General features: G+C 37.8%; 2 protein-coding genes across 4 annotated transcripts; one reads left to right on the forward strand and one right to left on the reverse strand.

The window, feature by feature from the left end:
- Positions 1-7,633: 7,633 nt before the first annotated feature.
- galc.L (galactosylceramidase L homeolog) lies at positions 7,634-31,127 on the reverse strand. Of its 3 annotated transcripts, none has more exons than XM_018230389.2 (17): positions 30,915-31,127; positions 28,086-28,154; positions 27,625-27,688; positions 24,501-24,614; positions 23,908-24,047; positions 23,274-23,312; positions 19,194-19,324; positions 15,008-15,163; positions 13,925-14,049; positions 13,045-13,172; positions 12,602-12,691; positions 12,127-12,216; positions 11,881-12,025; positions 11,106-11,286; positions 10,623-10,786; positions 9,657-9,733; positions 7,634-8,722 (listed from the first exon to the last, which is right to left on the reverse strand). In XM_018230389.2, the coding sequence occupies exons 1-17, from the start codon at positions 31,083-31,085 to the stop codon at positions 8,570-8,572; spliced, it is 2,037 nt and encodes a 678-aa protein (XP_018085878.1). In that variant the 5' UTR covers positions 31,086-31,127; the 3' UTR covers positions 7,634-8,569. The 3 variants fall into 3 exon arrangements, with proteins under 3 accessions (XP_018085878.1, XP_018085879.1, XP_041428940.1); XM_018230390.2 differs by lacking the exon at positions 19,194-19,324 and adding an exon at positions 21,979-22,106; XM_041573006.1 differs by having other exon boundaries at positions 31,043-31,106.
- A 12,831-nt stretch (positions 31,128-43,958) lies between these two features.
- On the forward strand, positions 43,959-54,584 carry gpr65.L (G protein-coupled receptor 65 L homeolog). The gene is made up of 2 exons (XM_018230391.2): positions 43,959-44,409; positions 53,268-54,584. Exon 2 carries the CDS (start codon positions 53,493-53,495, stop codon positions 54,468-54,470), a length of 978 nt encoding a protein of 325 aa, XP_018085880.1. The 5' UTR covers positions 43,959-44,409; positions 53,268-53,492; the 3' UTR covers positions 54,471-54,584.
- Positions 54,585-70,523: the final 15,939 nt, after the last annotated feature.

Here is a 70,523-nt window from a genome sequence, read left to right on the forward strand (position 1 = left end):
GCTTGAGTATGTCACCCAGGGGCCTTCAATGGAAAAGGGAAAGGTCAGGTTCCTATACTGGGTCCCTGATGAGCCTTACAAGGAAACTTGGCCCTCCAGAGTGTATCCCATAGGAGCCCCTGCAGAAGGTTGCCCGAGAGAGTGTAGGGGTTACTGGGTCCGTTGACAGAGTAGATTACCCGGAGGAGTCCAGTGCTAATGTGTCCCCAGGTTTGGAAGTGGATTCGACTATTACTTTATTAACGACGGAGTTGTGTGCATTGAATATGGGGAACTCTCCTGCCATAGAAGTGGCCTGTGTTAATATTATGCCCGAATGTGCCCCTGCTGAGAGTGATCCACCAGGAGGAGTTTACGAAGAAGTTGCTGCTGTGGAAATTTGTAATGCGCCACGTTCCCCGTCACTACCCTGCTCAGTAAGGGTAAAGTTGGGAAGCGCACGAAAGAGGCCAAGGAGGCGTGCCAGACCAAACAGAGAAGGTGCCTCCAGGGTCATGGCGAGGCGCCCCAGTGTAGAAGACAGTACTGCAGCCATTTTTTATCTTGCTTCAACCCTGCTGGAGTTAGCGGATGCAAAAAAGATAGCGGAGTCTGTTGCTGAACCAGAGGTTCGAGCGCCAGAAGAAAAGCCAGTGCCGTGCGCTCCTACTCTTGTGGAGCATGAGCGGCAGTATGTATATCAAGGGACTTTCTCACCCAGTGCCCGGGGAATGGTTCCAGTATGCGGCCTATGTGATCTGGAAGCACCCAAAGCCCTAGAGGATCCCAGTGGAGCCTGTTTGCAATGCGGCTCTCAATTATGGATGGGACCTTTTATTCGGGCAGACCAGCTTCCATTGGTGGGGACGACCAAGGATGAGGTGAGCGGCAACTCTATACTGATCTATGAAGAGATAGAGGAGGCCCCGGGGGTGTCAGCGGTTGCGGCTCCCGCACCGGAATCCCATGTACCTATTCCCCATAAGGAGGCCTGCTGTAACGAGGAATGTGCATTCCCCTCTGAAGTTGCTTCGATTGAAGGTGAGGCCCTAGTGACCGCGGATGCGGTTAGTGAGATGACCCCGTCCGGCTGGACAGTTGATGCGGGCGCTGCCCCTGTCCCAGAAGAGCCCGAGAGTGGGGGTGAAATTATGGCGTCGCCAACGCCCATGCCATCAGTGGCGACAGTGCCGATTGCACCAGGGGTAGACACAGATGGTGAAATTGTGTCAGAGCCTACTGCAGACTTCAGGCTTGAAGCTGTTGCTTTAGTTCCTGAGGTGGAAACCCTGCAGCCTGAAGTGCATGCTGCAGTTGACGTGGATAAAGTTCCAGAGGAGAAAAGCCCAGAGGATGATCGGGAAGATACCTCCGTGATAGGCCCCAAAGAGAGCCTCTCAGCCCGTGAGATGCGGTTGAGGAATTCGGGACCTTGGGTGGATGTAACCCTTACTACTTACACTGCTCTTAACACACCGTCCTGTGCTCCAGTCCTAACTCAAGCTATTGATTGGCGCAAATTCTCATTTGGGCAAATTGGGTCTGTGTTGCCAGTGACCCCAATGTTCAGAGATCCCCCACTGTCTGAGAGTCAAGTGGAGAAAGAGCTGACCTCCCTCCAAGATGAGGATGATGACTGGAAGTCAGTGTCAGAGAATGCTGCACAAATTCGGTGCAAGTGTCAAAGACCAGTGGTCAGTGAACCAGTACAGTCTTGCAACCCCAAAGTGATGGTGCATGTTACCCCTAGTGAGCCATGGGAAAGCACCCATGTATCTGAACTTTATCACCTAGAGTGGGGAAAAATATCTTTGGCCGGTGAAAAAGACTGGGTGGCGAATATTCCTAAACCCAAAGTGGATCCCACAATGGCGACTGCCCCAGGATGGGAGGAGTATGATGAGGAGAGCCAAGAGTTGAATGATCAACCTGCTCCCAAAGAGTTTATGTCTCGTAGCTTCACTGCACCTCCAAAGATAGGCCCAGAAGAAGAGAAGGATTTCTGGGTTCTGCCTGGGCGAGCAGATCCCAACATTTTTAGGTCTGTTTCCCGAGTGCAACGAGTGATAAACTTTCGAGTTTACCGAAAATGGGGCTATTTTATGCCCTATGCTCCTTTGTGGGTGTATGAGAGAGTGGCTGTTTCCTATGAGGATTGGCTCATCGACGAAATGCTGAGGAAAGAGAAAATGCACCACAGTTGTCTCACCAACCCAAATGAAAAAAAACAGTATGTCTAACTTGTGCTTTTCTTTTCAGAGAGTTATTGACCAAGGGTACCTGGACAGTACTCAAGAGTGGTTATATAATATGATGAATGCTATGGTGTTGCCACAATGATATGAAATGTGACACTAATAAAGGCACAGTTCAGTGACAGTCTGATGTTTTTCTATGCTGCTGTTCTCTTTCAGATATGCCATTGTACCTGGGTTACTCTGGAGAGTTACCCCGAAGAGGTTATAAGGTAATGGCTAAGTATCCCTTTTTGGTAAAGTGTTTGATATGAATGTACTAAGTCTTCAGTAGCGAGAAGACTTAGACCATTGTTCCATGATAGAGGTAGATTTCTTAAAATGGTTTCTAGCAAGATGTGCCTTAACTGCTTGTGTCCTATAAATGGTTTCTAGCAAGATATGCCTAAACTGCTTTCTTTTCAGGTTAACCATGGTTCCCTAGTACGAAGAGGCTACTGGAGGGGAAGTTAACCCTACAGTGAATATAATACATGTGTAATGTTGCAATGTATTTTGGTGCTTTGTTAGTTGAATATGTTCCTTGCCGGGACCTAAGGAATTCACCAGGGGGAGAATGTAGGGATGTGTAAAGTATCCACCCCTAAGGTTATTGTCAGGCAGTCCCTCCATGTTATGGACACCTAATTGGGTCCTAAAATACAGTTGGGAGGGGTACTGTTGACTTGTTATTTCTCACAGTGACCAGAAGATGGCACTGTGCTAGAGTATAAAAGGCTCTGAAGCCATACTTTCAGGGTCCATCCTGTGCTGGCTCTAGCCTGTGCAGGAGGCAGAGCTCGAGTGGAACCTAGACAGGTCAGGTCTAGTAAGAATAGGCTACTCACCCTTATAGATCTCTCCCTAAGGTTTTAAGGTCTCATCCGGAGCATATGTACTAGGAGTGAAGCCTATAGTAGAGTAAGGTGCACTCAATTTACTATAGCGCTACATATATATATATATATATATATATATATATATATATATGCTTTTGCTTACAATACGGATTAATTATATCTTAATTTGCATCATGTACAAGGTACTGTTTTATTATTACAGAGAAAAAGGAAATCGTTTTTAAAGATTTGGAGACGGCCTTTCTGTAATTCGGAACTTTCTGGATAACAGATCCCATACCTGTGTATTGTATATACTGTATATACAAGATGGTCTGGAAATGCCAGGAATAAAACCCCTTTGGGCATCAACATCTTCAAAAATATATTGCATACATTCTTGTGGGGCGGGTACACTTCTGGACACAATAGTCATGATCCCTGATTACTAAGAAACACCACCAGTACTCTTTGAAAAAAGATCCTCGAACATTAAACAAACAAAAACGGCACCTATGGTACCATCCACAGGCATCAATACAAAAAGGGACATGCTGTGTATATGATAAGCATTCTTTAGTATACACACTGCTACCTATATATAATGATACTCTAAAAGGTATATTTGGTACATATAACCACTTATTTTACCTTGTGAGTGCAATTCTGAGCTGTGTGCAGGTTATATTATAGATATTTTCCTGCACTCCAAGATCAGTGAAATATTAGTATTTATTCATTCTTGTGCGGGTCTTTTTTGGCCAGAAATACTATAGCAGCTGATAGAGGTTATTTAAAATATAGGTATGGGACCTGTTATCCAGAATTCTCAGGACCTGGGTTATTTCTGTAAATCTGATCTCCGTATCTTAGGTCTACTACAAAAAAATCATTTAAACATGAAATAAACCGAATAGGATTATTTTGCCTCCAATAAGGATTAATTATATCTTAGCTGGGATCATGTACAAGGTTCTGTTTTATTATTACAGAGACAAAGGCAAACTTTTTTCATTATTTGATTAAAATGTCTAGTTGAGATGGCCATTACGTAAATCTGAGCTTTCAGGCCTAGCCTGTACGGTATGTCCAAAGTAAAGACATTAAAAAAAATGTCATTGAAGCAGATAAGTACTCTATATTGCACCCCCAGGCAACAGCATAACATGATCAGCCTTAGAGTAAATGCAGAATTGAATTGCAGTGAGAAAACTTGGTAAAACGACAGTAATTTTCTAGAGATCAGAGAAAATGTAACGTTTCCTTCCCAACATTCCTAGTATATGATATATAAGGGCACACCCCTAATAAGGCACAGTTACATCTAGATACACCTTGGTGCTCCCCAAATCCTACTTGTTTTAAGGTAAGTCCCACCTTTCCAGTTCACAATTCAAGGTTGTCCAACCATAACAAGGAATTTCTGATCAACAAACACACTTCTTGATGTTCAGCATGGTCACAATTGTTCTATAAACACTGACACTCTCATTTCTATGCACAAACAGGACAACTGATTTTGCTTATATGAGGGGAGAAATAAAAAAACAATTGAGTTGTTCAATGATATGAGATGTCTTGGTCTTAGGGATTTCCATTGCAAAAATGTTATGTTGAAGGGTAAGGCAGAAACATACAAATAGAGCAGCTACGATAAAGTAACCACAGCATTTCTAGATCTGTAAAACAGTGAAAAGATGTTTAAATGTTTGAAAACTTTAGGCTTACACAAGAAGTGTATCGACTTTGGCTAATAATGCTCCGAGAGATGCTGCAGGCCATTTTTTCTGTGTATTGAACTTAAACTTTGGCGATAAAAGAGGATATTTCTGGAATTAAATATTTTCCTCACCATAAACAAACACAGCTAAAAGGGGGCACCATGTGCAGTCACTCGCCATTTATTGATCACTGAAATCCCTCCATTTTTCACATTGTTATAAGAGTTTTTGGCCTCACATGGCTTTCCATTTAGTTTGCTAGAAAATGTAACCTTGATACCAGCTTATAAAACAATTTGCAGGCAATTTCCAAGCTATGGATCGGTGTAATGCAAATCTATATTCCAACAAGCCCTCTTCGATCAGCTAACAGCCTCTGCCCACTTCAGACAGTTTCCCTTGTGCTCCTTTCAAATTACATTTCCTGCCCTACCACAGCTGCATTCTCAGGGAATCCAATCTAAACGTCTCTCAATTTTTAAATTCCAATTGCTGTTGAGCTCAGCAATTACTGCTGAATACTCTGCGTTCTCAGTATTCCTTTACAGATGGGGACGTACAGTACAAAAATGTGATGAACATTGCCAGTGTGCACTAAAGTGTTTATAATTCCTGTGCGGTTACAAAAGTTATGGACACACTACCCTATGGATGCATACCTTTTATAAGCACTTTCATCATCTGCCTAGTTTTTATTTCTCATAAAGGAATTAACAATGAAATTAAAATCCCAACAACCCCTTTAATACTTCAATTGCTATGCTGCATAAGGGCTTTTAAAAGGCAAACTGAATTAGTGGTGCTATTCTAATTTACTGCTGTAATGTCTCATGCACAGAGGAGAAAACCAGCTGCTGTTTGAATCTAGGACCGATTCTGTGAAAAACAATATAAATAACTGCAAGACGTAGGGGCAGATTTATCAAGGGTAGAATTGAAAATTCAAATTTTCCATTTTTTTATAGTCAAATCTGTCAAATTTGACTTGGGAGTTATTAAAATTTGATTTGAGGTTTTTTTAAAAATTCTAATTAGATTTACAAGATTTGTCATACTCTGGCCCTTAAGAACTCAAATTCAATTCGAGTTTTCGGGTAGATTTAATTCATCCGAGTTTAAAAAATTGGATTTTATTAATAAATTTTGATTAGTCGAATTTCGCATCTATGGGAGTTTAGGGAGTTTTTAAAAACTCACATGAATTCGAATAAATGTGCCTCCCCGTATTCACTAGTTCAGTTGAGAAACTCAAATGGTATAAAAGAAAGGAGATGCCTAGTCAGGGAATATAAATAACTATATTTAATATACAGCCATGAATAACCTGTGAAATATATAGAGAATAAAGTACCCCCTGTTATAAATTATAAGGAAATTATAAGTTACCAAGGAGTTTCATGACCATATAAAAACATCTTAAGTAACTAAAATTTGCCTGAAATTAAGAGTCATTGTTGCCCCAGTGTATACAGGTATGCCATCTGTATGACCCACTATCCAAAAAGCTCTGAATTATGGTATGGCAGTCTCCCATAAACTCAATTTAATCAAATAATTCCTATTTTAGAATTGATTTCCTTTTTATCTGTAATAAAGAAAAATAATGGTGTACTTGATCCAAGCTAAAATATAATGAATCCTTATTAGAGGCAAAACAACCCCATTGGGTATGAATTATTTCATGTTTATTTCAATCCGAAAATACTCCAGCTAAAACCTGGTCATGCAGGAGTCAGTGGCAAAGGTCCCTTGAATTATTTGAAGATGTTTTTTGCCTTCGTGATTTTCAGGTTTGTATGGAGGTTTTCGCTTGAAAACTCGATCAATTTGAGGTATTTTAGTTTTATTTCGCAGATAACTTGATCAGCTTGAGTATTCGAGTCCCCCCCCCCATTTGCATTCATTCAAGTTTATTACATTCAGTTTTTTTTCATAAATAAGCAAACATTTGAGTTGTGAATTTATTCTAGATAGAAAAAAACTAAAACCCTTGATAAATAATCCCCTGAATGAGATAACATTATGGTTACCCTAGTTGTTCTAGTACTTGCACATTTGCTATATGACTTCTGCTTCGTTACAGATGATTAGATCCAGCAAAACACGATTTCTGGTTGGGTTATCAACAAACTGTGACATAAAATTATCTTCTTATAATAAGTTGCTTCCACTAACAAAAATGGCAGTACTGTTGCTCAAGTCAATATCTGAGTAATTAAAATCCCCCATTATCAAGACTTGCCCCAAACTATCAGCTATTCCCTCTTCACTAACTCAATGGGGTCTACAAGCATACCTCTACAATTACTTTGCTAAATGCTTTCCAATCTGTGAAAAGGTCAACCATCATTTATTCCTTATATTAGGTCATACCCTTCTTCTTTTCCCTCTGAACCAAGGTATAACCCTCTATATTTACTGCCCAGTCATTTTACTCAGCAAATGTATCAGCAATGCCAATTACATCATATTCCTACTCCAGTACCAATACCTCCATACCTTACCATAATAAGTACAGTTTTTAAGGAAATGTGTACAGGAGTTCTTTATCTCATATAAGCACATCTATAAAATGCAGGCTAATGGCTTTTTTTTTACATCTAATGTGACTCAGTTGACTCAACTTGTGGTGTAGTTAAACTACCATTTCCAGCATCTTACACTGATGATATGAGGTTTGGTGGCTGGATGACCCTTTATAAAAAAAACTGCTGTTGTTAAGGACTGTAACATGATCATGCAGCATTTTAAGGCAATTGTACTTTAGTTACACATACCAAGTGTTTCTCTAGAAAAAAAAACTTAGAACAAAGTCAATAATATTAAACAAAGTGTTCCCAAGTATGGATTACATAAATGGTAAGGTCACTGCATTTATTAAATGATTATTTTTAAGATCGTAGGACTAGAATAAAATTATAGTCAATCAAATATGCAGAAAGAGCTTTATACTTTCTGTCTTCTCTAACAGGAAAAGAGAGATGCTGGAGTGACTATTCTGTGGACTGTGGCACTGGCCACCATTAAGTGGTATATTATTTACTGTAAAACAGATGCTTTAGTTAAACATACTACAGTAATGTCCAAGATACAATCTCATCCAACCTTCCTGGCACTAAGATAGCTCTGATATAAACAGTGTTGCCTGTCTGCTGTATCTTTGCCAAAAGCCCAAAATTACTCCCAAAGGGTAAGCATTCCAGAAAATCATTTTCTAATACTAGCAAATATGGGAGCTGTGAGTTTACACATTTAATTTGCAAAGATGTGTCTATACAAGAAACATACCTACAAAGATACAATGACTCGCTGCATTTACTGCAGGTAACAATGGTAATAATGTTTAGGCACTGAAAAACCCACATATAGTAAGTTATAAAAGCATGAACAATTTATTTACTTTTTTACTGACAAACCAGGCTGTCCTGTTTCAGTAAAGTAGGTGAAAACCTTTTTATCCTGTGCCAGTAGAAAAAAAAGCCCTTGAATCCAGATAAGAACTTAAAGCCATCGTTGTCCAGAAATTTTTGCAATTTCAACTATGAATTAATCTCCTAAGTACCCGTTTTTTATAGACAAAATAATTTACCTCCTTAAGGGGTTAAAATACATTGTTTAAATACCAATGAAAATAAGTGAAAGGGCTGTATCATTCAGTGCAAGCAGCATTTTTTTAGGAAATGCTTCTAAAATCTGGTGCGTTAGAAAAATATTTTTCTGCATATCCCCAGTTAACATTCATTGCTTGAATACGTTGTGTCAGTAGAGAGGACTTATAAGGCACTTGGTATGTGGCTCATTCAGGATCTTTGGCCTCAATCATAAAGTTATCAAACTGTGTAAATTCAAAGGAGCTTGTCCCAATGGCAGCCCAGCCATGCAAAGGTCCTCCAGTCACAACTTCTTTCCACAAGGGACTTCCATTTAGCAGTCCAGATGCATTAGTACCCTGCAAAATAGCACACCATAAAGTTACTCTGTAAAAAATATTTGGGCCCAACACTAAACTACTTAAGCTGTAAGGTTAAAGAACTGGGCAATAAATTGTTATGTTAAAGGAGAAGGAAAGCTACAGAGGCATTTTATTGCCAATAGATTAGCTGCAATAGTGCAAGCTAGAATGCTATATTTATTCTGTAGAATGTTTTACCATACCTGAGTAAAAAGCTCTAGAAACTCTCTGTTTGTTTAGGATAGGAGCTGCAGTATTAATGTGGTGTGACATCACTTCCTGCCTGAGTCTCTCCCTGCTCTGGGCTCAGATTACAGTAGAGAAGGGAGGAGGGGGGAAGAGGAGCAAACTGAGCATGCTCTTGCCCAGGGCAATGAGGTTTAAACTGAAAACAGGAAGTCTGATACAGAAGCCCATGAGGACACAATAGAAGGAAAGAAATGTGGTGTTTCTTTTGACAGAGGACTCAGAGCAGCATTACTTTGAGGGTTTACTGGTATATTTAGGTGGACCTTTCTGATAAGGCTTACTTAGTTTTAACCTTTCCTTCTCCTTTAAGTGCGGATCAGCATTTGCTTTCCAGGAGCCAACATTTATTCTTTATTTTTCTGTGATGCTAGGGTGGGGTGTGAAATTACTTTGGAGAATGAAAGATCCTACGACTTACTTCACTAATAATACTTTATTACTGTCAGGATTTTACTATACTTTTGTAAACATCAATACATTCACACTTTTCCCTCAATGTTGTTTTGTGTAATGATAATTGTGTCATATTTAGTGCAAATTTCTAACGGGGTGGAAAAAAAGGAAAATCTATGCAAAATACAGCAAAATTAAAAAACTGAATGTTATAGTCTAAATTCTATAGTTTAAATAACAGTTTATTTACTTCAGCAAATTCCATCCACCTTCTTTATCTCCTACTTACATCAACATGAAGGGTCAGTGTATGCCAGCTTCTAGCACGAACACCTGCCAGCCCCTTGCACAGAACTATTTCCCCAACTGTGAAAGAAACTTCATATTATTCATTTGAAATGAATATACCATATCCACCTGCTCATTACCTAAAAAGCCAATTAGTATACGCATCTAACAGTCAGCAGCAGCAGATTCTTAAACAGTTTTAACCAGGTGTATTTGGGTGCTTCAAAATTAGACGTATGGGGGGGAGATGGGCATGAAAGAATAATGCACAGAAATGTAACACTAGTATTTTTAACTACATTTCCAGTATGCAAGTATATAGCAGTATTGCAGTGATAGACCTGTAGGCACAGATGTTAGGCGTCTATACTATATTATACCACTGTGTACCTAAGGAAGGGTTTTGTTCCCTGTGAATAGTTGTATAGAAGCCTGTGAATAAATGTTGCTAACATTTTCAGAAAATCTTCACATCAGGCAAAGTATAAGCAATGAGTTTTAGGATTCTCTCTCTCTCTCTCTCTAATAACCCACTTTATTGCTTGATAAAGAAGCGGGAGCTTCAAAACATTGCACTTTTTACTTCCTTGATAAAAGTTTTTTCTTGACAAACAAGCAAATTGTCTGGACTTTTTGGTCTCTCTCTCTCTCTCTTGAACAAACAGTGGCTTGCTAAAGGGGACTCCGAGCACCTCAATATTAAATACAGTGGATGCTGCACACCACTTTTTTTTTTTTTTACACATTTAAGCGCGGATGGTAGGTACTGGTTCACTGGATCTTAAAGCTTACACAGGCAGACTGTGGAATTGCAGTGCTATCAAAATTGCTTCCAGAGCCCCACTTGCAGAAAACAGTGGCCGAGACTGGTCAAGTTGCCCAACCATATTGCTCTGCTTATAGCCAGCAAGTTGCTTGCCAACCAACAAAAGTATTAATCAGTATGAAGTATTTATCAAGTACTTACTTAAATCCCCAGTGACTTTATAGGTGCCATCGGCAAACACCCAGAAAAATATACCCTTTGCCCTGTCAGTTGGTGAGCCTCCCTGATCAACTCTAGCAGCAACAAACACCCCTCCAGTTTCCACAGTCTCAATGTAGATGTCACATGTCACTGTAATATTGGACCTGAAATCAAGAACTGTATTAGCTACAACAAAACGTTATGTTAAATGTCTTTCTTGTGCTACATGCACCCACTATAAAAATGTGAAAACTCAAGATTAGAGCAAGGGTAGCAGTGCTATATAAAACATGTAATACTATTGGGGAAAATAAAGTATGTTATCTCTGATTATCTCTTGAAGGTAGAGAGAGAGTATAACTGTAAAATATCTGTAAACCTCCCATTAATATATTACAAAAACAGCTCAGGATACAAACCTTATTAAATTAAATAAAAACAACTTTTAAGTTCAAAGTCTGCAGGGTGACAATTGTCACTCACCATTGGTAGTTACCAATCACACTAATGGCTTGGTTAGCATCTGATGCCCAAGTGATTGGGCGCTGAGTAAGAACTTGGCGAAAGGTGAAGACATGATCACCTGGGTCAGAGGTATTTGTGAAATATTCAAATACACCAGACTGGTCTGCAAAATAAGGGGCCTCTGAAAAAGGAGGGTTTCCTGTAAAAGATAAAGCAGAACCATTAAAATCCTAAAGCTAAAAAAAAAAAAAAAAGATATCCCATTAACTGTTCCACAGCCAATATTTGTTCAATATTGCCATGTGTGGATGACCAAAGTGGAGTAAATAGACAGCTTGGTACTTGTTTATAGTTAAAGCAAATCAGAAATGTATTCCATAAAAGTTAACATGGATGGCTATATGCTGCCCACAAAAAAAAAAATAAAAAAAAATACCTGGGGTAAACCAAACCTCATTGCAAAAATGGCCCAGAAGGGAAGTGCATGTTAGTGCTTTTAACCAATTTCAACACTACCACCTTTCCCTTCTGGGAGTTGGACTGTATCCCGTTACACATAAGGTAAGGTGTGACTGAAGCTGCCCATATACGCAAATGTATAGTACAGTTTCTGTATTTCCTTATTATTCACTACCTCAGGATTATGGTCATTTTCTTGCAGGTTTATTTTTTGTCTATTTTTGCAAAAATAAAATGTCCCTCAAGTTTACCATACATGCCATATTTGAAGCCATATAAATCCCGCAGCATTATAAATTCAATTTAAAGGGAAAGAAGAGTGCTGCTAACTTACTGACACTGAAGTCATCCTTGTATTTTAGAGGGAAAGGTTTGGATTTGGGTGGATCAGGGAATGAACCCTTCTGTCCAGTCAACAGGGTTGTTACTGTGTAAACTTCATTTACCCCCAGCTGCAGTGTGAAAGAACCATTTTGTACCTAAACAATGTAAAAAACAGATATATAATATGATGTTATCCCAGGGCACCTTTAACCATCCAATACAGAAATCACAATCTATAAAACTGAAAAAGGGTTACCTTTACTGGAGTCAGCTTTTTGAACGTGACAGGTTTGGTGTTGTTGATGTCCAGATTTGAATACCAAACCTGCAGTTCTTGCAGGTTTTGCTAACAAAAAAAAAAAAAATAAAGTTTTCATGTCTTGTTTACTCAGATTCAAAGTAACAACAATCAAGACCAGTAACACTTTGCTACATAATTTACCAAAAGCAGTGATTATATTTAAAGTACCACAGCCTCCAAAGAACTACATTCTCAGAGGACAAAAAAGAAAACCACAGTTCAACGTTTGATGCCAACTTTCCAGAATTCAAATTTGTTTCTTTATGGACAAACATCACAGCTATCTTAAAAGTGTTTTTTCTTTGTCTGGAGCACTGATAACCTGTATTTGTTATTACCAACAGCATGCTGCAATCCAGATAATGCCCAATCAATTTCATTTTATCATCTGTTGATGTATCAAGCTATGCGCCAAACAATCAATACTCACAAAGGAGCCTTGAAGGTAGAACGTAGCATTCTGAGCTGAAACATTATACTCTGGCAGTGGAGGACGGATGCAGATAGAGTTGTTATGTGACTGTAAAGACAAGTAACATTCAGGATTATTCAAGGTTAAGAACCAAACTATCCAAACATACCAAGTTGACATACAATTTAGAACATTCATGCTCTCTTTGATAACCTATCTTTTATGATATTATCATACTAATAATGCATTAACACATTACTTGAAGATCTTCACTGTTAGCTAGATATAAAAAAAAAGAGAAATGCATACCTGTAAAAAAAAAAAAAAATTCTAATGTGCGTTATTTTACTCCAGTCTTAAACTAAGCACATTTTTTTAAAAATCAGATCGGTTGTTATGGGGGGAAAATTATGTCTTTGATCTTTTGACAAATGACTGCAATTAAAAATGAACAATCTCACCATGGTCTCGATGATAACGGTTAGGTTTCCCAGCCGGTCAGTCAGTGCTACATAGCTTCCACCTTTGTCTAAATGCCCAACCGTTCTAAGATAGTACCAGCCTGGCTGTGTGAACTGGGTAGTGTGTGCTTGTAAAAAACACAGAGAGGAAAAAAAGTGAAAACTTTTGGTGGTGCACTGTCAGCATTATAACAATACAAAAAACTGTAATAGGGATTCTATGGGGAAACACGTATTATATTTGCAATGCATAACTCACACACAGAATTCATAACCATTTGGGTGCATGTTTATAGCAATAACAGTTCCCTTTATTTCATAATTAAGTTGCAATCGTTGGATCAAAATCAGCTGGTGGGCAAAGGATTACTGAAGTATTTATCAGATATAAAGACCAATTGAATACGTATTAATAGCATTATTATTGTCAGTTCTGGTTTCAGACTGGGAGGCTTCCCCAAGTGTAAGGTCACACTGAAGTCGTCCAAAGTTTCCTCGTGAGGCAACTTAGGAAAACGAAGCGTCACGAGTGCCATGCTGCAGGCGTTTTTCATTGCAGCAGGCGGAAGACAAGGGGAAGCAGTTCGGGGGGATTACTTGCCCCAAAGAAGAGGCGATTAGTCGCTGGGCGACTAAATCTCCCTGAATCTCCCAGTGTGACCTTACCCTAAAGAGACAGGCATCTAACTGACCTCAGCATTCCAGTTACTATAGCAATTTGTAGGCTTTCTGCTCAATTTAAGTTAGGAAACTTCTCTTCAATAGAGTTTCTGTAAACCACTCCTTTCATTATCCTGAAGAGTGTGTCTATCAGTTTGCTTCTAACTGTGTGTTAAACCCATTTTAGAAGAAAAGATCTTGATATCAGTCTGTAAATTACCAGTAATCCATATGGGTGTTGATACCACATAATTTCCACTCCATGGCTCCTTGGCTGTCATCAGCCCTTCCAAACCAAAAGGTAATTGTTCATAGTAACTCGCCACCATATTCCAAGATATAGTCCTAGATCAACGGAAGGCAACATATTCATGAAACTCAGAATAAAATGACCCTTACTCTGCATCAACCAAGTACTCTATTTGTCTAGATGTACTGTATATGTATATGTTGTGAAAAATATCAGTCCAAAGGTTTTATGAAAGTCTTGTTTTTTTTTTTATTTTCAGCTTGCATCCTACCATGAGCACAAATGAAACAGCACAGCACACTGCTGTGTAGGTAGACAGGACCCACTCGGAGGAGCCTAGGGATGGGATCCTATATGATAAGCAGGAAGCTTTGATGTGATCTGGGGTTATTATGAAAGAAACCGGCAATTCGTTGATCCGTCAATGTGGTTTAAATCAAAATCGGTACATTTCTATCTTGTCATATGTTTTACATGGAACAAGCACTACATTTTCCTGCCATGTGTTCTGGGGGCAGTATAAGTGAAATTGGCATGTGTTCTTGAGTATTATATTTGTCCTTGCATTCTGGGGTATGATACATAGTATTTGCCCTGGGGTACTATAAAGGCACGTTGTATATCAAATGTCTTCTATTGGTCTAAAAAAAACCTATATACAGAGCGGAGCTGTGCCAACGGCTACAGTGCTTGCTTCCTTTTACAGTAATTTCCCATTTAAAAACCTTCAGCCCCAAATTGCTACATGGGTACTGAATATATGGAATTAATCTTTGTGCAGATACGAATTGCTGCGCAAACAAAATCTTTGGAATTGTCCCATGTGTCATTGCCCTATGTTATATCAGCAAGCCCCCTTAAAACACAAAGAATGAAGAAGTTTATGATCTGTAAAGAAAATTCTCAGAATTTGTTTGTACATACTGTATCTCTCAGTGTCTGTTTTCATTAGTTCAAAAAATATTTTAAAAAGAAAATACATTGGACGGGCAGTTGGCATGCCTGCATTGTACTGTGGCAATTATTAAAAGACACTTAGGTTGCTTTACTCACGAAGTCATGTTTCCATTCACATAGTTTTGGTTCAGAATCCGAGCCCAGCAACCTCCACCAACCTCATCATTGTAAGTGCTGTAATCTTCAGAGGCCCAGAGCGTCTTTCCTGTCTGAATAGCATCTTGTGCTGCATGGGTTCCAGGATAGTGAGCACTGCATTTGAAGTGGAAAAAAAAGACAGATTAACATATATTGGGGAGATTTATCTTATTTTATGAACTGAAAAGCTCTTTCTAAAGCTGTTGTAGTAGAAAAAAAAAAAGTATTTTTTTTTGCCTCTTTTTCATAAATAATCTATTATACTAGAGTTCAGGAGAGCATTTTAGTGATTAAAACTAGAGCAGCAGCATTTTCATACATTTCACATTGCAGTAAGTGGGAGGGTGCAGCAGAAGATAAATGAATATCTTCACCAGCTGAAATATGTCTTCTGTGTTGCATAACCCTAAATACCCATAAAGCATTCCTATTTAAAGGGATCACTCCCATATAAGATAACTTTTAATATGTTTTAGAATTGCTAGTTCTCAGAAACATTTAAATTGCTCATCATTAATTTTTTTTTATTATTTGCCTTTTTCGTCTGCCTCTTTTCAGTTATTAAATGGGGGTCACTCACCCAGGCAGCCAAAAACTATTGCTCTGTATAGAAGTTTATTATCATTGTTACTTTTTATAACTAATCTTCTAATGATGCCCTCTCCTATTTATATTCAACTATTTAATTCACACCACTGCCTGGTAAATAGGGTAAACTGGACCCTAGCAACCAGATAGCTACTGGAAACCCAAACTGGAGAGCTGCTGAACAGAAAGCTGATTAAAAAAACAAAACAAAAAAAAAAAAACAATTGCAAATGGTCTCAGAATAAATCATACTAAAAGTTAATTTAACTACCCCTTTTATTTATTTCTCTTACTATAATTTATATATCAGAATACTATATAATATTTAACATGTGCCGAACAGCACTGACATTTTTTATTTTTATAAACATAAAAATTTTACGATACTGTGGTTTGCTCTGTTTTTTTCATCCAGATCTCTACAAAGGGCAATGTCAAACGGTTGATTTGATTTCACACTGTATAAAAAGCTGCGTTTCAGTTAAAACTATGTTCTTTTCATTTAACAATAAAAAATAGAAGCTGTCATGCTACTGTAGTGTGAAAAGTAGAATTTCAGAACCATTCAAAAACGTATTAAATGTAATACCATTTTACAGTTAAGTCCATAAATATTTTAACAGTGACACATTTTTTTCCTCATTCTGGCTCTGTATGCCACCACCATGGATTTGAAATGAAGCAATCGAATGTGATTGAAGTGTAGACTTTCCGGTCAAATATAAGGGTTTAATAAAAATATTGGATGAGCCATTTAGGAATTAATTTCCTTTTCAAGAGCTCAAAAGTTCTTACACAAACTAACAATTCTTAATATAACAATTATTTTCAATACTTTGTTAAAAAAAATCTTTGCAGTCAGTAAATGCCTGAAGTCTGGGACCCACTAACACCACCAAATACTGTGTATCCTCCCTAATGACGTTTTGTGTCTCTCTCCAGTTACTGCTTGTTTCTTGATTTCGGCCTTCAGTTTCACCTTCAGCAAGTAACATACATGTTCAGTTGGGTTGAGGTCAGGCGGCTGACTTAGTCATTGAAGAATATTTTCCTTCTTTGACTTCCAAACTGCAGTGTGTTTTGAGTCAGCCCATCTGTACTGTGAAAATGTACAGTTTTTGCAGCATTTGGTTGAAACTGAGCAGATAGTATAAACCTATTCATCTTCCCTTCTCCATACTCGTCTTATCAGTCTGATACATGCTGAGCTTCTGTCCATAAAGTATTGTTCCTGAGCTGGACAGGCATTGCTAGATATTTTCTGGCAAAGTATAATCAGGCCTTTCTTTCCTTAGGTCTTACCAGTGGTTTGCACCTTGTGGTAAATCTTGTGTATTTACATTTATGAAATCTTCTCTTGATTGAAGACTTTGACAGTGATACACCTACCTCATGGATAATGTTCATGGTTAGACATTGTAAAGAGGTTTGTTTTGTTTATGGAAATAATTTTGCCACCGTCCATACAGCTGTCTTCCATGGTTGTCCATGCCTTTGGTGTTGCTAAGCTCACCAGTACATTCCTGAACATCCCTATAACCGAAGGTCTCTATAAAAATATATTGCATATGTAAAACACTGCCTCATCTAAAGAAATCATTTTCATAAAAATATTTCTTTCCTAGTATTGCTTGCCATTGGATAATTCTAAATACAAAATAGTCATCCTTTAGGAGATACTAGTTCAAATAAATTGGTGAACTTTGCCACAGTCACCCCACAATTAAGCATATATTTCTAACTAATCACCAGAATAGTTAATGGCACAACCGAACACAAGAAGCACCTGTGAAAAAATGGGCATCACATAGGAGAGGCATGGGTGTAAAGTTTGACGACCCTTTTTGTGGATCCTGGTACATGACACCCAGCCAACAACATGTTATAAAGTACAGGGACCCCTTGTATCTCTGCATGCTGCACCTTGCATTTGATTCACAATAACAATTATGCAACATGTGCAATTAAACTTAGGTGCAGTTACTTAATGTAAATAGACCTTACACTATGCCCAATAATATTAAATAAGGTCCTAGGCCTCAAAAACCTATGATACAGTCAGTAGATTGAATAAAATAAGTGTCTCTCGCCTTTCAATTAATTGGCTTCATGTAGTATTTCTGTAACTGCGTAACATACATACCCACATACCTCTATTATACTATTTTTTACAGTGAAGACTACCTATATATATATATATATATATATATATATATAAAATTGTCTGTGGTGTCCGCACTCCTTAGCTTGTGAGTTCGAGGTGCACGATCAATAAATCATAGATAAAGGTTGGAAGGATCAGCACACTCCATTTTGCGATGAACAAAGTGTTTTTTATTAAACACACATAACTCCAACGTTTCGGTTCCGCCTGGGAACCTCCTTGATAAAGGTTCCCAGGCGGAACCGAAACGTTGGAGTTATGTGTGTTTAATAAAAAACACTTTGTTCATCGCAAAATGGAGTGTGCTGATCCTTCCAACATATATATATATATATATATATATATATATATATATATATATATATATATATATATATATATATATATATATATATATATATATATATATATATATATATATATATATAAAGAAAACATACCTACTTCTTAAAATATCATGATAGCTTCTGATCCACACAAACATACCAAGTATAATCAGCATTCCCCAAATGACTTTTCTAAAGGGATAGCTCACTTCCATAAAACCAAACATAATTAAAAATCCCTTTTTTATAGTTTGAGACTGAAGTTACTCCATGTGTGGCATTTTGAGGCAGATAATTAGATAACCGTTATACAATCCCCACCCACATCCCTAAACCGTGCACTGATAATCTGATCAAAAATCAAATAAGTTATGTTTTTCTAACTAGAGGTATGAGATCTGTTATCCAGAATGCTTGGGACCTGAGATTTTCAGGATAAGTTTTTTTTCCCCGTTATGTGGATCACCATACTTAAAAAAACCAACAAAAAAAAACATTTAAAAATTAAAAACCGAAATAGGATATTTTTGCCACCAATATGGATTCCTGCAGCGCAGTCATGTTCAACTATGTTCCTGTTTAATTTGGGAGATGGCTGTCCCATAATTTCGTGCATTTGGATATTAGGTTTCTGGATAACTTAACCCATACCTGTATTATGTACATCTATTAAACCTTCTGAATAGCAGGGGAGCTCCTGTGACAACTTTGAAGATCTGGATGATTACTATAGAGACGCCAAACCTTTAAGCTGGTGAGAAAATGTCTGTATATACAATATTTCTAGCCATTTTAATTTTAAGGGTTTAATTAATAAATATGGGCTATGTTGTGTGATAAAAGATGCACGAAATATTCACAAATATAGATTACCTTTAATTTTCTCCACTAAGCAAAATAACTATCACATTGCATTGATGTTTCAAAAAGAATAGATTACAGATTCTGCAAGCAGAAGATTAAGCTACATAGACAAAAGCAACTATTTCCACGGGTTGTTAGTTTACCCTTTCACTCTGGCACAACTCAGCACACATTGTTAGGAAACCATGACAGAAGGCCATACCCTATAACATCGACCACCCTGAACAGCTCAGGATCCTGCAGCATATGAAAGGCGATGGGTTGCCATAGGTTATCGCTGGCTATGATCCCCACATGCTCCAAATTGTTTTTATCCAACGTGTAGCGCAAAAGCTTTAAAGGCAGGCCCAGGCATTCAAGAAGAGAAGAAAGAGATTCTTTTTAAAAATCAGATTTTTAGCATTGTCTTTGCAAGATTTATTTACATGCCCGCACATCAGCAAACAAAAGATTGGGTTCGATATAATAATGCAGTGACAAAGAAGATGTGATGAGAGATGCTGTACAGGAAAATTCTCATTAAATTATATATTTTCACATTTGTCCAGCCACATAAATAACTAAATAGCATGCCATTTGTTCAGATGATGCGTGAAGTTCTCTCTAAATTTAGAATCTTCCAAATAATAAAAATAAAAAAAAACAGAAAAGTGACATTCATCTATACTGTACATGTGTACAGAAACTTTTTTCCCCAAGATGGTTAATATTGTTTGTACATTTTCAAAATATTTCCATATCCCAGCAATCATGGGGCAACATTTAAAACACTCCTATATTATGGCACAAAGGTTCCACAATAACCTAAAAAGGTGGGTGAAATGTTTTTAGGCAAAATTCACACCTGTGAGTCATACTTTTAATGTGACTCAGTTTGATAATTATTAAATGCAGTGTTTCTAAGTATGACTATCCATAGTAATCTATTTTCTACTAAATGGCTTCCATGCAATAGGGGTTATACTAGGCAACAACATATATAAGGCCACTGAAACATTCCCAACCCATATTAAAAAATAAAATATAACAACAGATAAGAAATGACTTATTTACTAACTATAATCTAGTTTATCTATTTCCTAACAGTTTAAAAGCAATTTGTAAACAAGTGACAAGATTTTAAGTAATGACAAATATGCTGGAATATGTTTTCTTACGAATGTGCATTTAGTAATAAATCAGTTTTCATTGAAGGAAGAGTTATAGGCATAAAATGCAGGGAAATAAGAAATGAGTTGAATTTATATACAGTATACAGTTTATCAATGTTCAATGTTTGATCAGGATCCTGTTTTCTTCAGATTAAACACACACACATACAAATGGGCCAAGACCTGCACACATATCATGTTATTAATTTGTGTACATATTAAGCTATTTGACATTATTTTTTTACAGTAATTGTCAGTGTATTTTTTTTATTTGCCTGGAAAACAATGATATTGCTGAATGCAACAGACAAAGCTACATGCTTGCAGACTAACACAGAAATATTGCACACAAGGAAGCAGGAAAGTAGGTAAAACATGGCAGAAAACGGAAGCAAGTGCTGGAGCACCCAATAGGGTCCATGCACGATGAATTTGCATACATATCACTAGTAGGTGCAAGGTGCTTTCTGTACTTTGTGCTGAGTTTTTAATCTGCTGCAAAGTGGAAAGCGAAGCTCAAACATGATCACGGGACCCTATGGCAGGGCCCCCCGTCACCTTGTCTCCTCTTGCATTTCCAATGTTGTGCATACTGTATGCCACTCAAAATGAGTGACACCCAATGTGGTGCCCATCTCTCCCCCTTTTACAAATGCAGTGCTGCCAAATGCAGGCAAAGCTGAACAAAAAAAAGTAAGGCTACAAAAAGCACAAAATCTTATGCTAAGGGTGCAACACACAGGGCAAGGAGCAAAATGCAAAAACAGCGTGATTTCACACTTTCTCTAATGTTTTGTAAACGAGGCCCACAATTTCTGTTGACATTCAAAGCCTTTCCGGCTGTTTTTGTAAAGTCATTTACACTTGAGATAATCCAGTAATATATGTTTTTAAACCAAGTACTATACCAGTTAGAAGTTTCAATCTTCAAATGAGAGTAAAGGGTAGATATAATAAATGCTCCTGTACACTAAACGAGGATGCCACAGTAAGTACTAAGTAAGTAAGTAAATATATCAGTGCATGTGATTGTGTATCCATCAAGAAGTTCAAAACTAACATAGGAAAGTCTATAATTAGTGTTTATATCAGATAGACGAACGGACAAAATTATGGATTTGTTAAAACAGCTTGTTGCTTCTTCACCTGTATCGCTCCCACACCTTTTTTTTTTTTTTTTTGGAAGAACGGAAAGCTAAAACATGTATGGATTTTGTGTATGTCACTAATCAAGAAAGGCAACTTTGCCTTAAACTAATCATCTCTTTAAACAAAATACATTTTTACTGCTAACCTTGCCATGGCTCCAGAGTGGGCCTTTCCACTGTATTGCCATGACAAAGGGATTCAAATTGTGAAATATTTTGATTAATTTAAGGCAAAATCGCCAAGGACATTTAATGTGGTAAATCACAGTAATTAACAGAATTTCCAGTGGTACTCCAAAGTCTCTCATAATTTAGAAAAAATACAATTTAAAAAAAAATCATATTTTGATATTGTTACCACAAAATGTATTTATTTCTTTAAAAAAGAAAAAGAAATGAAAACAAGAGCATTTTAGCCAAACCAAAACTGAAATTAAGAATACTGTCGCTGTAACCAGTTAGCCCAGAGAAAAAAAGAATGGCCAAACCAGACAAAAGAAAAATACCAGGATAGGTTCCCAACTGAAATCATGCAGCCTACAGCACAAGTTTCAAAGCAGAGTAGGAGGGCATAGAGTAGCTGAACACATGCCATGTTGTAGACCAAGAGACTAATTTACAGAATGTTACCACCATGGATAGGATATGTAAAAAGCACCTCAAGATCTATCCTACAAATATAACTTACCCTATGACCTGTACAGCCTCATTAAGATAAGGATCAATTAGCACGTCATGCGCAATCCCCCAGTCTCCATCGGCAGCGATGATGCCAACGTTCGTTAAACCCAGCCTGTCCAAAGTATGCCGCAGAACCTTTGTAACAGATGTTAAAGACTGGCAATTATTGATAGACTTCAAAAACCAAAGTTAAATTCCAAACTGGAAAAATAAATTGCAAACTGAACTCATTCAAACAGAATGCAAAAATCAGCAAAACTCTTAAATGATTGGTATTTTGGCAGGGACTTTGGAAATAAAATAAGTTTTAATTTAAAGATGTGGAGGCATCAGCTACAGCAAATGCAGAAACAATATTAGCACCCTAGGTCAAATATAATTTGGTGTAGGGATAGATCCGCTTTGTAAGAACAACAAATTGGTCAGAAAACATGATTTTGTAAGTACATGTATCCAGGTAGGCAATCCTTTACCAGGAAACCATTTTCTATAAGAGTGCATTTCTATAAGAGTGCATTTAAAGCAAATTATTCTACCTTGGGGATTCTAAAGATCCCTTATACTGAAAACTCTAGGTCCCAAGCATTCCAGATAATAGGTCCTTTACCTGTACTAAAATAAAATATTTGATTCACAAGTCAGAAAATGACAATGGCTGCCCAAGATTCCAGGAAACAATCACTTGACAAGTGCTTACTGATTTGGAAGAAAAGCTACAGTGCTACAGCCACATAATAGGAACTAGCCAAAGAGCACAAGCCATTATCATATTAGTCTATTGGTTATCAATGGCAATGCAAATAGAACGGCAAATAACAGCGGGAAGGAATCACTCCCAGAATAATACATTGGTCCTACTAAACATATAAGCCTTTGCATTTTGCCAAAGCTCAATATAAAAATTTCCAAAAGAGGGAAACACAACAGCTTAAACAATTACATGAAGAAAAAAAAACCTTCAAATTGTCCCATGAGACTAATATTTCATCTTAATAAAATACCATCTCAACAAGTGAATTCCTAGCAGCAGGAGAATGCCATATGCTGTAGTTTTTTAAAGTGTTAATGTTGCTTTACATTCAGGGTTCCAGTTCTAGTATAGAAGTACAATGAGCTGTTTAGCTGTCAGGGAGTCACAACCATATTGTAGTGTTAGCCTCCATTATTTAGTTACTGTAGTGCATTCATGCTCCATTGCCAAAAACTGAACATTGAAAAGCAAAGCAGACAGAACTCAGCAGTTTAGCAAAAAATTATATTTTACTAAAGCTAATGAATAACACAAAAGCTTACTGTTCTTACCTTTATGTATTTGATGTCATAGGCTCTCTCATTCCAAATCTGAAAAAAAAAAAAGTAAGATAAGTACATACAGAATATCTAAATTCTACTGTTGAGTAATGTGAAAGAATCGGCTACTAGCTTAGTTAGCTTTATTCTAGTCTGCACAGTGAAATCAATTTTTAGTTATTATTTTATTATTTCATTCAAACATTACAAATATAAAACAAGCATCAGCCTTGTTTTAAAGGACCCTGGTTTGTCATGTAGATGGTGGCTTCTGCACATCACTCCCAACATTTTAATTATCATATGAGGTACAAATTTGATGGCACCCTAAATACGCCCAGTCACTACCCTGACCTGCCCACACTTCACCCAATTTCCCATAAAGTATTTCCCTGTTTTTACATTTTCCCAAATTTTACACCATTTTTTCTGGTTCCCTGAAAAGGATAAAATGGGGGTTCTACTGTAGTTCAGAGTTGTTCAGTAACATGAGATCCCTGGTCAAGAGTTTGACCATACATTTGCATGGCATTGTAAATAGCAAAGAAATGTCTAAAGAGCTTTAGTATTGCTAATCAACATAAAACCAGAAAACTATGGAGGTTTTCCCATCAGTGGCAAGTGAAATGTAATATTCTAGACTCACCCCAATGTAGTCTATATCTAAATTATGATATTGCTTGGCGCCTATAATCCATGACACAACATAGTAAGCCGTCACATCAGGAAAATCATAAGGCCAGTTTTTGCCATAACCGATCCAGCCAGGAAATGCCCAAGGTAAACCTAAGAAGTTCAACAAAATAAAAAAAAACAAAAAGTAAGAAGAGTTTCTGAAGTCTATGTGAAAGTATATAAAGTGTGTACAATTACTAATTTTAGAGCTGATGTGGTATGACCCTAAACATACATTATAATTAGTTACAGGTTTATAAAACAACACAGTAAATAGGGATTTTCTTCCTATGTGATAAGAAATAAGAAAAATATAAGCAATGTTTTGTACAAATGTTATAGCTTAATTAGACTGAGCAAGGTTCAGGCCATTTTCCAATACTTTGGTGCTTGCTCTTTCAGGTAATTTTAGTAGCAACCAGTAGAGGGTGCTTTCTGGTGTTTGGTGCTACATGTTTGGGCTAATCAAAATTATGTTGCCACAAACACATGAAATATTATGTTTGATATTGCCCTAGTAGTGCCATGTCCACCCTCCAAAATGCAGCAGTTGGAAACTGTTACCTATGAGTTTAATTGCAGGATTTCGCTTCTTTGCCTCTTTCATCAACCACCATTCATAACCTCGGAAGTAGTTCTGATCATCGGGGTAGTGCATATGAGATGGCTCTGTTCCATCTATGGAGAAGAATTTTATGTTTAGGCACAAAGCAGAAAAATCAGAAAAAAAGCGTGAGCTGGCATCAGTTAACTTGAAACAAAAAGGAAAAACGAAAAAAAAGTGTAAAATATACTTGGAAAGAAACATTTAAAATGTGTAGTAAATAAATAATTGTTACTTATTATAAAAGCTGATAAACAGAATGGGCAGTAATAGTTACTTTTTACAATATTACAGGAAAATGATTATAAATTGTGGACTGCCAGACAAACTAAATTTTCTATATAGAACTACATCACAAGAATTTGCAGGTGGCGCTGTTGTTTCAAATTCATTATTTTATAGTGTTAGAGCAGTGATCCCCAACCAGTAGCTCGTGAGCAACATGTTGCTTTCCAACCCCTTGGATGTTGCTCCCAGTGGCCTCAAAGCAGGAGCTTATTTTTGAATTTCTGGCTTGGGAGCAAGTTTTGGTTGCATAAAAACCAGGTGTACTGCCAAACAGAGCCTCAATTTAGGTTGACAATCCACATAGGGGCTACAATTACAGCCCTTATTTGGCACTCCGGGAACATTTTTCATGCTAGTGTTGCTCCCCAACTCCTTTTAATTCTGAATGTTGCTCACGGGTTCAAAAGGTTGGGGATCCCTGTGTTAGAGCTAGAAAAAAGTATTTTATGTAAACTGCAAAAGTGCTTAGAAGAGCATACATTGTCTCCAGTAAGAACGAAAGGTACTATTAACCAACAATGTATTTTTACCATGCAAATTTCAGTTTAGTTGGTAATTTGGCCAGCTGCAGAGTACGGTAAATATGGAAAATGTTACAGAATGATCAAGTAACATTTTTTTTTTTTAATACTTTTTAGTACACAGAACACTAGGACTACCGTACAGCATGCATAAAGTAGTGCTTTCCTCATGTTGGAAAGTACCCCTTATTTATACACCTTTGCCATTAGTTCTGCAAAGTTAAATAAGAAACGAAGATCAGGCAGCTACTTACCAACATTAGGGGCATATTTTTTAAGGGTTCTAATTTTTGCATTTTTTTATGGTCAAATTCGAATTGTAAATTATCCAAACTCGATTCAAAATTGAATTCAAATTTCGAGATTCATCAAACTCTGGCCCTTCAAAAATTTGACTATTCGCCACCTAAAATCTGCCTGAGTTCATCTATTAGTCAATGGGAGAGGTCCAGGGATCAATTAGGACATATTACTAGCCTTCCTGACATTCAAGTTTTTTTATAGAGAAATTGATTCAAGTTTTCGAGTCAGTAAAATTCATTAGAGTTTTAGATTCTTTCATTAAAAAAACCCCAATCAAATTTTGAGTATATTAGAATTTATTAGAGTTTAAAAAAACTCACATGAATTCAAAATTCGACCTTTGATAAATGTGCCTCTAGAAGTAGTATTGGGCTATATAGTGAGTATTTTTACTTTCTCTGAAAATGTCTCCTCTGAGGCAGTAAGAAGGAAGCCTTGGTCAATATTTACATAGTTAAACTGGGTTGAAAAAAGTCCATCAAGTTCAACCCCTCCAAATGAAATATGTGGCCCACATAGCTCTTTCTACATGGTGTGTGCGTGTGGGAAACATGGGGCATAGCACTGACTTCATTAGTTTGATGGCTGTCTTAAAGGGGAAACATAGCCTCATTTTGAAAACTCTACTGAGGCTACTAATTTACTGCCTGAGCAGGAGAGTGGAATAGTGCTGGTAGATCAGACCACAGGAGCTCTACAAAAAAAAGAAAAAAAAAAGCACAGCCTGAAGTTCATTTAGGTCATGCAATGGTGGTACAAAATTTGTAATAATATATATATGTAACATAAATGTCCCCTTTAAATGTTTTTCTATTACACACACTGGCGTACAGCATCCCACAGGAAGCCATTAGTAGGAGGTGCGAACTAACAGAAAGTCACTATTTGCAGTAAGCCCCAGTGCAAATCTGGTTAGTATTTCAAAACAGTTTTATCATCTGTGAAATTTATTTTAATAACATCTAAATAAACTTTTTTTAAAACAAAATGTTGGTGTAAAATGCAGGAAACCTTAAAGGTGGGGTTTATCTATATTTTTAACATTTGGTGCCATGTTTAATGCTTATTACAATGGAATACATAGGCTGCCGTGGTTTACAGAATTCTGTGTACATGCAGTTATAAAAATGAGGGTATTATTCCAGACAGTGCGTTGAGAATTACGATTATGGGGTACATGATTATGATTAGGGTGCCCATCTGGTGGTATTTTACAGTCCTAGCTGGTAAAATACAAGCCAAGGCCAGAGCCAGTATTACATTGTAATTGCTGGTAAATGTGTAACTACCTATCATTAAGCACTAGGGCTGCCTTCAACCCACTCTAAATTCCTGCTTATTACCCATAATCACACATTTCCTGTTGCTTGGCCTCCAGCCACTTATGTCACTGCTTCACCCCCTTTTGCATCCCACCCCACCAGTGATCTGCAGGGAAAACATACATTAACCTCTTAATAGTTTCATTAGTCAAATACAAAAGCAAATGGGTAGAAGCAAAAGCAAAATGGATGACTCTTATTTATTCAAGTGTTTCCTTTATTTTGCAAGATACTATTGTCCCAGTCTTGGTTTTCATTATTAAATCATGCAAAGCATTCTGGGTCAAGACCTGACTGATTAATGCAGTCAAGTATAAGACATAATTTTTAGTCCAAACCTGTAGAAAAGCACTCTGCTTTCAAACCTAGCTCACTTTTCATAGGTTACATGAATCCCTTGCATGACACACATTCTACATGTGACTTTCTAGCTGTTGTTGGACAACCCCCACTTAATGATGGAACGCTTGGCCTATAATTCCATGATAGATCAATCCCACACACACTTCACTTTTCAGGAAATTTTAATTATAAATCACAAGAAAGATATAAACCCTATTAACACCTTGTGACTATGAATTACCATATAGCTGCCTGTTGCTAACTTATTTCAGATAAGTGAAAACAATTAAAGATGTATTAAATGGTACCTGTTGTTTGTGCATCTCCTCCAATTTCAACCTTGAAGATGTGCAAAGAGGCACCAAAATTTGGCTGAAAAGACAGTATAAAAATTAGGCTTATTTTAAATATTTGTTCTTGGTAACATTCTACAAATTAGAATATAATTGAAATATAATATATTATTATTCTAGCCCTATTTTTTTATTACACCTGACAATAAAAGAAAAAGATACAGAAATATTTGTTTTTTCCTAAACATATATTTTGACAGTATAGCATGATGATGCCCAACAGACAGCCCAGCTATGTCACTTTAAATAACATAAATAGTAATTTCCAAACTACAGTAAAATTACCCATCTGCAAAAATGTGCATTCCTAAACCCCCCAGCAGTCACAGGGACTAATTCTCCTTTTGTTAGACCGATAAATATTTGGTTACACAAAACAAACTAAAGGCAATCCAACAGCTATGGTGAAATCTTACCTTGAACAAATAATCCAGGATCTCAGTTCTTTGTGGTTCTGGGTAGTTAACAAGAAGACGGGATGTTGCCTAAAATCAACAGATCAATATCTAAGTGTTAGATCTGTTCTCATTTAATAGGATGTGGTAAACAAAAAAAAACACTGACATCTGCTATTTCTGAGAAAAACTAAATAAAGATCTGGGACAGATATACACAATCAACCTACGCTATACTAGTAAATATATGCCTTGCTATTTAGATTCTGCCTTTCTTTCATGATAAATTTTAAATGAATTCTGTCACCCCAAAGATTTCCCCATCCCCTATGTCATGGACAGGTTAAGGCCAGAAAAAAAAGTGCCAACTCTAATGGAAGCCCAACCTGGCAAAAATGGTGCTTGATGCAAATGTTATTACAGGTATGAGACTTGTTATCAAGAATGCTTGGGACCTGGGGTTTTCCAGATAACAGATCTTTATGTAATTTTGATCTTCATACCTTAAGGGTTCAAGCACACGGCAGATTCGGGGAGTTTTAGTCGCCTGGCAACTAATCGCCTCTTCTGCGGGGCGACAATCTCCCCGAACTGCCTTCCCCGTGCCTGCCGCCTGCTATCATGACAAAACACCAGCGCCAATGCACTCGGACGACTTTGGAAATCAACGACTAAATCTCCCCGAATCTGCCCATGTGCTTGAACCCTATGTCTACTAAAAAATAATATATGATTAAAGGGGAATTATCGCGAAAATGAAAATTTAAAGGGGTGGTTCACCTTTTAAGTTAACATTTAGTATTTTATAGAATGGCCAATTCTAAGCAACTTGTCAAAAGGTCTTCATTATTTATTTTTTATTGTTTTGGAATTATTCACATTCTTCTTCTGACTCTTTCCAGCTTTCAAAAGACCCCATCTAAAAACAAATGCTCTGTACGGCTACAGATGTACTGTCATTGATACTTTTTATTACTCATCTTTCTATTCAGGCTCTATCGTATTTACATCCCAGTCTCTAGTTCAAATCATTACCTGGTTGCCAGGTTAATGTGGACCCTAGCAACCAAATTGCTGATATTGCAAACTGGAGAGCTGCTGAATAATCCAAAAAACACAAATAATGAAAAAAGCAAAACAAATTGCAAATTGTCACAGAATATCACTCTCTACATCATACTAAAAGTGAAGTGAACAACCCCTTTAATACAAGCTTCATCATATTGAAATACGAAATTCTCTAATATTAATAATATCTTGTTACTCTTCACACTCAACCTCTCAGCGCCTTTTTCTTTTCATGCAGGAGTTGGGAGTCTGATTTTGAATCCAATATATCTTTTAGGGGGCTTCCTTTTGCCTAGAAGATGTATTAGAGCTCACTCTATTAAAATCACCAGAAATCTGTTTCTCTACATGCAGGATTTGTGCAAAAGTCAGTTATTTTGTTAGATTTTGTTTGTGCTGAAGTCGGTTATTTGAATGAGCTCTAATACATCTGCTAGGAAAGGAAGTCCCCCTATAAGATATATTGGATCTAACTGTCAATAAAACTCTGACAACCAATTGCTGCATGAAGACAGAATGAAGAGAAACAGATGCAGAGAGAATGATACTGAAGATAAACTTGATTATTTCAGAAACAGTACAGAATTTTTAATATATTATATATTGAAAATTTCTTATTTCAGTATGAAGAAGCTTATATGAAATTTTAATGTTCGCAATAGTTCCCCTTTAAAATAAACCCAATATGCTGGTTTTGCTTCCAATAAGGATTAATTGTATCTTAGTTTGGATAACGTGCAAGGTACTGTTTTATTATTACAGAGAAGGATGACATTTTAAAAATTTTGGATAAATTGGATAAAACAGAGTCTATGGAAGATGGCCTATCCATAACATGGAGCTTTCTGGGTAACGGGTTTATGGATAACGGATCCCATATCTGTATAAATATAAAAATATAGGAAGGCCAGTATTTTTTTCACATTTTTTGCCAAAAAGGGTAGGAAAAATACCCGTAATTTGGATCTTCATACCTTAAGTCTATTAATATATACATACATACATACACACATATATATATATAAAATAAAGCTATCTCTATACCAAATGTAATGATCATACATTGCTGCTAGCATAGAGATGTTTTTCTAATGATTAATGTGACAGTTTGCGATTTAAGAAGAACAATGTCTTTTCTACCAGCACTGTATAATCATGGAATGTTGTTTGGGGATTTCTTTATTAAGTATATTGATTTAAATGCATATAAAAATTGAGTGTGGGTGATATTACAGGATCCGGTTTAGCTGAGATGCAGGGCAAAGGGAATTACATATAGTTTAAATCACAAGACTAGGTAAAGCTGAAAGGGTATGTAACATGAGAGAGCAGGGCAGATGAATGAGCAGCAATCAGTATGCAGCCCATAATAATGATGGATGGCAGAGGCATGACATCACTCAGAGGAGGGGCCAGGGATGAATGGGGAAGCTGGGACCTGTCAGGAAAAAGTAAGAAAAGCTAGAATAACTGACATTACAGGGATGACAGAGGAGGATGGGACCTGTCAGGAAAAAGTAAGAGGGCTCCCGTAACTGAAGGGTCAAGCAGGAAGAGATACGTGAGGCAGGTGGAACCTGAATGAGTTCGGAAAATTGTTACCAGCAGTGGGGGAGGTCCAATAAAGCTTTCTTAATAATGTGGATATTTTAAGAGTATGGGGGCAGGATGCACATTAGATTTTCAGCTGTGACATTTTGGTTTAGGCTTCCGCATACCAGACAGTGCCCTGAAGTTGTTCGGCTGCTCTGCTTCCTGGTCTCCCTGCTACTAAACACTTACACCTCCTCCGCTGATTGCTCCGATCCCATCAAACATGCGGCCAAGCCCTCCGAAATCATCTACTGAATACTGCGCCGGGGCTCCTGGGGCCAACAGCAACGCCAGGCAGAGAATAAACATGCCCTCACCACAACCTGGAGCCCTCCTGGAACCAGCCGGCACTGTCCCCATCACGGACTGAATCTGTCACCTGATCGAGTCACGTGACCCAGGAGGAAGTATTCTGTTATTTCACTTGTTTTTATGAACACGTGATGCAGGATAAAAGACAATGCAGGGCTTTCATAGCTGCTCACTCCAGTGATGTGAAGGCTTATATAGATTTTTTTATGAATATAAAGCCAGCCATCGTTTCTATCAAAGAGTGGCAAATATATATTTATATATATATGTATATATATATATATATATATATATATATATATATATATATCTATATCTATATCTATATATATATCTATATATATATATATATATCCTAGCTGCTATATATCAATGTATTTAGTGTGTGCTCTCACCTTGTAATCTGGTGAATGAAGTGCAATATATTCAATGTAAATTGCAATGTATTAAAATGTATAAGATCCTAAATCATATTTTTATAGAGATCTAATTATTCTGATACAAAGTGGGATGTTCCTACTGATGCTTTGCTTGGCCTTCTTCATGTTTGGTCTCTAGTAGTGATGGGCGAATTTGCGCCGTTTTGCTTCGCCAAAATATTCGCGAAATTCGCGAAACGGCAAAAAATTCGCGAAACGGCGCCGGCGTCCGTTTTTGACACAAGCAATTGTGTAAAAAAATGGGCCTTTTAGAGCATGTTTACAGATTTCCATATCTCTTTTTCAGTACAAACTGTGCAAACCATAAATGGCGAGAAGCAGTAAAAGTCATTAACATTCCTCCCAACATTTTGGAAAAAAAGAGGGACAAAAAAGTTACGCGTAGTGTGGCAAATTTTTTATGACCATGCCCATTTTTGTGGCCACACCCCCCTAATTACCATGTTCATTTTAGAAAATTTCGCAGGTTATAAAAGTTTGAACATATTTCTGTCTGAAGGTGAATTGCCCTTTAAGCTGTGAGTCTAACTTTTCCCAAGGGACCGGTTATCTTATATTGTTACAATTACATTTGAATTGTTACGAATGTATCTAAATTCTGAAAAATCACCTTTAAAACATTACCTTCATCTTCTAATCTCACACATATTAAGTATCAAGAAAAAACATCTTAACAAAACAGTTTTTGATGCCCATTGTACATGTGATCATCAAAGTATCTGGGGCCCCAAAACAAAATGTGTGCATACAAATTGTACCAAACATATTTACCACATTTTATGTGGTGTACAGCCACAAAGAAATATATTTACCCCATGAAACCATATATTTTACATTTTATTCAGGCCCACTCATTACCCACTTCTGCTCATTGCTTAGGGCGAGGGCCGAAACGTTGGACACACGAGTGATGACTCAATAAAGTTGTTTGGAAAATTATCAGAGTGCTGGTCCACTGTACACACTATACATCTCAATTTGACCTAGCACCCGCCATTGGACTCGGGGTAAGAGTGCGGGTACTTTTGGACTTATTATATATATATATATATATATATATATATATATATATATATATATATATATATAAATATATAGATATATATAGATATATATATATATATATATATATACTCCAAATCCAATGAGATATGTACTCTCAAAAAATTTAAAAATATTTTATTTCAAAGCTTTAGACTGACGTTTCGGCCTGGTCCCAGGCCTTTCTCAAAGTACCAAATACACACTAGACCTGCAATATATACATGATCTGTCGGGAAAACAACAGTGGTGCTGAAGTAAGGCAATTGTCAAAATTCAGCGACTGTCAATAAAGCATCCTACCGTATGTGTATCCTCTACTTGATATTAAATTAGTGTTAAAGCAGTTTATATGTCAAAGTTCCTTTTTAGATAACATTAAAAATAGTATGTCTACTTCTGTATAACTGGCAACAAAGTCAAATCACAATATTAAAAACAAAACACAAATAGCGATGTTAACTATTAAAGATGTTGTAACAAAAATAGTGTAACAAAAGCTGCTATTGTGTCAATCTCTGAGGATGTATTTAATCATGGTCATACTCGTCCTTTCACTGAACTATATTGTATCTCCTATTAGCTGTACTTATATAGCAATGTTAGCCGTCCAATATATTAGTTAAATATGCTTATTACCCTCCCATTCACTCTGTGTGTCCCATGTCTCATTAAATCTCTCATCATTACCACCTCGACCTCACCCACTGCTAGGGTGCCACCTTCTGAACGATTGAAGATTAATAAACCAGCAGATTAGAACTTTTCACTTTGGCTCATAGTAATACACCATGGTTGACCCAAATATGGTTTAGGAACACAGGAAATTGTTCATATGTTTAATGGGCATACCTTTATAAGCTGATACATAACCATATGTTTAATATATATTCACTCTGCCTTAGTAGGGTCCCCTCTTGTCATGCTGCATTGTATGGCTAGGGTTGATCTTATTTTACTACTGGTATGACTAATAAACATTATTTTTATGTGTTTGGATGTATACTTGCACAATCAATTGGTGAGAAATTCTGGTGGGATATGGCCTCCTTAGTTTGTGGTTTTCAGTGTTAATGGATTGGAGACCTGACCCTCACAACAATCAACTAAGCATTTGTGCTCTGTGCGTGTACTGATCATAACAACTTGCTATAAAAAAAAACCTAGTGCTAACAATATAAGGAACAATATTAATTTATTTATTTGCTAAAACTACACAAACATAAGAATTGTGTCATTGAATAATACCTTTGTGTATGTGTCATGGTGGGTATGTAATTTTTGTCTAGGAAAATGTTTCTAATCCTCACTTTTTTCATTTTGTTTCTTTGTTTTTATTTTGCCTGTGAACCGAAAGAGCAGATTCTGCTGGTTTGTGTTGATGCTTTTATTTGTACTGTTAACTTCAGCTGCTATGATAGTGATTATTGTAGTACTTGAGTCTGAAATCTTTACCCTGGGTTAAAGTGTAGTGTGTAGTCTGCTATATGTACAGTAAGTGACAAATAGATACAAGTGCCACAGAACACAGAATCTACTTTCTGTGGATAAAAATATTGTGCCACGGATCGTTAATTCTACCTTCTGCAGCACTTCCCCAGCACCTAGGCAACAAGTGGAAATGGGGAAGGAGTGGGCCCTTGGGCACAATTGCCCAGGAGCACCTAGGCAGCAACAGACATGTGGAAACTATTGGGGGAATGTAATAAAAGTCGGTAACGCAAAAAATATTGGCAATGCAAAAAGTTATGCCTCTTTGCAAACAAATTTTGCGAACCCGGAAGCTGTTTAGCGGCCACTTCCGAAAGTGGAAGAAGGTTTGCAAATGTTATAGTTTGCCCCAGTGCACAGTGAATGTAATAAAACTTCTTACTGAAAAAGTTGTTACGTTTGTTCCAAAAGATTATGGGGTAAATTTATCAAAGAATGAAGTTCCGCCACTAGAGTGAAATTCCGCAGCTCAAAATTAATTTCTATTGGATTTTGAAAGGCATATTTATCAATGGGTAAAAGTGAAAGTTCACCCTTTGATAAATATGCCTTTAAAATTCCCATAGAAATGAATGGAGAGTGGCGGAATTTCACTCTAGTGGTGGAACTTCACTATTAACTTGACTCTTTGATAAATATACCCCTAAGACACCTTCAAGCACTTCTTAAAAGTAGGCAATGCGCAATGAAAATTTGCAAAGTATTAACAGCTTAAAGAAGAGTATTACATTGCAAAATGCAAATTTTAATTCTCATTTGTGCAAATTGTTTTGCTCTTTGCAACTTTTATTACATTCCCCCATTTGTGTCCTCTGCTGCCTGTATTCCTGTGCTCCTTCTACTTCTACTACTACGTTTTCAGTGCTCTTCCTTCCACTTCAGCTTCTCCAGCAAGTGACACTTGTACACCCACAAATACACATATTTAACCGAATATACAGACACACATTTATTTTAAAGGGAGCTGGGGGTTCGCACATTCACAGGGCCAGGGGCGGAACTACTGGGGGAGCAGGGGGTGCGAGCGGGCCAGGGTCCGCACACCCTCAGGGCCCCCCAGCAGTCCGCGCGCCGTGCATATCCCGGTCAGTTCCGGGTTTACGGAGGGGGGCGGGGGGCCCGGCTGCGCGTCCTCTAGTTCCGTTTCTGCACAGGGCTCACACATACTCACATACAGACTCACAGCACACAGCACACACAGTTTGTCAAGTATAAAGTGACTTTATTTTTTACTGCTTTGTGTTTGTTTGCCTGGAAAAATGTTTTATTGCAAATAGCGTATTTGTTAATCACACTGTGCAGTACCATTTGCATGTTATTTCAGTAGCATTTTCTTTGTGACACAACATGGCCACCCTCCCAGTGTGGCTGGCCCCAGCCAGAGAGCAGGTTCTATTAACCCACACTGCTGGGTTATTGTGACAGGTGCCCTGTAATACTCTTAAAAGTGCAGTAGGCTATATCTAATGACAATTATTTTATTTTTCTATTACCGGTATTGTCATTTCAAGTTGGGTTTACCAATTTGGACAATTATTATTTGGAACAAATAATATTAGTGCAACAAAGTAAATCATTAAATATAAATGTATCATTATCTTAGTTGCAATCAGGGTGCACGACTACTGTTCATGGCCCCAAAACATCAGACTGCAAACTGGGATTTGAACCCAAAAAAGTTTATAAAACCTCAGCAAGGGGCTTTGATGTTATATGTTGATGTAAATAATTCTTTATTACATGTTGACACAACATATATTTCCAGTCACTCAGCCAGCTCATAGGCTGGAGGCAAGTTAAAGGGACAACAAGGTGTGTATACTCAATGGGTAATTTTCTCTGGCCTTTTGGCACTTCCTAGTCATTTTAATGGTCAGGAATAGGAAAGTGAAAACATTTTCTGGTTTACAATGTAACTGAAGGCTTATATATATTTTTAGAACTTAAGAAGACCGTACGGTCTGCTGGAAAACAATTCTGATCTTTGAATGACTGTCAGCCTGTCTAATCAACTATTTTTCACCACCTGTTACCTCATTGATTGCTGCTTTTCTACCAGTGGTTATAGAGGGCATTGGGGATCTATGCAGGTTTGGAATCCAGGAAAACCTTTTCAATGACCTATGTTACATGTCGCTTACTCAAGATTGTACATGAGCTTGTAAGTACTTTCACAACCCAGTGATTTTCCTTCATATGGCTTTCCTATACTGCTATTTATTAATATGTGTGTGAGCATATTTACTAAATTGTATACAAAATTGTGAAATGTATGGCATATCATTACTTTGCTGCCCATCTTGATTAGAGAGGTCTAATTGCAGGTATATGGCTCGATGCTGCCCTTCTCACTTGCCCCCTTGCAGTCACCATCCCCTTTTTTAAAATTACACAATCGTTTCGATATTCTCTAGCCACCAGACTTGGAGTATGTTACATAGAAAGCTCACAAGCACAAATCTGATTGAGTATATTTTTTGTTTAAAGCACAAAACTCCATAAATGCATTAAACCATAGCTACTAAGCAGATATTTGGTTTATGGTTCTGAATGAAAAAACTGTTGACATTTATCTGTTCAAAAGTGTTATTTATTTGTAAGTTGTAAGTGGAAAAAAATTTTTTTTGCATAGCACAAACATAATGACATATTATTGAATAGACAGCAAACTGGTGCACACAAATATGCAGTTTTTCCCACTGCCAGGTGGGTCCTTTATGGGGTAGTTCACATTTATTTTACATTTTAGACTGATGATATTCTGAAATTACTTGTAATCGCTCTCCATTTAGTTTTGAATAATTTAGCTTTTTGCTCAGCAGCTCTTCAGCTTGAAATTTTAGCAGCATTTTTGTTGCTAGGGTCCAAATTATCTTAGCAACTAGGCAGTTTGAATGTCACATTGGAAGATGAACATGAGAGGATCTTATTCAACAAAGCAGCACTTAAAAGTAAAATTACAATGAAGTTGTAGCACCACAGAGAAATAGTTTTATGACCATATGAAAACGTGAAAAATGAAGGAAAAAACTAGGACTAGGACATTTTATAACATATTAAAGGTTAACTTAAAAATACATTTGCAAATCCACAAAAGTTATAAAATGACTAGGAAGGTTAATAACTGAAGAGAGTTTAGTTCTTAGACTCTGGGGTGATACTCATATTCAGTGATGTAATATGAAGGGGCTGAGACCCCCAGGGGGGCAAACAAACCTTCACACATGCCACCCCTTCCCCCACCCAGCCGTTTGTCTGCTGCGGGAGCCCAGATGAAAAGAGAAAAGGAGACTAGGGAGGGAGACTACCATACAGCAGTACACTGTGTGGTAGTTACCCCACTGCTGACGTTCACTGAGAAACACACTGGCCTGGGGTAGTATTCTAGTGCTGACATGTTCTTTCTTAGCTTGGGATATTACACCCTACCTTTGGAGTGAAAAGTTCAGCTTTTTCTGATTTAATTGTATTGTGTATGTGTACAGCCTAGTCCAGCCGCAAGCGATCCCAGGGAAAGGAAAGAATATGGTGGTGCACCACTTCAGCCAAAGTGTTTTTTTTATCAAAGAGGAACGCCAACCTGTAGTAATCTACTACAATCACTTGTAGGAGCATAACAAATTGGCATCCTCCATTAATCCAAATTTTTCTCACAACCAAAAACTGTTAGCATTATATATTTTATGACTTTTATTACATTTCCCCATATGTCTCTTTGCTCCTGGTTCTCAAGTGGCAATACAATTTGTTTTTGTATTTTGCATTCACTTTCTTACAAAAACATAAGAACTGCATCACTGAATAATACCTTTGTGCACCATTGTGTCATGATTGGGTTATTTTTTTCTATGTTGTTCCAGGAAAGTGTTTATATTCTTCATATTTTTAATTTTGTTTTTGTTTTGCCTTTCTGCCAAAAGAATCTGTGGGGTTATGTTGATGTGTTTGTGTGTAGTGTCAACTTCAGCTATTACAGCATATTGTAGTGTTTGAGGTTGAGACCTTTACCCCAGATTAAGGTAAAACGGGTTAGTTCAAGAATTGATAATGTAATGGAAATTTGATAAGGGGGGGGCAACGTTGGTTGCATTACATCTCCAGTAACAATGTAGTCTGTAGTCTACTGAAGTGTTTAGTAGTCATCCTTGCAGTGTGTAGATTTTATATACAGCGCAGATTTACTAACATTTAGGGGTTATTTACTAAATTTCAAATTTATCATACATTTTATTAACAAAAAAATAACCAAACTCCCATGCCTGATTTTAGCTTATTTATTGAGGGGTGGATCACCTTAAAGGTAACTTTTAGGGGCTGATTCACTAAGGGTCGAATATCGAGAAAGTTAGCCAAGCCTATGGGGACCTTCCCCATAAAAAATTCGAAGTTTTTTTACTTCGAATCCTTCACTCGAAGTTAGTGAATCGGCCCCTTAGTATGTTATAGAATGGCCACGGGGCGATCCTCTTCTGTCTTCCTCTTTCTTTGGCGCCTGTGCATGCGCAGTAGAGCGAAAAGCCAAACTTTAACTAAAAAGTCGGCTATTTTGTTCTATTGCGCATGCGTCTGCCCCAGGAAATTTGAAGAAAGAAGAAGCCGGAAGAGGATCGCTCTGTGGTGTTCATTGGAATAACCCCGAGCTGCTGCAGTTTTCTACTGATAGGCGCACTACCCCGGGGTTTCAGATAAGTAAATACAATCACTTGGGGGTGCTTAGCATTTGGCACCCCCAAGTGCAAGACAACTTTCCTTCTGCTTTAACATATTGATGCAGTTATCAATGTGGGTAGAATGGTCAATCTGTTAGGGCCATATTTTTTATATATCCACGGGCTTTTGCGCACCACCGGCCAATTATGGCTAAATTTGCTCTTCCTGGACCAACATTGGGCATCGATGGGCTGACATTGGTTACATTTTTCTCTCTTGGTTTGACAACTCTATACCTGTGCATGGAGCCAATATAAAGACTCTCATGTTCCAATATTTGATCAGATATGGGTCATTTATTGATTAGGATAGCTGAAAAACCCTGTGTAGATCCTCATAAAGTTAATTATGCAATCACAAAGTTATCACAAAGTTATCTACTAAATTACATGTGAAGTATCATGTTGGGCAGACAAGCTGAATGCGAATAAGAGAACGTGTTCTCAATATTAAAAAATCCTAAAATAGATCACTTGATTCCTTCTCAGTAATTGTTATTGAAGGAATTATACAACACCAGAGAGGAGCGAACATTTTGGACAGACTCTTAAAAAATTAAGAGAGATTTTTAATTTACGCACCTAATATAATGTTTCTTGTCTTGTGTGATAAATATATTTAAGTTACATCTGACCTTCAATGTGCTTTCCTCTATTCTTGTTACCTTTATGTACTGATTAATGGTTAATACAGCTTTAATATTCTTTCTGTGATAATTTTGAGCATTACAAAAAAAAAAGGTTTAGTCTATATATGTAATGGGATTGGACCTTTGTGTAGTAAAACTCATTTGGAATAGTGAGACTTTTCAGAACATTTTGATTGGATAATCTATGTTCTGATTTGATTGGTGGTTTTAGTTTTAAATACTGTAACATTGTATGTGACTGTCAGCCTATGATTAAGTGCCTTTTCCTTGGCACGAAAGGCGTAAGGTGTTTTGTGATGTATTTTCCTTAAATAAACAACCTTTTTATCTGCACCATTTCAGTTACATTGGTCCCGTTTGTGCAAGTCTGCTACATGAGAAGTTGAAGTGTCTGCAACCTCCATTAAGCTGAAGGTTTGAGGCAAGTACACCTGGACCCCACGTATCCATTTGTGTGTTCACTCCCAATAATATTGCTCATTACTTGAAACTTTTAAATATATGGTTCATTGTTGGACAGGTTTCAACATTTTGTTCGGGCAGGGTTAAAGGAGTGTTAATATAAGTAGGTCTGTTCTAAATCTTAATACAGTTCTTCTGTTTCTGACTTTATATCTGCTTCAGAGTTTGGTCTTTACCTTGGTGGTACAAACAAACAATCTTCCCACTATCTTTCCAGAAATGTATGTTGTCAGAAACATCTTTCTCTTTAATTGTGTCGCCAGTTTTTGGTGGCCAAACTAGACAAACATCCAATATTTTATTTACCTGTATATTATTTTACTGATAAATATTCTCTTCATTTTGTCCTCTCTATAGAAAATGCTAAATATTAGAAATAAAGCTACTTGTTCCCCTGTACTTTCTAGGGAACTGTAGGAAATGACAGGGTGTTTTCTTGGTAAAAGGCATTTCCATTGAAGATAAAATATTTATACTGAATACTGAACAGGACCATGTGCATTCAGTGCCCGGTTTCACTTTCAATAATTGATTATCTCGTGTTTCTTGTGTGAACCTCTATGATGATCATATTCATGCTATTGAGTCTTTTTTCACATACAATTAGGGTGTAGACACTTGGTGAAACAGCATGCTTTGTTTAGCCCCTTTAGGCATATCATTACAACCTCGACACCACATTTACTATCCTTTTTGTGTTTTACTAAACGATTGTCCTTCACAGCCTCACCCATTAGTGACAGGAATAGCCAGGAACGTTTAAGTAGTCACTTGTTGACTGTAAATTGTAGACGCGTGTTATCTAGTCAGGATGCCTTTTGTGTCTGGAGGACAATGCATCGACTTTACATTCCACATGTAGCTTTTTAGGACACGTTTACCATTTGGAGTTCTGGGAAGTGAATTCCCTGACCTTTTTTGCAAGTAAAGAGCTGATTCTGGTAAGTGTTCCATCCACAAAGAAGCATCATGTAGCTTTATTTTTTATCACATTCTTTGAGCTACACTAAAAAAGATCATGTGGGTGTTTGTTAGTGTTTTGAGTTATAATGTTTATAAACCTAAACAGGAAGTCAGCTTTAATATAAACAGCATTTAGCAAATCCTTATTAGTTTGCTATCATGTTTTGTTTTGTTCTAAAAGTCATTGCCTTTTTGCCTTTCTGTTAGCAATACAGCACCATTTGAAGATTACAACAAAATTCATCATAGCAGTAACCCCCAGCAAATATTATATACATTTTTCTAACTGCATAAGGTAAAACAGGGCTAATTGCTGATTGGTTTGTAGGTGTAACCGCACTAATATGTTAGTAAATACTATATCACCACAATTTTTTAAAGAGGATGCATTTTCATAAGTGCATGTTGTTCAATGTTTTTCTAAACATTTCAGAGTGGTTTTCTGGTCATTTGCAATTTTCATAATTTTTTTATTTTTACTGGATTCTGGGATATCTGCATTTTAGACTGCTAATAGTAGCATTTTGGCTCAACTGAGAGTCAGCAACCTGAGGGTTAACTGAATACAGGAAGTGCATGGTAAATGCATAGACAGGGATATATTTCTTAAAATTAGAGGCAAACATCACCAATGATGTTGCCAATAGCAACTAATCTGATCTTTCTAACTAGTAGATGACTTTTCAAATTTAATTGCTGATTGGTTGCTATGGGCAACATCACCGGCAATGTTTGTCTTCAATAATACATTTTTAATTTTTAATAAATATGCCCCTTAGTGTTGCTGAAACTCTGGGTCTTCAAAAATAATTGCTAAGCTAAGCCTGCTATTAGTTGTCTAACATTTCTAATATCCCATAAACCCCCTAAAGAGGATCTAAACCAAAAAAATTAAACTGATGTAAACGTTCTCTCTCTCTCTCTCTCTCTCTCTCTCTCTCTTTTTGCCTGTTTCTAAGATATTTCCATTTTTAAAATTCTAATACCAGGCTGTTGTTTGAAACTGACTCTTTTGTAATGCCTAGTTTTCCAAAGATGGCACATCAAACTATCTTATTTGAAGATTTTATTATCTAAGATATTGAGATAACTGTACAAGCATGCGTTGTATAGAAACAAGCATTCCTTCCTGCTGTCAGCACAATTTAAAAATCAAAACGAAAGTTGTCTAGGGTGGCATCTATTTGAGATGTGTTTGCTATAACTGACATCTCCTCTTTAAACAGAAAAAAAATGCACATTGCTCTATCCCGTTTTCAGACACCTGTCTGACGAGTTACAAGTGTTGTGTTCAGTAGTGTAGCCAGATGCTAGTAAACTCCACAGCAAACTATATGCTGTTTATGTGTATAGTATACAAATGACAGCACACATTTGGGCACCTGTTCCCAAACTAGATATTTTGTTAATTTTGAAAGTCTACAGCAGAAAATCAGTATAAAAAAATTAATTTATTTAACAAACTTTAAAACATAAGAACACCATTTTCAACTAAGAGTATTTCAATTTGTGTAGGATTTATTCCCACTCTTCCTTGCAGGTCCCAGACCTTTTTGGGCCATCTTACCTATGGATTCTCAATGATGTTTAAGTAAAGAGACTGTGAGGGTCATTCCAAAAGATGCATCATGGCTTTTAAGATCCATCCCCTTTTCTGCTTCACATTGGCATCTTGAATTATGAAACACATTCTTCCCTCTACACATGGGGAGGCACATTAATCAAAGGTCGAATCTCAAATTCATGTGAGTTTTTTTAGCTATTAAATTCGAATATACTCAAAATTCGATTGGGGGGTTATTTAATAAAAAAATTGAATGTCTAAAACTCGCACAAACTTTACCGACTCTTGAACTTGAATGTCAGGAAGGCTAGTAACATGTCCAAAACAATGCCTGGACCTCTCCTATTGACTTATACACGAACACGGTAGGTTTTAGGTGGCAAATAGTCGAATTCTAAATTTTAAAGGGCCAGCGTTTGATAAATCTCGAAATTATAATTTGAATTAAAATTCAAATGGAATTTTGATAATTCACAATTTGAAATTTGAGAGCTGCCTTGTAGGCATTAATTAGCTTCATTTTCAGATCCTCGCTCAGTTGCTTAGAGGAGCCCATGATTGCTGAGTGACAGGCCAAAGTCTGGAGTGTAAGGGCTTAACTCCACAGCACTTTGATGTCCGATTTGTTGCCAGGCGATGACACACATGCGATTTGTCGGATGTGCAGAAGATAATGGAACTGAATGTGAAATTCCAGGTACAAACTACATGTATCCAACTTCGGACATGAACGGCAAACACTGCGTCTTTATCCGTCATACATGTAGTTTGTACCTGCGATTTCATGTTCAGTTCCGTTATCTTCTGCACAACCGACACGTTGCATGTGTGTCATCACTTGTTGACGAATTGGACATCAACGCTCTGTGGACCCTAAGAGATGTTATTCAGCTCTGCAACTGTCAACAGGTGACAACTCCTAATGGTTATTAATGGGGTAATTAGGGGCAGGGAGCTTGTAAAAACAGTGTTTAACACTGGACAAGTGAAAGGCACATGCCAGATGCCACAATTACTCATGTCTTTCCTATGTTTTAAAGTTTATAAAATGTAACTGTGCAATAACATTGTGTAAGTATGTTGTATTTTAACACACTGATTCCTGCTGTAGTTGTGTACTACTTTTGACTTACAGAAGTAATGACACGTATTTTGGCAAGGAACAGAACATACAACAGAAAAATATACTCATTTACTGGTGATGCACCAACACTGTGGGGCAGATTAACATATGGTCGAATATCGAGGGTTAATTAACCCTCGATATTCGACTGCCGAATGTAAATCCTTCGACTTCGAATATCGAAGTCGATGGATTTACCGCAAATAGTTGGATCGAACGAAAAATCGTTAGATCGAACGATTAAATCCTAAATTTTAATCCATCGATTGAATGATTTTTCTTCGACCAAAAAATTGTTACAAAGCCTATGGGGACCTTCCTCATAGGCTAGCATTGCACCTCGGTAGGTTTTAGGTGGCGAAGTAGGGGGTCGAAGTTTTTTTTAAAGAGACAGTACTTCAACTATCGAATGGTCGAACATTCGAACAATTTTTAGTGCGAATCGTTCGATTCGAAGTCAAAGTCGTAGTCGAAGGTCAAAGTAGCCAATTCGATGGTCGAAGTAGCCAAAAAAAACATTCGAAATTCAAAGTATCAATAAATCACAACCCAAACTGTGACATGAGCCACTCACAATGGCTCAGGTCTCACACCTTTATACCATGCAGTATATGCAGCAGTTAGAAATGAAACAATATGAAAAAAAGAACACTACACATTCTTCTTTCGTTATTAAGTGTATCATTGCAAATTAAACAAAGCCTCTGTTGATCTGAAATGTCTGCTGAAAAATGAAAAAAAGAGATACTAGACATTAGTGTGAATGAACTTTTTTTTGTGGCAACTCCCCTTTTTTTTTACTTTTTTTGCAATATCCTGTTTGTAACATCACACATCCCTTTGTCGTAGAGCTGCTAGTAGCAGAGTTTCACACAGCTGGCAGCAGGGTAACTAGTATAGATGTCAAATGCCGGCTAGCTCTGCTAACTGTGAGTATCAGGTCTCTGCTAGTTAGAAAGTGTTATGTTGCCTTATCTTTTCTGCAGTATTGCTCATTTAACTATATGTGTCAGGGATTTACTGTCAGAGGTTCACTGTTTAGTTTAAGACTTATACTACATCATCTTATTATTAATGTTGCTTTTGCTTTTGTGACAGTTTTCTGGTTTGCTGCTTGCCTTCTGTACAAGATTAAGCAATTTTTATTTATAAAAGCTTTTCTTTCTGCTTACAGAGGACAAAACTATACCTGTTGATCATACTGTATGAAAAATAATTATGGAAGGAGACTATAATATTAGACAGGAATCCAATGTTGTGCAGGGGATTGTATTGCTGTTTTACAATATGTCACTCTTTCCCTTTATATTTCTATTCTTCACTTTTAGGGGTTATATAATAAAAGGTGCAATGTTTGTTATATGTCTGATCACCATTAACAACAAATCAGCAGGCAGCTTTTACTGGTCAGCAGTTTACACACACACACACACACATCTTCATGGTTGCTATGAGTTACAGTACCTAGGCACACTTTGTGTCTATTACTACACATGTCCTACTGAGTTTGCCCTCAAGGGCCTCTGTACAGGGCCGGAACTAGGGGTAGGCAGAGTAAGGACGTGTTATGGCGCAAAGCTGGGAGGGGGGGCAGGCATGTACCTTCTCTGCCTCGTACCCCTAGACCGGTCCCCTCTCTGCCCAACTGTCCGCTTGCGAGCGAGCATCTATTCACACGTCCAGTCTGCGATGCGACCGACCAATTTGCCTAGGGCGTGTGGCCGGCCTGGCCCAGCTCTGCCTCTGTATAAACAAAAAAAATTGAACAGCAAAATGCACTTGTACAAATGCTAGCACACATAATTGGTTCACCTTTAAGTTAACTTTTAGTATGTTATAGAATCACTACTTTTCAATTGGCCTTCGTTTTTTGTTCTTGTTTTTGAATTTGCCTTTTTCTTCCGAATCTTTCCAGCTTTCAAATGTTCACTGACCCCATTAAAAAAAAAATGCTCAGTACTCTACACACACACAATTGATCCAGGGCTGTCCAACTGGCGGCCGTGACCCACCCCTTTGTGGCCCTCCACATGAAAGTCTGCCTGCTGTGTCTGCTTGCTTGTATAGTAGAATCAGCTCCCAAACTTTGTCAATTTATAGAGCCTGGTGCACGTACCCTGACTGGCCACCTTCCAATCCTTTTCAAAGTATTTGATTGACGTACAGCACCAAAAACAGGAAGATATTTGTAGATAAAAATGCCTTTATTAGAACATTTGGCAGGACCTGGATAAGCAACGTTTCAGGCTACACAGAGCCTTTTTTCAAGCTTACCAGACACTACAACAACACAGCTTTTTATAGAGAAATATATTACACCATCTACTGGCTAAATTAGTTACAATTTTCAACAGGTTTGCTACAATGTCACTAGTGGATATCCAATTAACTCTTAAATGGATGAATCATCCCAAGTTTGCCCAAGTTTAAACATCTGTAAGACATAAATGTTAAAACATATTTAAAAACAATTACACCCGGAAAATAGCTTGTAGATCGTATTCCCTGTTTAATCCATGGGGCGTTAGGGTTTCTAATCTCCGGATCCACATGGCTTCTTTCTTAAATAGCCTTTTGGTCCGGTCCCCCCCCTGCGTATTTTGGGTACATGATCAATGACTTGATATCTTAGCTGCTGCACTCCATGGCCCATCTCTAGAAAGTGCGAGGCCACTGCCTGCTCCACTTTCCTAGTGCGTATAGCTGACTTATGTTCCCTAATGCGTTCCCTCACTGTGCGGCTAGTCTACCCAACATACATAAGTCCGCATGGGCATTGTATCACATAAACAGCAAACATGGTTTCACAAGTATAATATCCCCAAATTTTTATGAGGGTGCCCATACGTGGATGGTAAATAGTATCACCTTTCTGGCAATTCGAGCAGCAATTGCAGCTCAAACACGGAAAGGTGCCACATCTAACCGGTCCCAGAAATCTCTGTTTTGGCTTTCCTTCTCCCAAATCCGATTTGGTTAACATAGTTCCAATTGTTCTACTCTTTTTATATGACATCACTGGTGGCAGCTCAAACGAAGTGACACCAGGGATGCCATCCCTCAAAACCCCCCAATGTCTTCTTATGATATTGAAAAGCAAGAAAACACCGGCACAGCATGGGTTGCTTCTAGCAGGGAGACCCCTTGCTCATTTATTGCGGATGCAACGTTTCGGGGCGTAACCCCTTTGTCAAGCATACAGGGTGTTTAATGAGCAGAGTATTTAAAGGATTACAAATTAAGCTCTAATTGGCAAACATGATTACTTTGAAATCTTGAAAAAATTAAAAAAATGAAAAAAAGATTGAAAAAAGACCATAGTTCAGAGGTGAGTAATATCAGCCAACGAAAAAATATCCCATCAAACGAAATAATTGTCCAAAGTAGTGAAAATGTCCTTCAATAAAAATTGTGAAATATCCTTCAATGCAAGTGAAGTGTCCGTGTGCTAATACATAATTATTTCAAATTACCCCAGCTAGCATTAGAAATAATTATGGCCTCTGTATTGTTTAAACCTCATATTCAGACTGTAATCCCCCTGCATTGTTTACACCTGTGACATCTCTATTGTTCACATCCTAAAACCCTGTACTGTTCACACCTGAGACCCAGACTGAAACTGCCCACATTGTCCACCTGTTCACACTTTATTCAAAACGCTAATGGAGCACCAGCACTGTGTCACTGTATGTAGTACATTTTAGAGTTTTCCTGATGGGTTTCCCTATCTCCTGCTCTGTTCTGCCTTCCCTATGCTCCCAGTGTCGTCCATACTCTGCCTGCTCTATGCTCTCTGTATGTGCCTTACTCTGCCTGTGTTTGCTATATTATGCCTGCCCTATGTTCCCTGGATGTGCCATACTCTGCCTGCGCTATTCTCCTTGGGTGTGCCATACTCTGCCTGTCCTATTGTACTTGGGTGTGCCATACACTATCTGTGTGTGCCATACACTGCCTGTGTGTGCCATACTATGCCTTCCCTGTACTGCCTGTGTGTGCCCTGCTCTGCCTATGGAACATAAGCCTGGTATTTGTTCTGGGGATTTGTTAGCATTTGAAAATTATTGTTAGGAGCCCCTAAAGTGTTTAAAGGAGAGCCCTACCCCCTACCCTCCATAATCCCCCCCCAGCCTAGGTGTAAACTCCAGTTATTGCCCCTAGGTCTTTACTTACCATTCTTAGCAGATTCAGTGCAGCAGATCTCACGGGCGCCATCTTCAGCTCTTCAGTCTTCTTCAGGAAGTAAGCTCCGTATCGGCACATGGGCAGTTGGCGCAGTCTTCCAGTTCTTGACAACTGCGCATGCGCCGACAATGACGGAAATTGCTGAATGTAAGGAAGAAGACCGAAGAGCTGGAAGATGGCGTCTGTGTGCTTTCACATATGAGTGATATCACTGCAGTGAGCACCCACCATTTGTTTTGTTTTTTTGGTGTTCTATTAATGTGGACATGGGGTGACATGGGTGTGGTCTAAAAACAGGGAGTGGATAACACTGACTTCCATTATCGGCCCTCCACCATGTAGATCAGAAAAATTCCGGCCCATGGTACCATAGAAGTTGGACAGCACTTATCTATGCAATAAGCACTAGAATATAGCAGCACTTTCCCATTGCCATTACAGTTATTATTTTGCTATTCAGTTTATATAGAATACATATACAGGGAGCATTTTATGGTTTGGGTATTGAGCAAAACTTTTTTGTGGGGCAAGCACAATATTTCATGAGTTGTATTGTGCAATTTTATTGTATGACGAAAGCTTGTGGCTTCCCATGCAAAGGAACGTTATAGACTTCTTCATTTTGTTCTTGTCAATCTGTTGTTTGATTCACATTTAGTTTCATATGTTGTGGTTTGTAGATGGCCTTGTTACAGAAGCAAAGCTGTTTTAAGTTCATGTTTATTCTGTTTGGTTAAGTGACCAATCAAAAAAAGTTATGCTGTTGCTCCTAGTCAAAATGTAAATTGGGTCATGGATGCGATACCTGACCAGATAGTTATAAGGGTGACCAATATTTTGCTATGATACTATTGTTCGCCTGCAGGCCAAATGATTAGATCAACCTGTTTGTCCCCATATTTTGAGACGCCAAATTGATAACCTTGCCAACAAGTAGATGTATCTGTGTTACCAAGCTCTTAGTACTTCTGAAGCCCCCCCCATAGGCCACAGCTGTGGCTTAATCACAGGTATGTTAATTGGCAGTGTTTTTTATATTTTTAGTTATAAGGTTACCTGTGTTAGAGCAGGGAATGACCTGTATAGGATGACTTGAATTTGACTTGGGTATTCATTCTTTAAAGAAAAACGGAGTGTCCAATTCCCAATCTTGCAGTACATGCAGGAGATAAGGATATAGTGGAATAGAGGGGTAGCATTAAGAAGCAGGTGCTTGTTGAGGACTTTGGTGTTTGAGAGTAAGAGCCTCTACCAAAAGTTAGCAATATAAAAGACAATTAGACCAAACATTAACCTCCTGAACATAAAGACACAAAGGGGATAGGAAACAGAGGTTCAAGGACTTCAGATGGAGTTCCTGCCTGTAGCTTTCGTGGAGCTTCCCACATGAAATCACTGGTAAAGTGTTTCTGAGAGGTGAGACATTTTACTGTTTCATAACACTGACTAGACAGTAAAATTTATGCGGCCATCAATTTTCGAGTATCACGAATTTTTCACCGTTTTGCGAATTTCACTGGAAATTCGCAAATTTTTCAGCAAACCGAAACGGGAGAAATTCGCCCATCACTACTTTAGAACAGTACACACATCAAACATACAGATTATATACAAACACCTAAACAGTAGGTAAGAGGGCCTGCCTGTTAGAGTTTATAATCTAAAAGGAGAAAGGGCATGAAACATAAAGTTCAAAGTTACTAAACTGTGGTATTGATTAACCAAATTAATAAAGATATTGCTGGACAATTTGATAATTTTTGGCTAAATTATCAAATTATCCTTCAGTGCACGCAATCATATTGAACAATCAGGACAGATGCCATTTCCTTGGATCATGTGATCATAAAAAAACAGAAATCAGCTCAACTTGAAATCATCAAAATTAGGTTTTCAGCGGCTTTTCTATAGGTGGAAAGGGCAACACTTCTCTTGCAACACAATAATTTGGTCTGCAATTCACGACAACATAGATTAAGAAAAATTGCCTATATGAAATGGTGCCTCTGCAACCATGGATAAAACACACCATTTTCTTTCCCTTAGGGCTCCAGCACCTGCAACTGTGTGTATAGTTATTCTGTTCCTACTTCCTGTCAGTATGGGAAATGTCACTGTGTATTCCTAAAATTATTTTTAAATGGGATTTTGAGTTTTGAGTTCATTGAAAGGTTTCTTCATGGTCGATGCTGCCTTAATACACTGTAGTGGTATAGTACTAAGGGTATCACTTGATTTTTATGCTGGATAGAAAATTATAGCTACAGTATTAAACACAAATGTGCTAATGAATAGCTTTGAAGACCGACATTATTAGAGATGAGACTGTGGGGCAAATTCACTAAGCCTCGAGGCGCCGAACGCTAGCGTTAATTCGCTAGCGTTTGGCATTTTCACTACTGCGCAAATTCACTAACGAACGCTGGCGTCGTTTCGCTAGTGTTACTTCGCAACCTTACGGCAGGCGAAGTTTCGCTAGCGACGAAACTACGCAAATTCACTAACTTGCGCAGTGTACTGAACGCTACCTTTTACGCTAGACTTCCTTCGCCACCTCAGACCTGGCGAAGCGCAATAGAGTAGATAGGGATTGTTTAAAAAAAAGTCAATTTTTTTTCTAAGTCCCAAAAAACGCTGGCGTGTTTTCTACATGATGGCTGATAGGCTGAAAAAGATCGAAAATTTTTTGGGGCTCCCCTTCCTCCCCCCTACATTTCCTGACTCATGGCAACTTACCTAGACAGTGGGCACATGTGTAGGGCAAAATAAAAATTTTATTTGCTGATTTGAAGGTTTTCTAGGCATTTGTAGTGCAGATACGTGTTCCTCCATTGAAATTTGAATTTCACGCCGTATGCAAATTAGCCTTCGCTAGCGTAACTTCGCTTTATATAGTGAATCAACGCTAGCGCAACTCCGCAACCTTACGCTACCCCTGTGCGCAACTTCGGATTTTAGTGAATTTGTGAAGCGCTGGCGAAACTACACCTGACGAAGTGCGGCAAAGTGCGGCAAAGTTGCGCCTGGCGCAACTTCGCATCTTAGTGAATTTGCCCCTGTGCCTTTACAATAATTACTCAGCAATCATAGAATGTAATAGAAGAAGGGGGACTACATCCCAATATGTTTAAAAACAGGGAGCAATGCTGCACAGTAAGATGAAATAATATAAACTAAAATGTATATTGAATAACAAGTAACACATTTGAGTACTTTTGAGTTACTATCCATACACTGTTTATCTCAATTCATGAAGTTAATACCCTTGGGAAACAAGCAACAGTTAAATATCGGTACAGTATGTATGTCATAAATTGGATAAATGTGTGACTAAATCAATCACATATTTTCTGTGAACACAGCTCAGGGCTAATGCAAAAATCAACATTATTTTGATGAGCAGTTACCATCCACCTCAATAAGCACCATCACATATGTCTGTTGCAAATTAGAGGATACAAGTTCTGAAGTCATTAAGTTGATAAGCAATCTTTATCCATGATACGCAGTTAAACGTCCAGTTAGAGCAATAACTGCATTTCCCTCTGCATAGCTATGATTTCCGGCCATCTTCTACATGTTATAACAGTACACTACACTATATTCTAAGGAAAACTACAACCTTTCCAAATGTTTTCCTATTTAGAGGACAACAATCAAATAGTAAAGTCATATTAAAAAAAAAAAAGTTTTCTGGTATCCATATGATACAAGGCTGAAACAAATTGTTTTTCTGGAAACTGATCCTTGTATGGAGAAGCAGGTGAATTTCAACTTCTTTTTCTGCTGTTGCTTAAAGGAGAACTAAATCCTAAAAATGACTGGCCACAAATGCCATATTTTTTATACTGCACTTATTACACCAGCCTGAATTTTCAGCTTATCAATAGCAGCAATGATCCAGTACTTCAAACTTGTCACGGGGTCACCATCTTGGAATGTGTCTGTGACACTCACATGCTCAGTGGGCTCTGAGCAGCTGTTTAGAAGCTAAGCTTAGGGGTCCTTGCAAATTATGAAGCAGAAAATGAGATTGGCCTGTAATATAAACTGATGCTACAAGGCTGACTATTAAATTCTCATGCTAGTTGCACTGGTTTCTGTGCTGACATGTAGTAAGTATCTGTATTAGTTTCTAAATAACTATTTATTGTGACATTTCTATTCTCAATGTACAGTACATTTTGAATTGGTCCCTAAGCTCAGTAAGTGACAGTAGCACAAACCATGTGCAGTGAATCAGCAGAAAACAAGATGGGGAGCTACTGGGGCATCTTTGGAGACACAGATCTTCCCTGCTAAAGGGCTGTGGTTGCCTTGGGATGGTATCGAATCCCACAACATATTCTTATTTCTATTTTAAATAGTAGGAACTAAAAGGCTTACTGGATTCTGTTTGCCTTTGTTGTAGACTCGTGAGACTATAGGATTAATTAAAGGGAAATATGCCACCCTCTTTGATTCAGTTGGGTTTATGTACAAGTTCAGATAGCTTATGCACTTTTTTTGCATAAACCCCAAAATATGGGCCTATGCAGAAAACACCTTATGTGAATTTTAAAAAGTGTAGGACAGTGCAAATGGAGAAATGAGTAATTTTACACTTAAACAGGAACTATGAAAATGAAAATTTTATATGAATTTCATCTCCAGTATCTTATGACTAAACCACTAGAAATATAATTTGTACAACTCAAACATACAGATAAATCAATTCACGTATTTTATCTTTTTTATAACAAGCCATATAACATTTTTTTCCCAGTTTCTAAAAAAAATGGATCTGAGTCTTCTGCAATAGAAGCGTAGGCATCATAACAGGTCCCATACCTGTATTTTAATATTTTTGATTTGTATTCAGGTAACAGTTAACCCTCTTACCAAATGGTTGTTAACCTGTGAGTTTTTTATGAAATATACGGCTTGGAGCAGTGGTTTGGGGAGCTCAGCCTCAAAACCATCTATACCCCAAACAAATAATTGGTAAAAACCTATCCAGAGTGGTACTCTGAGAACTTTTGCCTTTTACATAAATTTTCTATTTTAAATGGTTTCTGAGATAGTAGCAGTTTTATACTGCTAGACTGGCTTAGCTCAACAGATCTCTTCGAAGACCCAGAGTGACAGTGACCCTAACTGTCTATGCGCTGTTTATGAACTAGGTTCAGCTTAAACTTGGGTTGTGATAAAAGTCTGGTTGTGGTAGTAGTAGTCTAAGAATGCCAATATATCAGAAAAAATAGAAAGAACACGTACATTGCAAAAGTGCTCAGAGAACCACCCTTTGTAAGTTTACATCAATTTAATTTTTGGATTTAGATCCCATTTAAGTCAAGCTAGGGTGGGAGTTGGGTAAGTTTTGCTCTCCTAGATGCACCAGAAATGCCAAGGAGAGATTTGGGGTGAAAACTTACTTGCTATATGGCTGAATGTCTGACTGAATGACTAAATGACTGATAGATCATAACTTTGTTATAAGCAAAGGCACACCCTGACCAAGGATGGAGGGCTTAAACAGAAAAAGTATTATGACCACTGCTTTAAACGGTCAGCATTAAAAAATAAATAAAATAACTTTATTGTTTGATGTTTCTTCTAGATCATCATTAAGTAATACATTCTCAGAAATGGAATCCTCGATGCAGGCCTCCTTCTCCTGATTTTCCTGGCGAACCCAACATTACATCAGAGTTCAACATTCAAGACTTGAAATGCTTGCTCTGTCTCTGGATATGCCAGATGAAATAAGCTGCATTTTCCACCAAATATCAAAATAACTCTTCAAATCATTTCAATTTTTAAATGAATTAATCCACATTCTACAATGATTAATATTAACGAAGAATGCCCTATCAACCATGACATAGATCAGTATTTGTTTCCAGTTGCTTATATCACTGTAATCATAATAAGTATCCCAACAAACTGTATTTCCCTATATGTTTCCTGTCTGCAGATAAAAAAGAAGAATGAGCTAGGAATCTATCTATTTAACTTGTCCTTTGCAGACCTGCTATATACTCTGGTTCTACCTGTTTGGGTTTATTATAGTCTCAATCATAATAACTGGATGCTTTCAGAACATGTCTGCTCTCTGGTCGCTTTTCTCTTGCACAGTAACTTATACAGCAGCGCTGGATTCCTTACATGCATCTCACTGGACCGATATTTTGCTGTCGTCCATCCTTTAAATTTCAGCCAAATACGAACCAGAAGAACAGCAATTATTGTCAGCGTTGTTGTTTGGCTAATACAGCATTTATCAAACGCTATTATTCTAACAAAAAATGAGCTCTTCAATAGCACAGGTGACCTTACATGTTATGATGTCTTCCCAATGGAACAATGGAAGTCTACTTTTAATATCATCCATATATGTATTGGCCATTTGCTTCCCCTCTGTATTATGGTGCTTTGTTACCAGAGGATATTTGCGGCGGTTAAAAAGAATCAGGCCACTGGTGATAGAGACAAACAGAAAATCAAGCAACTGCTCCTCACGATCATAGTGTCATTCGTCATCAGTTTTACTCCATATCATGTTGTGTTGTTTATAAGGAGTGTTGGGGAACCAAAGAACTGCACGTTTGCTAAAAACATGTTTGTACCTTACAAATTAACTCTGGCACTTACAAGCATTAACTGTATAGCGGACCCTTTCCTGTACTGCTTTGTCAGTGAAGCTGGAAGGGCAGATGTTCGGACAATACTACATTGCCGTGGCAAGCAAACTGAGCCATCAGAAAAATCTATCTTCATGATGACTGCAATAATTCCAACTTCCGACCAGGAGAATGTGTGAAGTGTCATTTTGTATAGGAGAAGGCTGAACACACAGCATTACTTTAGAACATGTATATGTTGAAAGTTGCCTAAACCATCAATGTACGTGAATAATAAATGTTAGATTATCTGTCCAAATTTTTTAAAATGATTTCCCTTTTCTCTATAATATTATAACAGTACCTTGGAATAGATCCAACTAAGATATAATTAATACTTATTTGAAGTAAAACCAGCCTATTGGGTTTATTTAATGTTTACATGATTTTCCAGTAGACTAAAGGTATGGAGATCTAAATTATGGAAAGATCTGTTATCTGGAAAACCCCAAGTCCAGAGATTTCTGGATAACAGGTCCCATACCTGTATAGTCATTCATTAACATTTATATCAAACATATATGGGCCACATTTATGGGCACAAGTACATAGGCTAAGTGCCATCTGATGCACACTGCCATGACTAGCACTAGAAGAGCCAAATTTCCAGTTTAAAAAATGGAAACTCAGTGGTGCTGCCGTCTAAGGCAAGATTTTTAACAGGCACTGCGCCCCTGACAGTGGGAACTCTGAGCCCTAGTATTTTGTCTTATAACTTCAATCTAATATACATGTATACATATACAGAAATATTATTCTTATTATAGTTGAATTTAGAAAGTATTGATGCTTTTACAGAATACACGTGAAAGCTGCTGACACGTCAACAAACAGTACAAAAAGGTGATAACTATGCATGCTCAAACTGCTAATGAAACTACAGTAGATTCAATTTTGTTGAAATGTATATAGCCTAAATAATAACTAAAATGGTCATAGTAAAAATAGAAATCCAAATAATTCAAAATGAAATAAATATGTGTCCAAGCGACAGTATGAAAGAAATGCTGCAACTCTATCCTATATTCTATAAATATAAATACATGGATAAAAACATTTTAGAATATAGGAACAAGGGAATGCTGGCAATTAAACTCAAGAAACAAGAATGTAGAGCAGAGATTCTCCAACTTGCCCTCAGGTCTCCCCAAACAGTGTATGTTATGGCTATTCACAAAGCAGCACAGGTGGTCAGTAGAACAAACTGGTCTATCCAGATGAACCAACCACCAACCTGTGTTGCTTGATGGATGTTTATAAAAAATATTCAGCACTAGTGAGGCCATGTGATGTGGTCTGTTTTCTGAGAAAGTAGTTGTTCTGTTGAAACTGAAAGTTGACACCCACATTGGTCTGACCAATTATTATTTTTTGTATATGAGAGCTTTAACATTGAAAGCCTTTTTACAATTTTTGTATAAAAATCTGAGAAAACCAACCTGGACATGAAATATATGTAATGCTTTTACATACACCTGTAGCACCCTGTAGAATGGGGGAGTCTGCTGTCACCAGAAGAGCAAGTGCTACACAGGACTCATCATCAATCAATAGATGGACACGAAATGGGGGAGATTTGGTGCTATGAAGCCAATGATTAGGCTGTGGTGTTTGGGGTGCTGAAAGGCAACATGCTCTAGTTCTCTACAACTGCTCTGTAGCTAAATACATTTCTGACTAAGGTCTGTGTTAGAATAATCTGCAGGGCTTAATACAGTATACATTTCTAAATTAAGATAAAAATAGGACAACCTAACTCTAATTCCTTTCCCATGTATGTTTTTCAAATTAAACGTAAAATGAACAAATTCCAGAAAGACAATATTGCTTTTTTTACCATTTTATTTTGCTTAGCTGTGTCTAAATTAAACTGCAACAATGCCTAAATCAATGTTACATTTTTATTTACGGTTTATTCATTTGCTGAGCAAATCCTATTTTAAGTGCAGACCACTAGATGGTAGTATTGTCATATTGTCTTCATTTTATGTAGCCACATTTTGTTTTTTTTGTGGGGGGTTTGTATATAAGATCTAACTGATTCATAGGAATTAATACAACAGATATTTCTGTGCACATAATAATTTCTTTCCTAAAACTTTCTTGTGTGCTCAGGGCCATATTTGCTACATAGGCACTCAAGTGCCTGGGGTGGCAGCTTTAGGGTGGTGGCCAGTAAGGTAAGTTTTTGCCAAAAAATGTAAAATCTCCCTGTCACTGTCGGATACTTCCTTACTACATCTGGCAGTGGAAGAGAAGGGGTAGGGGGCACCCACTGGCCCACGTGTAGACGAAAGTGACGTAATGTGCATGCTTATTACATCACATAATATTGTAAATGGGGTCCGCTGCCACTTAGAAATACAGCACCGTGGGTTACAGCCCCTGCTGATCTCTTGTGTTCAGTGAAATATTGGGAAATAATTTCCTCCAAAAGCCCTCCCAACAAATGTTTTTTTTCATATGTTATTGGCTAAAATCAATATTTTCTTCTCCTAAAACTATTTTGGAATCACCCCTTCCACTTCCATAAGATATGAGAAGCTGGGCACTTGCTGTTATTGATCACAAAAAATCTTAGATTGTAGAGGGTGAACTTATAATATGTTTCTGTTTCAGAGTCCTGCCTAGTGATGTTCCAAAGAATTCTCTCTACCCTGAGCTGAAAAATCATGCCTGGGTGTACAGTTCCCTTCATGTTAGTGAAACCTGTAACTATGCTAACTAGGATCTGCCCCCCCCCCCACACTAGCTAGTCCTTTTACATAGGGTACCTGTTCCTTAATTCCAAGGAGGTATGTTCCTTACACAAGGTGCTCTCTTCTTCCACTGAGTCCTCCCTTTCCTCTGTGTCCTGGCACCAAAAGCCCATCTCTATTCAATGAGATTCTATTGATCAAATTGCGTTGCTTCTTGGTTGTTTAGAAAAAATTCAATACTAGTGATGCCCTGAAACATTAACATCAGTGTTACTTTTTATTTAGGAGGTTTTCATTTGCCGAGGAAGACTTATTATGTTCTGTAGCTACATTTTTTCTGTATTTTTGTTTCTCATAAACAAGTAACATCTAATTTATTCATATGAATAAAGTAGCTCGTGTTTGTTCCATCGAGTTCTTCCTTTCTTCAAGTACCCAGCACTAAGGGCCGATCTCTGCTGGAGTCCAAAGAGGCCTAACAGACAGTAGAACCACAATTTTACTTTTTTCATAGGACCAGAAAAAAATGAAATCCGGAAAAATGTTAAATCAGGGAAATGTATATATATAATATGTCCAAGGGTACCTGCACGCTGTCCACTCCAATATCTTTGTGGGTGCTTGGTCAAATTGGTATTATACAGCAGTTCAAGATGGACCAGCACTCCAATTTCGTTAAACAATCGTGTTTTATTCAAACATCACTGTGAATCCAACGTTTCAAGGATAAAGGCCCTGATGCAGGCCGAACATTGTAGTGCTGGTCCATCTTGAACTGTTGTATAATACCAATTTGACCAAACCTAACAACAATTTCCAAACGCTAACAAACCCCAGAACAAACCCTACCAGGTTTACGGCAGGCAGAGTTTGGCACACACAGGCAGCATAGGACAGGGAGTAGCTGCCAGGGGAACCCACCTGACATACTTAGCTAGCAATAAAGGGAATATGAGTGTGTGCAACACAGTGGGCCTGCTGGTGACAGTATATTATCAATTCATGTTATCACAAAGAATCAGCAGACACTATTGCTAATTACCATTAAATCAAATTCCATGCATTTTTACACTTTTACATGTTTAAGGCAGCGGTTAATTACAGGTATCCCTTTCATCATGTGAGCTGCACACAGCTCTTTGCACAAGATATTTAATCTGTCACAGAGCTCAGCTTGAATCTTTCATAGGCACAGGAAAAATTGCTCTGTATACATATATATATATATATACACAGTGCAATTTTCGCCCATTATTGCTCCAGCACCTTTATCTGTACCCATTGTCAATGAGTACTTTATGTTGGAGAAAGGTGAATATTCTGACAGATAAATTTAGGAAGTGAGGGAGTTATTATTCATCTTGACTTTCAGCTTCTATTTTTCATTTAGTTTCCACAGCTTTCTGGGGGTGCCGAATGTGAGAAAATAATGTGTGAGACAAGCAAATTGCCCACTGGGGTAAACGGTATGATAACAGTTATTCCCACAACCTAAACTCTGTGAAAGTCTGAAAAATACCAACAATATGAATGTGATATTAAACACTAAGGGGAGCACTGTGGTGTCACTCTCTTGCTACTGCTTTGCAAATAGAACCTCATCCCCTGCAGTGGGAAGTAATATCTCTCTGGTGGGTGTTGGGAAAATCATTAGAATCATGATTGTTATGTGAGTGTACCTGTAATGTGTTTGGACTATAACAGTAACCACAAAAATCAGGATACCCAGAAGAAATGCATATTTAGTTTAAAAACATTCCAGTTGTCTATGCAAGCATTTTGTTTTTGTTAAGTGGTATGTTGAGCTAGTAAGATAAAATAAAATGCTAGTTATTGTATAGAATAAAGAGATACATATATAAAAATAGTACAGACCAAAAAGACTAACAATCACACCATACAGAGAAAGGACCCAAAAAAAGTACACAAACAAAATGAAAGGCGCAATAGCTTGTTTACAAGGTTGCAAAATTTGCCCTTACCCCCCCCCCTTTTTGCTGAGCTGGTAGGCACAGCAAAAAAAATGGCACTGGACAGTGGTTGCAGGGTGCTAGGAGCATCTTGCATTTGCCATTTTTTATTGTGTATTTGAGCAGCCAGTTGGCCACCTCCTACTCTTTATTTATGATATGAAAGGCACAACCACATCCCTGCACATAACTGCAAAGGGAACTCTTGCAACTGTGAGTGCTGCACTCTGCTTCATGTAGGGACCCATACTTGTTCATCTGCACTTGTTCAGGGTAGGGGTGCTTTTTGTCTGTGGTGCAATTTTGTGATGACTGTGTTCACAGTGCTGAATTCATGACAAGTGGACCCGAACAGGTACATCTGCATCCACTATCCTGGTCCCTTACAGCCCTCTAATTTAGGCATCAGTCAGACTAGGGAGCATTGGTGGTTACATGATGCTGTAGACCCCTTTCCATACCACCTGATTCACTGCCAGGTGCAAGAAGCAGGCTGCACTCAAATCCACTGTCACAAGTGCTCTGTACAGTACATGGGTGTCATTGTACACCCCTTAGTGCTCCAGCACTTGTGGAAGGGAATTTTGTAAATGAGCCATCATTGCACCTGAACTGCAAATTGGCATGTGCAACTTGTGCCTGCCATGAAAGGAGTATGCAAGTAGTACAAAGTTAGTACATGACTTTCCACATATACTACCCCATGCATGCATCTTACGTAGGGTTCACCTCAGCAAAAACCAAACAAGAGGGCAGGATGATGATATCGGGAGCAAATCAATAACAATTGTTTTCTCACACACCGACTGAATGAGTTGCCTTTGCTGCAACACTGAGGGATCAAATTGTATTTTGAAAAGCGACTCTCAACATTGTGCTTGTGACTATATAGGTGGGAGGGGGAGCACTGTGGTGGACCCTTACCTGATACATATTACTCGCATTCCCTGTTAATTGGTAACAGGATTTTGAAACCTTGCAACTATACTATCAGTGATACACTATGGGAGTTTTCCCTAGTGCACTGGAACTCCGACTTCCAAACCAAAATTTGATAAAGAGGTCCACATAACACAGAAAACTCTAATATATCCATCACAATTACCTGTTTCTTCAAAAAGTATGAATAAATTCCATTTTCTATGCTGAAACCCAGCTGTTTTTCTGCATCATTTGAAATCCTGGCCGGGGAGGAGGGACTAAAACACAGATGTTACAAATTGTAACAACTTACAGAGAGCATGCAGGAACTACATAACCCACAATGCATTGCACTATGATGTTCAGTTCCTTTTGGGGAATTGTGGTGTTTGGAGGATGCAGGCTAAGGACAGATTGCTGCTGATACAAAGTAACAGTAGTCAGTCAGCTCAGCAAAGTAGTCAGACAGATCAGCAGCAGAGCAGGGGCTAGGCTTAGGGAACTGTCAGAACCATTAAAAATCATGAATGACGGTTTTCCTTGCTAGGTTTTAAAATAAGTGGATGTATCAATGGAACTGTTAGATAACCTGTAATTTGACTTTTCCTAATTGTACTTGCGAACTTAATTTATTTGGGTTTTACCTATAACTAATAAATAAACCATATTCAATGCCTCCTCCCTGTCTATCTCCTATAAGGAAGGCAGGGAGGAGAAATCGAGCGCCGCACAATGGATCACCTGATCGCCTTTTCTGAAGAGGAGCACAAGCGGAGATTCGGTCAGTTATTTCTACATAAAGACTTTGCAATTTTAAAGTTTAACATGTGTAGCTGGTTTTTTTTTTTTTCGTAGTATACAAACTAATTTTTTTAAAAAAAAAATTTGATGTTACTGGTCCTTTAATAGGGAACCAGTTGTCCAGGAAACTTACATTTCAAGTCACACCCTTATCCAAATTACACATCAAAGTGTTTCCTGGGGATGGAAGGGGCTGTATGTTGCTACTGGAGCCATATAAATCATTTCTGTATGCAAGAAACTCACTCAACTCGATGTGGGCAAGTTGGGGTTTTTTATCGCTGCATCTGATCAGTTGGGAGGTGAGCTGGGGGGGCAGTTTGTCAGGTTGTCCTGTCTCAGGCAGCGTCATCTCCAAAATGGCCACGCCCATAACCCATGTGGGCCGACGCTGGCGTGATGGTGGCATGCACCTTGCACGAACTTTGAAAATAAAAGGACTTCCATGTCACGAGTTTGATGCCCGATTATAGGAAATTCTAGCTTGTGTTGCTGGGTGTTCCTAATTTGATTATTAATATTCTCCTGGACTTTTGACCCTGCCTGAACCTTCTGACCCTGATCCTTGCCGCTGCCTACTGATTTACTGCCTGAACTCTGACGACGAATGCTCTTGATCCCTCTGGTTATCGCAAACTTGGACTTTTACCCTAAGCCTCCTCCTTGGTCCGATAGGCCCCCTGACCCAGGTATCACAGACCAGGATAAACGAACACTGGAATCAGCCTGGGAAGCAGCCTTAGCAACTAAGCAGTTTCAATAGATTTTAGCCAGAAGAGCGGAGGAACAGGGGAAGCTTTGTACAGCAAAGCTGTTGACAATTGACTAAGCTTCCATAACATAGTTGCATAGTAACATAGTAAGTTAGGTTGAAAAAAGACACACGTCCATCAAGTTCAACCTTTTATCTTTTTTTTTAACCTGCCTAACTGGCAGTTGATCCAGAGGAAGGCAAAAAAAACATCTGCCTCAGAGGGGGGGGGGAAATTCCATCCGACTCCAAAATTACAAAAAATATAAGGGAATCGTATATATTAGTCCCTGGATCAACTTGTACTATGAGCTATCTCCCATAACCCTGTATTCCCTCACTTGCTTAAAAGCCATCCAACCCCTTCTTAAAGCTGTCCCTGGATCAACTAGTCCCTGGATCAACTTGTACTATGAGCTATCTCCCATAACCCTGTATTCCCTCACTTGCTTAAAAGCCATCCAACCCCTTCTTAAAGCTGTCTAATGTATCAGCCTGTACAACTGATTCAGGGAGAGAATTCCACATCTTCACAGCTCTCACTGTAAAAAACCCCTTCCGAATATTTAGGCGGAAACTCTTTTCTTCTAATCGGAACGGGTGACCTTGTGTCAGCTGGAAAGACCTACTGGTATATAAAGCATTAGAGAGATTATTATATGATTCCCTTATATTTTTATACATAGTTATCATATCACCCCTTAAACTTCTCCAGCGTGAACATCACCAATTTGGCCAGTCTTTCATCATAGCTAAGATTTTCAATACCTTTTACCAGCTTAGTTGCCCTTCTCTGTACCTTCTCTAATACAATAATGTCATGTTAGAGAGATGGAGACCAAAACTGTACGGCATATTATAGATGGGGCCTTACCAGTGCTCTATAAAGTGGAAGAATGACCGCTTCCTGTCGTGACTCAATACCCCTATTAATCCAGCTCAAGAGCTTATTTGCCTTTGATGCTGCTGACTGGCATTGCTTGCTACAGCCAAGTTTATTATCTACAAAGCCTCCAAGGTACTTTTCCATAATGGATTTGCCTAGTGCAGTCCCATGAAGGGTATAAGTGGCTTGGATATTTTTACATCCCAGGTCCATGACTTTACATTTATAAACATTGAATCTCATTTGCCACTTAGCTGCCCAGATTGCCCGTTTGTCAAGATCCTATTGTAAGGATGCCACATCCTGGATGTAATTAAACAAATAAACAGAAGCAACAAAATAATGATTGCAATTGCACAGACCTTCAGTCTGTTCAGTAAATAAATACTTACTAAATACTGAAGTGCATGCACCCATATCTACAGGGGCGTTTGGTAAAACAGGACAACCTCTGGATATGTTGGAGGCCCTAAAATTAATTTGCTTTGGGACCCAGTAACATCTAGTTACGCCATTGCATATCTATTTGTGTTAATGGACTGGAGAAAAGGATTCAAGCTGTAAATCTGTTTCATACATTACTGTTTCTGAAGGACATTGCAGGGAGTCATGGGCTAGAGCAGTCAGATCTGCAATAAGCTATTTATCTGCAAAACTATTACACTAATAGTACAGTAATACAAATCAGATGATCAGAGATCAGATTCAAAAAGCTTTAGGGAGTTTGTACCTTACCTCAGCATAAATCCAATGTACTGGCAAAAACAAATATAGTTTTACCCCTTTTTCTCTAAACTCTAGACATACTAGACTTTTTTGTGCAAAATGACTTATTTTGAGTTATTGATATGGTTAACTCATGCCATAATGGTGGCAGAATGGATAATGTAATCTTCAGGTAAAATACTGGGAAAGAACTCATAACTGCTATAAACTGTAAACTGTAAATCTATAAACTGAAAGTCCATCTTTCAGCAGGACAATTATACCAAACAGAGGACAAAATACTTTGCAGTGGCTGAATAACAAAACTGGAATGCAATAGCTCAGTCAAAGGCCTTATCTTAATTCAACAGAAATTCTGTAGGACTATTTCAAGATTGAGGTGCAATTTAAACAACATGAAGAAAATGTGCCAGGAAAAATGGACTAGATTGCATCCAAATAGTGTGCAACATTGGCATATATACCCATAAATATATAAAGCTCTTATTGCTGCAGAACATGGCTCTACAAATATTAAGCTGACTACTTTTGCAAACAGCACATTTCAGTTTTGTAAGTTTTTTCCTCTTTTTTTCTAATATAAAACAATGTTACCAAAAATACTAAGTTTCAGTGCTTTGAGATACAAATATCCACCAAGATACCACAAATACATGTAATGCTATTAATAAATAAGTGGTCAAGGGGATGAATACTTTTGAAGGCACTGTGAGTATAAAATCTCAAAACACAACAATGGTAATTAACAGCCTCTCTATTACTTATTGATCAAGCTGAGATTGCCTGCTCCTTAGGGGTCACTCCATTGGAGAGTTAGAAAAGGCTCTGATGTTTTATTTATTATTTGATCTTCTCCAAAATGCATTGCCTGGAAACAATGTCAGAACACTGCAGGAGATCTATTTGTTTAGGGGGGAAATAAAGTTGGCTATTGGAATACTGTGAAGATATGGAGGGTTACCCTACCTTTTCAGTATCGTTGTATATGTATATATGTATATATGTATGCATATTAGCTGACCTTAATAAATCTATGAGTTCAACCTATAACCTACTGTCTGCATATTTACTGAAGTGAGTATTAACGGGAAACAATACAAAAACAGTTTTCAATGAACAAAATGGAATTCAAAGCAGCTATCCAATATTCAGCAATTAAAATTTGTAAATGTAGTTGCTATTCACATCTAGGTGATGTAGTAGAATCAAAGTATCTCTTTCTGCAAGTAATTTTGATTCAATTGATGCTGCAAGAACAGCCTAATAAAGAAACATATCTGAGGCAGCTAGCATTGCCTCCAAGTGTACATGTTTTCACAGCGGAGTTACAATGGAGCCCATTTAGATTAGAATTCAGAATTTTTAATTGAATAGGATCCAGCTAAGGCTCATAGCATTATAGATGTCAACACTATTTTTTCAGGCACAATCAACAAGACCAGTGACATGGGCTCATGGGCTCTAATAAGGAAAGCAAAGGGCTTATTATTCTGCATATGTTATGAATGAAGAGAAGATGGTTGTAAATAATGCAGTTGGCTTTATTCCATGATACAAAACTGATTTCTTTCACTGGAAGGTTGATTTGCTCAAATTTATTATAAGAATAAAGTTCAAGATATGTTTTGCAAAAAGAAAAAATGCAGGTCCATTCTGTTCATCAAATAACTATATGCTAGAGGCTAAACAAAAGGAAAGCATCAGCTAATGCAGTTGTATACACTACAGTACTACATATTTTATGCTACTTTTTCAAGTCTACTGTTCCTTTTGTATTTCACAAGGGAGACTTTGTTCCTTAAAGTCACACTGTCTTAGTGAATTAAGTCCAGAGCCATCCTGTAAATTGATTGAACATAATATCCAAGGTTCCATAGATCTCTGCTTGCAAAACTAAATGACTGAGACTGCCTAACTGGCTTATTATCATCTGGTAGATTGCTATTTGCCCATCCTAAGGGGCAGATCCTAACTCAGTGTGTATTAAGTATAAAATATTGCAAACACAATTAATTACTTAGTTTAATAACTAATGCAGTGCAGACAAACATGCTTCCTATCACTTGATTATTGTCTCTAACTGCAATCCAGGGTAGCTTGCATATTCCTCCTAAAAGTTGATGCTTCTTTGAGAAGAGATCATTGCTAGTAATTTGATGCTAAGTCTTCCTTTCTATGGTGACTTTAGTTAGACCTTCAGCCTAATTATTCATTATTGAACCTTCGCTGCCTGCATCAATTTTCTGCCTGACCTCCACTTTGCTTTCTGCCTGCTGATTTGGAATTGTTTTGGAAATTTTATGGTCTTCCACTGGTTGCAACCATGTTTCAACCCTCTGTGGCTGTTTTTCCCAGTGGGAGCTGTAGGGGAGACAGATGCTCTAGTCAAGGTTTCAAATACTCCTGTCCCTTAACTGCCTTCCATCACACCCTCACCTTTCTGAATAAAACCTGAGCCTAAAATGCAGAGCCGCGCAGCAGAGTTCCCAGACACCATCTTCTACCTGTTCTCTGACGGTCTCTTCGCCAACACTAATCCTGCATGAGCATGTGCAGTTGGGCCTTGTCAGAAATCGGCTTCATCTGTGAATGCTGCTGCAGGCTTTGTGTGTCGGCAAAGAAACCCAAAAGAATGCAAACGGGCAGAAGATGTTGCTGAGGGGCTACACTGCATTTTAGGCTCAGGTTTTTTTTAAAGGCACCTTTCAGTCTAATACACAGTGCAGGGAGGGAGACGTGAGGGGGGGCAATGGAAGGCAGTTAAGGGGGACTGTTGCTACGGGGGGGTTTAGTTCTCCTTTAAGTACCTAATTTTCCATCCTAGACTTTAATTCAGTCAAAACTAGGTTAGATAATGTTCTCATATTGGAGAAACTAACTAGCCAGAAAAATTACTCACAGAAAGCCTTTAAAGCCTATAAGGTCTGGAACCCTTGGCTGACATACAGGAACATTACATTAAACTAAGCCTTTCTCCCTCCCTCACTCCCACTCTTACTAAGCGAATAATCTAAATTTACCCTTTAAACAGTTCTCATTATTGTAAGTGCAGAACAATGACAGTACTCAAAGATAATGGAAATAACTGTTTATTTGTTGTTGTTTACCACTGTTGTTTACCTAAATAACTCAGGAATTCAAAATATTGTGTAATGTGACTTAACAATCCTGCAGACTGGGGAGTGTCCAGTTTATGCAGCCCCAAGTAATGTTTATGTAACCAATTATGCTTTCTTTTTATAATTTAAAATTAAAAGAAATTAAAAAAAATGTGAAAAACTGTCTGAGCAACATTTTGTGTAATTTTGCTTATTTGAATGCATGTATCTGCTTAATACTGATTACTGGCAACACCAAATTGGTTGGATTAGCTTGTGAACTTCATAGGCAGGTGTGTCCTTAAAAAGTATTTAAGGTGGCCAATTGCACGTTGTGCTTCTGTTTGACTCTCCTCTGAAGTGTGACAGCATGGGATCCTCAAAGCAACTCTCTAAAGATCTGAAAACAAGATTATTCAGTGTCATGGTTTAGGCAGGGGAAGGCTACAAGAAGCTATCTCAGAGGTTTAAACTGTCAGTTTCAACTGTAAGGAATGTAATCAGGAAATGGAAGGCCACAGGCCTAGTTGCTGTAAAACCAAGGTCTGGCAGGCCAAGAAAAATACAGGAGCAGCATATGCTGAGGATTGTGAGAATGGTTACAGACAACCCAAAGATCACCTCCAAAGACCTGCAAGAACATCTTGCTGCAGATGGTGTATCTGTACTACAATTCAATTCAGCGCAATTTTCACAAAGAACATCTGCAGGGTGATGAGAAAGAAGCCCTCTCTGCACTCACGCCACAAACAGAGTCGCTTGTTGTATTCAAAAGCTCATTTAGACAAGCCACAGCCATTTTGGAAAAAAGTGCTTTGGACTGATGAGACAAAAATTTAGTTATTTGGTCAAAACAAAAAAGGCTTTGCATGGTAAAAGAGAAACACTGTATTCCAAGAAAAACACCTGCTACCTACTGTCAAATTTGGTGGAGGTTCCATCATGCTGTGCGGCTGTGTGGCTAGTTCAGGGACTGGGACCCTTGTTAAAGTCAAGGGATGAATTCAACATGGGGGGGTTTGTGGATGCACACCTAAGGCCAATTTCCAAAAAGTATAATTTCAAAAAGTATAAAGCCCTGTCTAAGTAATTCAAGTAAATATGCCAGTGCATGTAATTTTGAAACAGGGTTTTTTTGTTACAAAGTTATGATCATAATATTGATAAGCCACCATACCACGTCAAGGTAAAACCCCACATGGTGGTCCCTAACTTATTTATCTTTAGTCATAGTAAACAAGGTACATTACCTCTCCGTAGTAACAATTCTTTGTGTAAACATCTCCTGTGCCTTGGTTTCAACTCTGTGCTAGATCCTCCCCCGCCAACTGCTGAGCGGCTTTTAAGAGGGAGAGACTGCCTTAACCAATGCCCATTTTAGAAAAGTAGAAGTCAGGTGTTGTAATTAAAATCAAAGTAGAGTGATATGTGCAGTTGCACAATAGTGTGTATACATGTGTAAGTGAAATGTGAAGGTATGTATGGTAGTGATAAGGGAAAGTGTATGTGTATTTGGGAGTATATGTGTAAGAAAGCATAGAATAAAAGAATGTAAAGAAGAAATAAATGAGAGACATAATAAGTGTATGTGTACATAGAGTAGTGTCTAATGGGACGTTGGTTTTTTCACGGCTAGACCCTCCCATGCCGCCAGCACTTATGGCTTTTAAGAGAGAGCGATTGCACAAACCAAGGCACAACAAGTGAGGGGGACCACCAAAAGTATAAAGGGATGAATTCAACCCAATATCAATAAATTCTTCAGGATAATGTTCCAGCATCAGTCACAAAGTTTAAGTTACACAGGGGTTGGATATTCCAACAAGACATTTACCCTAAACACACTTCGAAATCTACAAAGGCATTAATGCAGAGGGAGAAGTACAATATTCTGGAATGGCCGTCACAGTCCCCCGACTTGAATATCATGGAAAATCTATGGGATGACTTGAAGCAGGCTGTCTATGATCGGCAGCCATCAAATTTAACTGAACTGAAGAGGTTTTGTATGGACAAATGGTCAAAAATACCGCCATTCAGAACTCATCAAAAGGCTAAAGGAGGAGCCTAGAGGCTGTTACATTTGCAAAAGGAGGCTCAACTAAGTATTGATGTAATATCTCTGTCGGGGTGCCAAAATTTATGCACCTGTCTAATTGTGTTATGATGCATATTGCATATTTTCTGTTAATTCAATAAACTTTATGCCACTGCTGAAATATTAGTGTTTCCATAAGGCATATTATATATATTAAAAGGAAGTTGCTACTTTGAAAGCTCAGCCAATGATAAACAAAACTCCAAAGAGTTCCCAAACTTTTTCATATGAATGTATATGTTAATACTTCAACAGTTTATTCTTAAAGTGCATTACTTTACCTACTGAATCACCTAGTCAACACATTCTTCTTCATCAGATGCCCTGATTGATTGTAATTCCATTCCAGAGCCAGTAAAAAGTTAAAATGCAATCACTGCATAGACACAGAGTCTACTGCAAAATAGACTCAATAACTCATTTATCCGTATACAGGAGACTAAATTCTATTTAGGATACTAAATTCTACACTATAAGCACAGTGTGTCAATGAAAAATGATATCAATTAAAAAATACATTTACCCTTACTTTTGTACTCTAGGCAGGGATACAATTAAAGCCAAACTTAAGTCCCAGATCAGTAGATGTGAGTTTATAATACAGATGGAGCAGATTGTTTTTTGACAACACATGTCTCAAAGGGACTGTATGGCACTCTGAAGCAAAAGCTCCAGGTTCCACTGGTCTCTGTTCATATTCTTATTAATTAAAGATGATGGCAACTGCATTTCAAAAAAGCTGAGGCTATACAACAGATGAAGGGCTGCAAGTTTGACATCAACAACTTTAATGGATGTTCTAGATAATTGCCTTGCTACCTCATCTCCTGGTACAACTAGTGCTTTTCAAAATGAAAAACGATTACCAGGAGAGTCAACACAACTTGCAAACAATATGAACAGCACTCTATATATCATACATCGAGTATCTGTCCACTGCAGATTGATTTTTCTTTTTCCATCACTTAAAAGAAAAAACTAAAACAAGCTGTCTTTATGATAAAGAGAATTTCCTTGAGCTTGAAAAGATGTACAGGTAATAAATGGGACCACTAGTAATAGATAGTGGGACTTTGTCAATGCAAGATGAGGAAAATTGTTACAGTTCTGTAAAAACTCATTGGGCAGACCTGAAATGTTAAACTGCTAATATACATAATACACATACAAAATGGCACTGGTGTTCTCATAAATATATTTGAGGTCAATTCCCCAGATTCTAAACATTTAAGACTAACCCAAAAATATTGTATATGCATGGGCTTGAGTTAGTGTCCATAACAGATCTGGGTACTAAAGAGATGATTTCATGTTGGTGTTAGTGGAGTTCTACATGGTGAATTACTATATATTAGACATATACATCCTCAGGGTATCAGCCATTAACCACAACAATACAGTCAGGCACTGGATTATCCCCTTCCCTGTAGTTTAAGATAGTTACTTATCAGTGGGCTACACCCACATTCCTGAACTGGGACATATTAGGGGTAATATTGCTTATCCAATAACAGGGGCAGGCATCCAAGAGAGGCGAAAGAGAGCGTCGCTACCGTTTGTTCGCACTCCAGGCGACTTGTCGCTCTGATGAAAGGTCGTTACTCCACATATTCAGTAAAGTGCGGATTTTACTGAACCATACCTCTTTCGCCAGATTTGACTTTGCCACCTCAGACCAGATGAAGTGTTTAAAAGAAGCTACATCTTCCTCAATCTTCTGTCACTTACATCATATCCTGTCTGCTGAAAATGCTGGCAACTTTTCCTTTTTTAAGCGGAATTGCCTGCAAAAGTCCCAACTTTTTTGGGTAACCGTTTTTTTCCAGACATTTTAACATGTGGAACATTCATTTTACAGTGGGCTCCTATGAAGTGCATTATATTAATTCTCTTGTCTTTATTAAGCGCATGTAAAGGCAAAAAAATAAAATCCCATTTTTACTTTCTTCAATGAAAAAGAAACCTATCTCCAATATACTTTAATTAAAAAATGTGTACCGTTTTTATAAGAAACTTGACTGTATGCAGTGAAATTCTCCCTTCATTTACTGCTGTGGATAGGAATTGTCAGACGGTCCCTGTCTGCTCTGCAGAGAAGCAATCATACTTATGTACAGCAGGGGGAGCTCAAGCAGCTTTGTTTGTTTCCCTGTAGAGCAGTCGTGAATGTGTAGCTATTTGTATTGGATTTTATTTTTGCCCTTACATCCCCTTTACTGTTTCCAGCTGCAGGGACAAAGATC

The sequence above is a fragment of the Xenopus laevis genome, chromosome 8L, assembly GCF_017654675.1.
Source record: "Xenopus laevis strain J_2021 chromosome 8L, Xenopus_laevis_v10.1, whole genome shotgun sequence".
Classification (NCBI taxonomy): Eukaryota; Metazoa; Chordata; class Amphibia; order Anura; family Pipidae; genus Xenopus; species Xenopus laevis.

Excerpts from the sequence above, each read along its gene's own strand:
- galc.L (XM_018230389.2), bottom strand. The coding sequence starts at position 31,085 with ATGGGGACAGTGCCGGCTGGTTCCAGGAGGGCTCCAGGTTGTGGTGAG. Across the intron at positions 13,173-13,924 it reads AACACCCATATGGATTACTG|CACACACTACCCAGTTCACA; the intron begins GTAATTTACAGA and ends GTTTTTTACAAG. Across the intron at positions 12,026-12,126 it reads AAAAGCTGACTCCAGTAAAG|GTACAAAATGGTTCTTTCAC; the intron begins GTAACCCTTTTT and ends TACATTGTTTAG.
- gpr65.L (XM_018230391.2), top strand. The coding sequence starts at position 53,493 with ATGATTAATATTAACGAAGAATGCCCTATCAACCATGACATAGATCAG.